Below are 72089 nucleotides of genomic sequence, written 5' to 3' on the forward strand. Positions count from 1 at the left end.
GTCGCAAAGAAGGAGGAAGAACGCGACACCGCGGACAAGATCTTCGAGATATTGCTGAATCGATTCGGGTCAGGCATGAAGGGTCACCAAGCGATGATGCGATTTGAAAATCAATAGATCGGTTCCTAGATGACCTCGAGAGCTTGAGAAGGAGGAGTGACCCAGAGGAGTCGACAAATAGACGGAACTTTAGCATTGCCTCGAAGTTCATCGATGGGGTGAAAAGTGATGACTTAAGGACAATGTTAGCAACATACTACACATTGTCGAAGGACAGCGCACCCACCCCAGAAGAAATGAGACAGAAATCAAGAGAATACATGCTGATGAAACCTAAGAAGTACTCATATTCCGAAAACAGGAACACGCAAGGGGGAAGCCAACCCCAGAGGTCATCATGGTACAAACCTAGAGATGATATGGACAAGCGCAGATCATGCGCGAACTGCGGGTCAGCGGATCATCATGTGGCTGACTGCACAACGTACAAACAAGGCATGAAGAGCCTAGGTTATGCACCGGATGAAGAGGATATGAGCCAGATGGAGGAACACGAGTACTATAATGGCTTAATCATCAAGATAGGCGCCAGATGCTTCTTCTGTAACCAGGAGGGGCACTTCAGAATGGATTGTCCCTTATTCTGGGAAGCGGTCAAGGACCAGAATCACCCCAAACATAAGTTGGCATTAGCGGCGGTGCAGAATCAGCGGAACAGGCAAAACGAGTTTGAATCTAGGAACTTGGGGGCACCAAACACCGAATTGCCGACGAAGACAGTGAAAGCTGTTACACATGTTAGCGGTGCGTTAGAGTCCGCGGCCGGAAGCTCTCTAGAGATAAATTATGATAAAGCGGCGACGGAAGCAATTGCCAAAGTGAAACAAGATCTGGCTGCGAAAGAAATAGAGCAACGACTAAAGTTGGAGATCGAAAGACAGAATTTTAACGAAGCATTAACCGGATCGAACTCAATACCAGAGGCTAGAACGGGCTCAATGAAGACCGGGAATTGTAACACCGTGAAAATGGTGACAGGTAAACCTTTTGGAATATCGAAAATCGGAGCTAGAATAATGTCGATAATCACAGTGGGCGGCCACGAAGTAACCAGAAACTTGGGCGAGCCAAACGACCAGACGATAATGCACATTGACGTGTATGCAGACTACTTGAGTGGAATAAGTCCACAAACGACTTCTAGAGCGCTCAGAGCATTACTCACGAGAGGGGGCAGCAAGTCGGTACGGGTTGATAATAGGTACACTGAAGCTTATGGTCCACACGAGGTGATGCTGAATATAGATGGAATCAACATCTATACCAAGACGATGATAACATGCGACGAAGACCTAATTGGACAAATCTATGTAGGGAAAGAAGAGTTGAAAGTAAGATCGATCGGACACTGTGCCATGCTTGAAGAAGATGCAATGCACATCGGGACGGAAGCAGACGTGACAGGGCACGTGCTAGACATAAATGGCAAAAAGACTCAGTTGCGTGGATTACTTGACACGGGAGCAGTCTTGAGCGTCATACCAATCGAAACATGGGAAAAGATGGGCTTTGACAAAGGTGACTTGATAGACTCGAGAATACGGCTGTCAGCTGCAAACAAAGGGGCCCTATGGGTGCTGGGCAGGACGCCGATAATAGCCCTCAATTTGGGGGAACGTAACCTGTGGATGAGCTTCATCGTGGTAGAAAACCTAGATGAATCTGACCAATTCATTTTGGGCAGAGACTTCATCAGGAATTTCGACGTAACGATAGATCTAAATAATGCGATGTTCAGGATACGGAACCCGGATAGGAGGTACGCAATTAAACCGGTAAATTTAATAATGGCAAATGAGAACAAAGCACCGTTATTCTTGAGTAGGAGAGTGAGGTTAAAAGCTAATGAAGCGGCAATCGTAAGCTTGAGGATGAAAAATTATAATGAACTAAGTGACAACAAGCAAGTGTGTATAGTTCCAAATCCTAATAGTCAAAGCGCTGCTGTTTTAGGAAGATCATTTTCGATAACGAAGAGCGGCCTCTGCGTCAGTGTCTTGTTGAATACCCTTGATATACCGATCACGATACAGAGAGGGAGGAAACTGGGATATGCTTTACCGGTTAAAACTCGATATGAAACAATTGAAAACTCAAAACAAAATGAAGTTTTTGATTGTCCCAATCACAGGGACAAAATTTGTATCTTGAGACGATTGCAGAAAATAAAAGATTCATCAGGTCTTATTAAATCACTTAAGTCAGAAACGGATGATGGTCTTTCGAGCTGTTCGAACTTTCCAGAGCGACCCACACTAGATGAAACGCAAAATGAAAAACCGGTTCTGCCGGAGATTGAACATTTGAGGGGCAAACTGAAAGATGAACAGCTCGAAGCCATCAAGGACGTACTAGAGCGGAACGAGGATGTTTTTTCGAGGCATAAGGCGGATATCGGGTGTTGCAATTTCGTTGAGCATGAAATAGAACTTGAGGAAAACGCGGTACCACACAGGGAGGGGGCGAGGCGCATGACCCCACACAAATCGGACGCGTGTAGAAAAGAGATCGAGACGTTACTAGAGTATGACATGATAGAGCCATCCAAGTCACCGTGGGCGTGTGGAGTAGTGATGGCCAAAAAGAAAGGCGACCAGTTGAGGTTTTGTTGTGACTTTCGATACCTGAACTCCGTCACGGTGAAGGATGCCTATCCCATACCTAGGATTGATGAGAGCCTCTCGAAGTTAGGTGATGCAAAATTTTTTACGACTCTTGATTTAGGCTCAGCCTTTTGGCAAGTACCACTAAGGAAGCAGGACAGGGACAAGACAGGGTTTGCCTGCGAGTTGGGTCTGTTTCAATGGAAACGGATGCCGTTTGGACTTTGCAATGCCACAGCCACGTTTCAGCGGTTGATGGCACACGCGCTAATAGGCGTGACGAAGAAGTACGGCAACCTGGTAATGTGCTACGTGGACGACGTGGTAATAGCAACGCCAACACTAGAAGACCACATCGAGAGGCTTGACGAGGTGTTCGCGTGCATGAAAAGATCGGGGCTGAAGTGTAAACCATCAAAGTGCGAGATACTCAAGGACTCGATTAAATACTTGGGCAGGATGGTAGATAAACACGGTATCAGACCTGATCCAGACGCCGTGGAAGCAGTCCTAACCTGGAAATCACCGAAGACGGAGCACCAGCTGATGAGCTTCCTGGGTTTCGCCAACTATTATAGAGAATTCATCAAGGGCTATGCGGACAAGGTATACCCGATGCAACAATTAATGAGACATAAGGGCAAGAAGTTCACGTGGAACAACGCGGCAGAAGAGTCATTCCAGAGAATAAAGAAAGAGCTGTGTGAGGCACCAGTACTGGGTATGCCGACTGAGAAGGGGATGTACGTGCTAGACACGGATGCGTCAGTAGTCGCTATTTCTGGGATTCTCCATCAAGAACAAGAATGGAATGGGAAGACAGTCTTGAGACCAATAGCATACAGGAGCAAGGTCCTAAGTGACACAGAAATGAAGCACGGAGCACCGAAAGCAGAGATGTTCGCGGTGGTCACCTTTGTCGAAAAATACAGAGCATACTTAGGCAGTGAGCCCTTCAAGCTGCGAGTCGACAACCGAGCACTAAGCTGGCTGAAAACGTACTCAATGGACCAGAGCTATATTGGGAGGTGGATAGTTCGCTTGGATGGATACAACATGATAATTGAGCACAGAACACGAGATAAACATCAAAATGCTGACAGCTTTAGTAAGAAGACGGAGTTCTACGAGAGGCAAGAACAAAGAGAGGCGGACAGACCTGAGATCAAAGACGGCTTCTCCTTTATGGACAAGGAAACGTACGACAGTCTTCCACTCACGAGATGGCTGGACAAATCAGGCAAACCGATTGAAGATCATCCCGAATTGCCGAAAGAGCCTCTTGAAAAGACCATCTTGAAGAAAAGCAGAGGGATTCCGATAGGAATAATGCTCAAGTCCAAGATCGTGAGGGAAACACTCAAGGCAAAAGGTTATGATCTCATCCAGGTAGAGGAGGGAACGGTCCGAATAGATGAAGACTTAATGAGGCTGCTTGAGAAACTATCAGATGACAAGCCCGTGATCCAAGGGAAAGGTCAGGAGGCACCGGAACTAACCATACTTCGGAGAGAAGAAACAGTGGACAATACTGACGTCTCAAAAGGAAGCATCACTGATAGCAAGGAAGTTGTGCGATCACTAGTTGAAAAAATCCCCGAAAAAATTCTGGAGCAGACAAAAGTCAGGGATAAGAAAGTAACATTCAGAGAAGGAGTTGAACACCTGGGACTAGATCAAGAGTCCGGGGAGTGGTCCAGATTCATGGGAGAAGACGAAACCGGAGAAGGGAAATTGTCCGGGGAGCGTGAAGAATGGGATGAAGACTCGGAGGAGAGCCGCGAAGGACAAAGCATTCAGCAAATCGATGTATCAGCAGCAAATTACATGAAGACAGAGGACCCTCTTTTCGGATGGACAGCAACAGACAGGCCACTGGATATCCCTAAGGACAATTCAGACCCGACTACATCGACGGGGACGTCGATAAATATTTTTGTCCGGGGAGTGGGGGTAGGACTTACCCACACCGAAAATTTGATGATAAAGAAGCTCAAGGAAGTGAGGGAAACAAGCGGATTGGAACTGGAGGAAGAAGAACCAGAGCCTACCATAGGAAGGAATTTCAAAACGAAATTCGAAATACCCAATGAATACTCAGAGAACATCATGATAACGGATAGCGACTTCATCCTGTCAAACAGGACCAGCGCGATCTGCATCACGGCGGACATGAGTTTCAAATCAAGATTGGAGGCTGACTTCAAAAGAGAGTACCAGAACGTAGAGTTTCTGTTCAGACAGAGGCCAGGACTGGGAGGCATGGCAGCGCTTCCACCGTCAGTGGCACAAGTCCCGGGCAAATACCTCTGCTTCCTAGTAACGAGAGTCAACGACAGAAACACAATTGATCCCGAACACGTGATATTGGCACTGACAAGACTACGTGACTTCATGATTGAAAGAGGAATAGTGGAGGTCTCGATGCCGGTGTACGACCCAAACAGGGGCAAACTGAGCTCGAGGGAATTGTATGCTATCCTACATGTGGTCTTTGCAGAAACAGAGATAATGGTGCATCTTCACAAGAAGTACTACTTGAGCATCGCCTGAGTCGGGTACATGGAGGTATCAGGTCGGGGCTGAGGGAGGAGTCTTGAGTTAGGTACTGGGGTGCGGCGCAGGTAAAGGGATCTTAAGATGTGATTGGCATGACAATTGAATTTTAAAAGAAAGAATTGATGGTGCTAAAACATAAAATGAATCTGCATGTTCTTAAGGGAAATCCAATCGAATTGCTTTAAGTGATATGAGAATGATAAGATTTTAACCATATGGGTAGAAGGGGGGTCTCTAGGTTAGGAACGTGACATGCTAAGTTTAATGAGCTTTCTGTTTTCAGATCAAGTTTGAAAAACAAAGTTGAAAATCCAACTACACTCAAGCGAGTAACAGAAAGAGAGAATCTTGATTGAACACGCGATAATCCGAATCTACAGCAAGTACTTGCAAGAGAACAGTTCTAGGTAATTCTTGAGTTGGTAAGGTAATTCTTGAGTTGGTAAGGTAATTCTTGAGCTGATTAACATCTACCTACATACATCCCGAAGTTACAAAGAATGGCAGACCGATTCTGGAACTCCGTGCCCGCGGCCCTGAGGAAGCCCACTCTTGATGAGCTGTACAGGCGCCTGAGGGACTTGGACTATACCCAAATAGACGAGAGAATGGCGGTGATGCTGAATGCCATCCTCCAGACGGAGGAAACGCAGAGGCATTTCACGGATGGCTGGGATCCCCTGTTCATCGGCTACACGGCGGCAGTCTACTTCCACACCAGCGAGATGAAGGTAAATTCGTGGACGACGCAAGCGAAAAAGAGTAGAGGTTCGCAGCCCCCTGGATATGAAGTGCGGAAAGTCTTGAGGACTCTTGAGAAGGAAGGACTTGAGAATATGCTACCCATATGTGATGATGGCAGGATGATCGTGATGGAGGGGCACGTCGCATTGGTGGACGAAATGAAATTTGCCACGAGAAAATACAAGGCACCCTATGGCTTGGAACAAGTAGAAGTGACACAGGAGGGAACAGAACTAGATGCAGCAGGTCAACTGCATGTAGCCCTGACGGAATATAAAAAGCTGGATCCTACGACACCGTCACCACTGTCTGTAGACACGCCTGGAGACAAGAGGAGTGGACCCGTTGAGGATCGATTCAAAAGAATTCTCGAGAGAAGAAGAAATGAATCAGAGGAAGAGAGTATGGATGAAACCCTCAGTGAAGCTGGAGAAGACATGGAGGTGGGGAATACGCCTGAACCAGGGCCATCAGGGGAGGAACTCACCACTCAAGAGCTGTTGAAAGACTTGAGCGAAGAAAATTGGGCAGATACTGCCACCCCACCTCTGAACCCGTCCCCGCGGAAGAACCTAGAGTTGCCATTGGCAGGTGAGACCTTCAATATGGGGATGTTACTCTTGAGCTCGGAGGAAAGGGAGAAGAACACGTTCGAAGGGAACAGGGACATATTCTTGGGATCTCTCGAGGATGACGCTTGGCAGGAGTTCCTGGAGGAATTCAATCGAGAAGTGGGCAGCGAGACGACGCTGGACAAGTTCAAGAAGGAACTGTGGGACGCAGTAGTGAGATTCGGGGAACCGCTCCTGATAGGAACGGGCCTGGATGAGAAAGCAAGAAAAGAGCTGCTGAACAAGCTAGTGGAGCTGAGGAACGCACGATCGAAGACTAGAAAAGAGAAATGTGAGGACAGCTCTACTCTGAAACAAAAAACTGTGGATAAAATGGTTGATGATATAAAAAGGGATAAGGTTGGGACTAGTAATATGATTAAAAGTACTAATATCCTTAAGGCTCGAGCAGGGGGGAGGCAAGAGTTGGAAGGAGTGGATGGAGAGGTCGAATCAATGATGATAGCCACAACACCCTCGAGCAGAGATGTGAAGACTCGCAAGAGGAAGAGAGAAGTGGAAGGATGGGGTAGTCCTTCAGTGGATGCTGTTTCGGAAGGAAACTTGAGAGAGACGGCGCCCATCGTTTTGGCTCGATGCAAGACGGCGGCATACAAGAACAGCTCGGAGCTCAGGAAACCACTTGAAGTAGAAAAGGAAATAGAGGTTTCCGCCAGTTCGACGTCAGAAGAAGACTTCAAGCCTCAGAAGGTAAACGTGAAGAGAGGTTCAACGAACGGACAGGTAGGGGAAGTGGAGATCGGCAAAGAATGGATCTCGAAGGCACATCAGGACATGGGCAAGCAAGTGACGAGTGATCCATTGGAGAGGAACAAGACGAGGAACACTTCCCGGACGTGGTGGGTGGCCCTCGAAACATTGAAGGAAATGGAGGACTGCTTGAAGAAGTTGGACAGTGGAATAGCTCGCAAGCGACGCAATTGGGCCACCCAGCAAAAAGCCGAGGTTAATAAGATAGAGATGGCAAGTCATCTGAAGAGGTCCTGGCAGAGTTTGTTGAAGGATCATTTTGAAGAGGCGATGAGGACATCCTCATCAGCACCGCCACTGATGGCGAATCCCTTCGTTAGAACTGCGGGACAATTAATGTTCACCTGGAGTCTGGTGGGAATAGAGTTGGAGACATTGACCTCGTATGACAGGCTGAAGTTGGGAAGCAAGAAGCTAGAGGTGTATCAGGCACTGATGCAACACGTGGCCAGGGACAATTCAGGCTTGAGCCTGGCTAGAAGAAAAGATGCCACATGTTTCTTGAGATGGATAATGTCAATGATGTCTGATAGCACCATCCTGGCATGCCACCAGTGAGCAATTGGAAGTAAAACCATGGAGAGAAGAGTCTCAACGATCATCTTGAACGTATATCAGAGTACAGGAATAGAGAAAGAAGATGGTTCCAGACTATCCTTAGAGAACCATCGAAAGCTGGACGAGGTACGGAGGTTCTCTAATAAGAAGTTCGAGGAAGAACATGATGTTCACCGTAACCTGGCCTCGTCAGAACAGTACTCGAGACTCAGTGAGAAGGGGGAATACCAATATGTGTCTGGAGTGATGGGAATAGCCTACAATCCCTTCTTAGACTCGGAAGCTGGAGGAGCCCACAGAAACCATGAGGTAGCGGAGCTACTGAAGTTTTGGACAGAAAGAATAATGGAGATAGACGCGGTGGAGAAAGAGGGGCCGAGCCTGGGCCTGATTCTTGAGAAAACACCAGAGGTGATAAGCGTACCGCGCTCAAAAAAAGAGTTGAAGTGAACATGGGCGGTGGAAATGGCTTGTTAACTACGAACTTGGGAGTGATATGGAAGCTACTAAGACCCTCCTGGTGTCCACATCCCCATGCGAGTCTAATCGAGGAAACCACCGAGCGAGTGAGGTTAGCACCAACGGAAGATGAAGATCTGGCGAAGTTGAGTGTGCTACATAAGCTAATCACGCCCCAGATGCAAGAGCCAAGCGAAAGGACGAGCGACCCCGGGTCAGCAAAGAAATTGGAGCCGGGTAGCTGTCTGGATTCGACGTGTGGGAACGGAGAGCACATCTGCGATGGACGGTCATGCGTCAGAATACTGTCGTTTCAAAAAGAAGACCTGGTCACTTGGTTCGAAGACATCACAGAAAGGGAGAAAAGTGAAGTGCAAATAATAGCGGAATGTTACGCGAGAACCACGGTGAATATAGCGACAGCTCTCGGATTCTTCTCGAGAATGTGTGGTCTGCAGGCACTGGAGAGACTGGAATCTGAACATCATTTAGTGACGGCGTTGAGCGTAGAATCATGGCCCGGGGTGTTGCAGGTGACTCAAAAACACATCCGGAGCTGGAAGGTTGGTCTTGAGGCGGAAATGGGATTTCCCATGAGCGAAGCTTATGGCTTGCCATTGAACGCGAAATCGCTGATAGGGTCAATGATGGCCAACTTGTGCGGAAGTCACTACCCGCTACACATGGCGATGGTGGAAGTGTCCAGCCAGAGAATACTGGTGGACAAGGCCTTCTCAGTGCCCAAGTGCGTGAGGTTGGCTCGGATGTCGCATCACTCGCACAAGTTGTTGAGAAAAATCAAAGGGACAGTACCAAAAGAATTGAGAGATGACTTAAGCGAAATCTGGGGAGAAGATCTTCTGAAGTTGGAAAGAGAAAACACAAGCGATCACGAGAGACAAAACGTGATCGGGAAACCTGTGGGAAGTACTCCGAACCTGGAAGACAACGACACGATGCACGAGAAAATGATGGAGCTTGAGCCTCTCTTGGAAGCCTCAGGGGAGCGTAATCTCAGGAGCATTGAGATCTCTCATGGGGAATGCCCATGCCACTGTTTGGCACAAACGGTGTGGTATCCAGATCACAAGAACCTTTGCCTGGTGTGGGATGTGGAAGAGATTCGGTCGATCGGACTACCGGATCACCGGCAGAAGGTGACGCTCTTAGTAGTGAGTACGATGTTAGCTCTGAGATGGATAGAAGAGAATATAACGAAGTATCGGGAGGCGACGACACCAACGGCTGAGTCAATATACGCGATAGACAACAGCAGGAGACTCGAGTTGTTTGAGACTGCGTGCAAAGTATTCACCATACCGACGGAAGTCAGGCACGTATGGAGTCGCTTGAGGTACTTTCCATGGTTTCGGGCGACACTGACGTCTTGGTTGTACATGACAACGAAAGATCACATGAGAAAACATCAAAAAGAGTATCGACAGTTCCAGGCCGAGATTGGGCCGGAAGCTTTCAAGAGACCCCTGCTAACCCATCGTAATGCGATCACGACAGGATGGAAAAGAGTGGGTAAGATGTCTAGAGACAATACCAAAGCGAGGGAGTCGATACTAGAGGAAGACCTGGCGAAGAACGTGAGCTTGAGCCTGCACAACTCCTTTTGCTTGAACCGAGAAGCTAGGGTGAAGGCACTACCCAACCAAGCAAAGAGGTTGCAGGAGCAGAGAGAATGGATGCGATCCTATGAACAGCTGAAGGCTTGGGAGGAGATTGTGATTAGTTCCGATGATGAAGAGGAACTGTTGAGACAGTTTGCCGCATCTAGCACTTCAGGATGCAGTACCTCCAAGGCGAAGAGTACGAGATGAATGGGCAAATCGGATGGATCTTGAGTCTTGAGAGGGAAGGGGGGCTTGAGCGTGGATCCGAGTGAAACTTGGATTCACGAAAAAGAAATTTTAACAAAGCAAATATTGTTACTAATATACTATATTTATTATATAAATCGAAATGCTGCATGACAATTTCCTGATTGAATAGGACAAAAGAGATTTTAAAATGATTGGCTTGAAAAGCGAAAAGTCAAGGGTGCAGGTGTATGCAGATTTTGGTTGCTGTTTAGCAATAGTGTGAAAATTTTAAATGGCTGTGAATTTTGGGGTGTAGATAAGCTTAAATCTGCTGCAAACTTCTGTAAATGACCACTGGCACTGTATCTTGAGCAACACTCGGTTTTTCTGGGACTCAATGGCAGAAGACAGCGCGCGATGAGGACATCGATCTCGAGTCCGGGGAGTATGTGCCAGTCGGTCATATTTGGAAGTTTGACCTTGAGAGGAGCAAAAAACACTTGATTTTGGAGTGAAATTTAATTTTTCAAAATTTCGAATGGAACCTGTCATGCACGATTTTCTCGCGAGAACTGAAAATCAGACAAAGAAGTTAGAACAATTTCAGAACAATTGAGTCGCACACGCGGGAAAGTTGTAAGAAAAAACAGTAGGAAATTGCTATTCGCAATTTCCATCACTATAATAATCGAGAGTAGAGCTGTCCCATCTGTGACAGAGACGAGAGCATTCCCTCGAATTGGATTATAGCGACTGGAGTATTATTCGGAACTGGACTAGAGTGAACCTTCGGTGGAAAGGTGGACAGCTTGAGTGTCCTAATGGTTCACAAGAAAACTATTGTCTAGAGTATAAACTTGTTCTCATTGTTAAAACTATAAAACATTAGACTCATTTAGTTACGTTATTTAATTCTTGAGTTAACTACCGACTGGATTATTTCCCACTTCTTGAGCGTGCTACTATGTGAGTACAAATTTAAATTCCTAGAGTGTGTTTTATAATTGTTATGTTGAGGTAAGGCGAGTTTTAGGTTGATCCATCTGAAATGGATCAAAGTTCCACTGTCTAATAAAAAAGCAACTTAACGGATTGTTCCAACCCGGTTTTTAACGGCGTTCATGTATTTTGGGTATCTAGAGACCTAAGTATGGGGACGTTTCTAATTCTAGAGTGGGGGGATATTTTAGTAGTAGCCTTTAAGCTGTAACGGGTCGTAGTCTCATGTCACAAACGAACCGATCTGGCTCCGACCGTTCTTGAGGTAGAAAAACACAAGAGATGGTGTCCCTGACCCTTGAGCCAGTGGTTATAGGGCCTATTTTTCTTAAGCCTCATGTGTGACTGCAGTAGACGAATGTTACAATATTTGAAAGTGAACATGCTCGCTGCCAAAAATCAGATTCGCATTTTTTCAGTTGGAAACATTTGCTGGTATGAAAGGGTATTGCGTGAGATCTTGTTATGCATGTATCAATAATCTGTACATACTTCTCCCAATCAATGTCAGTTTTCGAGTTGATAATCCTCGCAAAAAGTAAAACTACATGCAGTTCATGATATAAGGACAGTGGTAGTAAGTGAAGTCTTTGAAGACGCGATGTGAAATTTTGTTGAAATGTGAAATTTTGTAAAAGTAAATTGAATTTGACTTGCACTTGCTTCTTGGAATTTATTTCAATTTGCTAATGAAGTGTTCTTCTTTGATTAGAAGTCGTTTGGCTGTCGGCCTAAAAATAGTATATGATAGTTAGTCCTTAAACAGACGGTGAAACAGACTCGAGATGGTGAAAACGAATAGAATTAAGGTAGCTGACCACAGCCAGTCGTCAGTAGGGACTTTTTCTACGCTCCGTCATTGTAATTTCTGAGCGAATGCTGCATAGTGATATCCTCGTTTTCTTCTGGTCTTCTTAAAGCATTAAAATGAATGTTGCTACGATTGTTTTGGATCTGGTATATAGTTACGTAGAAGTATGTAGACAACCGCGTATTCATACTCGTCAGTAAGCAGACAAATACTGTATTAATCAATCATAATCGAGACAAGGAAGAAATTAATAATTACTTATTTCGTAAATTAATTATCTCGATTCTGATTGATTAATATGGTTTTTGTCTGCTTACTGAAGAGTCTGAATACGCGGTTGTCTAAATACAGATCGCACTACATGGTATAACACAGCTTTTGCTCGCAGTAATTTTCATTCAGACCTTGTATTTCAAGCTGAGGCAAATACTATGCCTCCTTTATGCTGCTTTCCTGTTGAGTTATTGTAAAGTCAAAAAGTAATTGTTTTTCAGAAAGACATGGTACGTAAAGTTTCGAGGCACTCTAAATTTATGAAATGGAAGTTGCAATTAAATGTGAATGATATTTTCAGGATTTCTCTCCCATACAGATCTACAAACCTGGAGCAGATGAAGAAAAGGCTGAAACTGCGCGATTGGTTTGTTTGTTTTACTGTATTAGGTGTTCAGATGAGCTGCAGCTTAATGTTTTAGTTTTTGTACCCATTGATTTGTTTTTCCGACAATTAAAAATGGGGAGGAACTTGTATTCGAGCGTGTTTTAGTTTATTTTTTGTTTTTCGCTCAAAGTTGGGTTCCACAAATAATCATCGGAGTGGGTCGGGTTATATATCATATAAAATCCCTTTCTAATAAAGTTTCAAAAAGTTGTCCCAGCAGCGAGAAAAACAGATTTAAATTCGAGCAAATGAAGCGAGCGAGCAGGCTTATAATAGCTTATTTATGTTTAGTTAAGCAGTTTAAAAGTTAATTTATTCGAGTAAATTTAGTTTTTTTGCGCCCTTTCGTGAGTGGCACTTTTGTGCAATTTTTTACGTCAGTTTTCTTTAAAAACTGTTGGCAATTTGCTGATTTAACTATGACTGTCGATTATGCCTAAGTTCTAGTGTTTCGTTCAGATCCTTTTATCACGGCACGCAGAACAAATGACACTAATTTGAAAAAAAAAATATGGTCAGAACATGGTAGTACTTGCGCAGTAACCGGCTATCCTTGTTAGATTTTCATTTTTGAACAAGTCAGAGAACGCATGGCCTTCAAACAAATTTCTTTTGTGTTCCGGAATACCTTTTTTTATAGCCGATGAACGTAATGAACACTTTTATATAGGTCGTGATGATTTTTTAGTGAACGTTTTTAAAATTAGCTTTGGCTCAAATTTGATTGTACGATTTTGAAGTTTGATTTTCTTGGCTTGAATTTTGATTTCTTTTTAAATTCAGTTGATTTCCTTTGTTAAAAGGAAGGCAAACTCCAATATCGAACAGCAAAGATCACGAAAAACGTGATTGTCTTTGTTTTCGAAATTGGTCTTTAATTTTCAGTACTCCAAGCGAAATAAAAAATTGCTTATTGATCTAGTTTTTTCTAATTGGGTTAATCTATTTATCTTTTATATCTTTAAATGCGGGCTTCACTATCTCGCCACGTGTAAGCTTTTTCAACTTATCATTTTTGCATGGTTAACGAAAGAATTTTTTCACGTTTAAGCTATATCGTATAATGCAATGTTTAGGAACTTTTTTCGATTTTCCAGTTGAATTCAGTGTTTATTTATCCGAGTTTAAAATAAGCAGCCTAATAGTGAAATATTGCGAGGGTTCCTCTAGTGGTTGCAAATTTGACCTCCAATTATGAATGACCAAATCGTTACGAGATAGACGATTTATGTTGTTTTTTCGAAGTTTTTCAGAAAACCCAAGTTACCAAGTAATTCACAAAATTTAAAATTCCCAAACCTGCAATTAAATTATGTCAGAGTTCTCTCAAGGGTTGTGAATCTTGCCTCCAAATATGACCGCTTAAAACCTCAAAGTTATCGAGATATGACATGTTTTATGATTTTTTTTTTCATTTTTTCAAAAACCTTAAATTTAAAAAGCTAGCTCAAATTGACTTTCTCAAGAGTGGGGCGCTGTCAGGGTAGTTTCAAAGGTTGCAAATCTGGCGTCCAAATTTGACTGCTCAAATCCTTTTAGTTTTCGAGATATGGCGTTTTTTGTTTTCAAAAAAAGAAACAGATATTAAATAAAGTAAGCGAACCTGAAAATCTCAACCCTATAGTGGGGTGCTCTCAGGGTACCTTCAGGAGCTCCAAATCTGGCGTGCAAGTATGACTGTTCAAATCCTTTTGGTTATCGAGAAATGGCGTTTTTTTCAGTTTTTTCTAAAAAAGCTTAGATATAATGAAGTAACCGAACTTGAAATTCTCGACCCCATAGTGGGCTGCTGTCAGGGTAAATTCAGGAGTTGCAAATCTGACGTCCAAGTATGACTGCTCAAATCCTTTCGGTTTTCGAGATATGTCGTTTTTTATGATTTTTTAAATTTTTTTTTTCAAAAAAAAACCTTGTAAAATAAAGTAAGCACACCTGAAACTCTCAACCCTAGAATGGGGTGATGTCAAGGTACACTTAGGAGCTCCAAATCTGGCGTCCAAGTATGAGTGCTCAAATCTTTTTTGTTTTCGAGAAATGGCGTTTATGATTTTTCAAACATTTTTTTAAAAACTTAGATATAAAATGAAGTAACCGAACTTGAAATCTCAACCTTATAGTGGGCCGCTGTCAGGGTGAACTAAGGATTTGCAAATATGGCCTCCAAGTTTGACTGCTCAAATCCAAGTATGACTGCTCTTTTTGGTTTTCGAGATATCGTGTTTTTATGATTTTCTTAATTTTTTCTTTCAGAAATCTTTACAAACTTTGAAACTCCCAGCCTGGTTGTTGGGTACTGTGAGGGTTCTCTCAGGTGTTCCAATTTGGAAATCTTGCGTCAAATTCCCACTGCTCAAGCGCTCTCAGTTTCTGAGATGTGACTTTTGTTATGTCTTTTTTTGAAGTTGTCAAAGAACTTAATTTGAAGTTGCCATCTGTATAGTGAGGCCCTGTCAGGGTAGTCCCAGGAGTTGCAACTTTTGTCTGGGAGTATGACTGCTCAAGTATTCTTTGAAGTATGGCGTGTTGTGTAATTTTTTTTCAAAAAGTTTTCAGAAAACTCAAATTTATTTATTTTGAAAATTTGAAATTCCCAACCCTGTAATCAGGAGCTGTCAGAGTACTCTCAGGGGTTGCGCAAATCTTTGTCTTTTTCCAAATTTCTGTTATTTTTCAAAAAAGTTTCAGAAAACTTAAATTTATGTTTTTGAGTCCTCAATTGTTTTGAGTTTCCGAGACGTGACGTTTTTTCATGTCATTTTAAGGAGACGTGACGTTCTTTCATGTTTCAAAAGAACTAAGATTTTTAAATTTTATAATTTTCGAAGTTCGAAAAAAAACTTGAATGAAAAACATTTTACAAAATTGGAAATTACCAAACCTGTAATCAGGCGCTGTCAGAGTACACTCAAAGGATGCAGATCTTATTTCTAGTATATGCGGTTTTCTATAGTGTTCTTTAAATTTCGAAGCACTGAAGGTGCGTTACACTCTAGTTATATCAAAAAGTGAAAATCATAATTTTTTCTTAATATTCAAAGAGCTTCAAGAGTTTTTTTGTAGACATTCGAAAAAAGATTTTAATAAAAAAAAAGAGACCGTTTTTTTTCGTTTACATGCGTTCATTGACTATTTTCCAACTGTCTGTTGGATATGTTTTAATCTCTATGTCATGTAACGAAAAAAAGTTTCCTATTTAGTCTTCTTTTATCGGAGCGATCACGATTGGGGATCTGATCAAGAGCACTCTTGGACCAAAGGGGATGGACAAGATACTTCTGGCACCTAACAGGTCAGGCACTGATAGCACTGTTTCTGTGACGAATGACGGAGCCACAATTCTCAAATCAGTCGGTGTCGACAACCCTGCTGCTAAGGTTCTTGTAGGTTGGTAATATCATTATAAACTGTGTTCCTATAGAAGCAGTCTTCAGTTTTTTGCAATAGATTATCGTACTTAATTGGAAAATGATTTCGTTTTTCATTTTGCTTTGTTTTGGCTTTTTTCCACAACCCACCCATTCACTCCCCCCAACCCCCCTCCCAACATTTCAAAATTTTCATTATTTACATTTTTTTTACGTGTTTTATTATGGCTGATTTTTTGATTTTTTGTCTGCTATTTACACTTGGTGTTTTGATTTTTTTGTCTGCTATTTGAGTTATGACCGAAGTGGTTAACTCATAGAGTAATTTCGGATAGGGTACACCGTCTGCTCGTCACGCTATCTTATTTTCGGCCGGATAGATTCGTGCAACTTCTTAGTCTAATACCGATCCTAATCTTACTCTTATACTATCTAGTCTCAGGTTGTTTAACTAGTCTCTGCTAGGCTCAATAGATCTAGGGTATACTGGTTTATTGCGGCTGCTGAAGTTCTCTTGGAGAGACAACTAATTTCTAAGTTAAATTCAAATCTCTCTGGTGCTGAAATTACAAGTAATTCCAGCACTTACAAATAAGTGGGTTGTTAGTTAGATGGATCATGATTGGTTAATATTAAATACTTTACAGTGGTAAAATATCTAATTTATCCAATCATAAAATGTAGTTTAGATCAGGTTCCACCCATCCGGGTTTTACAGAGTTTTTTTTAGAATAGTCTTTCTGCAATTCAAAGGATGGATGATGGACGTTGGTATTTGGCGAACATCATAATTCTTCTGGGTTCTCTTGTTAGAGAAGTTCCAGGTTCAATCGCTGTGTCTTCTCATGACAACGACTGGGTTTTCGCAACAAACTCAAATCTGCTTTCAGAATGGTTGGCTATGACAGGTTTTTCTGTTCCATGTAGAGAACTTCTTTTAGGTTGACCTTGTCTGGGAATGGCGTGGAGATTGTGCGTGGAGGGGATGCCTGGTTACTCGGATCTGTACGTATACTTGAACATCGAGGTGGTCATTGTTCTAGTTCAATGAAGTCCTTTTCTGCGAAGTCAAGTCGTACTCTAATTCCTTTGAATTGTGATTGTGGGCGGCATATTGATTGTGGTTGGCCATTCTTTTTCGAGTGTAGTGGGGTCATTTTGTCTTTGGATGTTCGTCTTTGGTGTTGTATGCTGATCTATATACTGCAAGGTATAATTTACATTTTATAAAGTTTTTATTAGTTTGGTGTTTTAATTATGATTTTGGTTAGTTGTTTTCACAAAAGCTTTTTGTTTTAGTTCGGTTATTTTGAAGAGTTACTCACCCTTGAGTACCTCTTATTAAAAATAGAAGTGTGGTCACAAAGCGTGGATGTAGCGCGGTGGGTTAGGCCGGCTCTAGAGCATGCTCAGGACGTCCTTTCTGGTGGGTTAGGCCAGGAGTGGGAGTATGATTTCGTGCGGTTTCTGTGAGAGGTCCTGTTATGTGATAACTTTTTAAGTTGGGTTTATTGTGGTTTTTCTTATGTTTCGTTGGTTGTGTCCTTTTTTCAAAAATCAAATTGTTTTTGGTATGGGTTTGTCTTTCGACTTTTTTGTGTTTTATTATTTCTTTCTTAGACTTTATAATAGTCTTCAAAAGAATAAATTATCCAGTTTTAAACTGGGTTAATCCGGTTTGGGTACCGTTGGTTTCTTTTTCTTAGTCATGCTGTTATTCTATGTGTTGTGGTGGTTAGTAAGCTGCGTTGGTTAGTTTTGTTTAGTATATAATTCCTTTCCAACCGGGTTAAAGGAAAGATTGAAACTTGTTATCGTGTGTTAGAGTTGTTGAGTGTGAAAGCTTGAAACTAAGATTCATTATTTAAACAATTCTTCGTGGGCGAGCTGTGCGAGTTTGGATAGAATTCTTGTGCGAGTGAATGGAAATATCAAAAGGTTAGTACTGCATTTTCGTCTTATCAATTTACTACATAGAATTTCAATTTTACTGCTAGTTTTGGGGAAAAATTAAGTTACAAATTTTCATCATTATTAGAATTACTGCTTTTAGGGAAATAATTTATAAATTAATTTACTACATTTGTATGAACTTTATTTAATTTAGCTGGTGCAAAAGATTATTAGAGTTTTGAACAATTTGAAGAAGTTTTCTATTTTTTATTTTTCTTTTGTGTATTTTGCAGATGATCGTGAGATGAAGACTAAAAATCAAAATGAGACATGGATAAAGAATGGTTAGTTTTTTAATTTGAATTTATTAGTTAAGAATATGTATAAATTATACTTACGTGTTAGTCGTCGGTGAATAAACCGTGGGGGAAGATGTCGTGTATTATGTTGGAGTTAGTTAGTAATTTTGCTAGTATGCGAATGATGTTTTTAGTTTGAAGCAGTGGCCAAAGCAATTGAAGTGCTTTAATGGTTTTTAGTTCTTCAGTGCCAACTGCAAAATCATAAGGTGTGTTTTGGATGAGATTATATAAATGGTGATTGTATTTAGTGTTGTGGATGAATTCTAATATTGGGATTTCTATAGGTTGAACAAATTCATGTGGGATAAGGAAGGGTCTGGATTCTTCTGCGTTGAAGGTCTTTGTGATGGGACAAAAAATATACATTTGGGTTATGGGATCATAATTGCGAAGAATACCGTGAACGTTAGTATCTTTGATGCAATATGTGAAGTTAAGAAAAAATGGTGAAGTGTATTTAGAGTTAATAAATTGAAAACGGTGGTGTGGTTGTCTTGATGGAGTGTGTAGATCAAAGTGATTTTGTATGAAGCGATAATATGTATATGTGTGGGTTTGTTTAGTGCGTAACATAATATCGTGTGAGCAGTGCAAATCTCGTTCATGTGGTGCAAGGAAATGGAAGGTTAGTGAAAATAATTGAAATTTTTCTTTAAAACTTTCGTAAGCTTGTGTGTCGGTTAGTGCTTCAGAAATGATGTGATCGAATTTGCGATCAAATATATTGAGTGTAAATACATATGGTGTTTTGATGAAGAATTTTTCTGTGATTTGTGGGTTAGCGAAACGGTCATCATCTAAAAATTGGTCTTGGTTAGCGCGGATGATGTTATGATCGTAATATTCTAGCGTATATTCGTTAGCTCGGGGTGCAGTGTATGTTTTTAGTGACTTTTTATATCCTATATAAGTAAATTGTCTATGTGTTAGTGGTGTGGTGAGTCGATATAGCATATCTTTATTTCTTTCTATATCGATGTGAGTATTAGATAAAGGTAGGCAAAGGGGGTTAGTAAAATGATAATATGATGTCCAATGAAGTGTAGGCATTAAAACTTGTTCATCTACAAAACTACGTGTGTCGTTAGTGTTGTTAGGAGTATTCAAAGTATATTGTGGAAATGAAGGTAGGGTGATTGCTAAAAAATCTTTCGTGTTAGTGTGATTTGGATGATTAATATATTCACGGGCTGTTCCTGGTTTTGTTGGAAATGGATGGTTCGGGAATTTTCTTTTGAAAGTGCGATAAGCTCTATTAGTGCTATTTGATGATTCGGTGGATGTGGATGATGGTGCTAATGATGCGGTATAAGCTGAAGAGGGTGTAGGGGTAGGTGGGTTTGATGATTCTATTGTGGATGAAATCTGATTTATAGTGGGGTTTTCAAGGTGGAAGGGTTGTTGTTGTAGGGTGATAAAATTATCTAGTTCCTGGGAGATTTGGGGAGTATCTGGAGAATTGGATGATCGGTCTGAATGAAATGAAGAGTAGGTTGGGGTGACTTGTGAAGCATAAGAGGGTGTAGAAATGGATGGAAGTGGGTTATTTGGCGGAATTGGTTGAAAAGGGGGTTTTGAAAAAACTGAGGAGTTGGTTTGAAAATTATTGGATGGAGATGGTTCAGAGTCTGCAAATTCATCAGGGGTTTCAATGTTCGGGTTATTTAGTTGTGAAATGGAGTATAAAACTGAGATATGTGAGTTAGTGTCTGAATTCATGCCTGATGTTACATCATTGGTTGGGAAATCGGGTGGCGGGAAAGCAAAAAGTGGAATTATTGTAATTAGAGTGTTGAGGTTGGTTGGGTGGGAATTTGAGCGGTGTAGGGATCCAAGTTGTCGGCTCATCGTGGGCTAAAAAAATTGAATACGAAATCCTAGTCAAAACCAAAATACAGTCGAAATAAATAGACAAATTATACATCCTCGACGAAACAGAAATTTTCAAACTCCCCGAGTTCATTTTGATATACCCCAATCCCCATCACAAAGTTGCTCGGGCTTTTGAATAAAGTGTCGCTATTACATTTGTTGTTTCTATAGCTTGTGGTTCTGTTTCGCATTGTGATACTTGATTTATTGCGTATTTGTGTAGTGTTTTTTGTTCGTTTTCTTCACAATCGTAATGTGTTACTAATAAATCTTGATGTCCTGTGCGGGGGGAAGGGTTTATGTTTTCATTGGAGGTTATTAGAAAAAGGAGTTGGAGAAAAATCAAAATTTTTAGAATATACATGTGTATGACAATCCTGAGTATGGATTATAAAATGTGATGTAACCAATTGTCTTTTTGGTATATCTGTCGTATTTGTATATCACTTCAGTTGTTATAAATGGTGGTGGTAGGGATTGAGCTGTTATATTTGGTGGATTTAATGGATAGGGATGTTGAGTAATGTTGTTTAATTTAACCGTGATTTCAAATTTTAATTGTAGACTATTTTGTTGGAGTATTTGGATGTTATGATCACGAATGTCTTCGTGGATGTCTTGTCTATATTGTAGTCTATTTAGTGCCCAGTTGTGGAGTCGGTTACTCTCTGGGTGTTGTCCAAATAATGGTGGAGGTGCTGTGAATGTATTCCAGTCTAGTCTTAAAGGAATATTTGTTGATGATTGTTCTCGATATCTAGCGTCGAGGTTATTTGGGAAATTTAAGTTAAAAGACGGTGGTGAAATCTGGCTTATTGATGGTGTTGATGGTAGTGATAATGTTTCTGGTAGTGATGAGGATGTTGTTGTATCCGTAGAAATATCTATTGGATCATTGATTAAATTTGGTTCACCTTGTGTGAATGAATGTGTTGTCCAATATGGTAGTCGTGATGTTTGGTTTGTAGGGTTAAAGGGATTTTCACGTATTTGTTCAGATGTTGGTGTTGAACCTAAGTAATCTGAGGGTAGGCTTGAGGTGCTACGTTGTGAAAGAAGCGTAGGGGTTTCTGGTAATATACCGATGGGGTTTTCTGGAGTACTTTGTGATTGGGATTGGGGTATATCAAAATGAACTCGGGGAGTTTGAAAATTTCTGTTTCGTCGAGGATGTATAATTTGTCTATTTATTTCGACTGTATTTTGGTTTTGACTAGGATTTCGTATTCTACTTAATTCTTGTGGTAGTGTTGGGTATAAGTTATATGTTGGTTCGCTTAGGGGTGCTTGTCGTTGAACTGGTTCTAGTGGTTCAGATAAGCGAGCGTGTCGTTCTTCAAAGGTATATGGGTTATCTTGAAAGGAAATTCGTGTGGATGTTTGGGGGTTTTGGGTAGTTGAAGATGGTGTTGGTTTATCTTGGGATGATGTCGGTGAAGACTGACTGAGTGATTGTTGGTTAGCAATTTTTGATGGTTTTTTATTTATTCTTTTAGTGGAAAAATTTATGTTTATTATAGTATTCTTCTAGAAAAAGAATTAGGAGGATTGTTGCTAGGGCGAATGTGATGATTGCTTTCTTTATACATTTGCATATTGTCAAGATGAGGGATGATAGAAATGTTATAAAAATCACAAATAGTAAAAAAATATCTGTTCTACTAAAAATAGTTCGTATCATTTAGATAAGTTTTGTGAATCGTACCTGTGGATATAGTCAATAGCTTTTGAAAGCTGGAGGTATAGTTCAAATATGGAATAGAAAATTTAAAAAATATTGCAAAAAATGATTAAGATTATTACAAAAGATTCAAAGGTATCAAAAAGAAATATGATTAAAAGTTTAAATATCGTTAAAAAGTTTATGAGAATGTTAAGAATTATGGTGACTGGTCGAGAGAAGAGCATTTAAGAAATGGCTTCTCGGTCGAATATTTTTTGGTGTTTGAGGCAATTTTCAAGTGTGGTCGAATTATTTATTGGTTTTTTGACAAGTGGGTTGAGTTTTGTGAAAAATTGTTGGGGGCGAATTTTATGGTGATCGGGAGGTCTTCTTTGTCTTTATTTTTATTTGTCAAGTGATCCGGGGTATTTTTGAGATTTTTATACTTTAGGCTAATTAAAATGGTCGTTCTTTTACTTTAGGCTAATTTAACATATTTATTTGGGGGGTATTTGAGATCGGATTTGGGGAAATATTGTTGATCTTTGGGTTATTAGATAAGGGAGGGTTATGATATTATGGTGATATTTATTTTAGTTGTCAAGTTGGAGTGGTTTGCTTATTTTTGACCTGGAGGTCGTAAAGTTATAGTTATAGATATGCCTGGAGTTTAATATCTTTCGTCTAATTGGTTTGTGTTAAAGTTATAGGAGGTGACGGATTGAATGAATCTTATTGGCTAATTTTGAACTAGAATCGCTGCGTGTTTGTCAGCATGTTATTTTGAAAAATGAAAGTTTAAAATGTTTCAGAGGTGCAAAGATTATTGATTGTAAAATTAAAGTTGTTTTTGAAATTCAACTTTCTTTAATATTTTAGATTGTGGAATGAATGTTTTGTAGTTTTTGCGTGGTTGATTTCTAAGTCGTGATGACTCTCTAGGTTCTGATTTCTCTAATTGTTCTTGGGGTATAATTTTTTCTGTCATTTTTCTATTTTTTCTTTCTTTTTGATGTATATTTTGATCTAGCTTTTTTGTATTGTTTTTCGTTGTAGTTGATTTTTTATTTTGGCTTTCGAGGTGAATGTCATGTTGTTCTTTTGTTTCATTTTCCGTATGTGGGTTATTTTGAATAACTTTTAAACCTGTGAAAGAATATAATTGAGTTAGTTCGCGTAGTGCGTATTCTTTTGGGTAATAAGGTAATAGATTGTTTCGATGCTGAACAATTTCTTTTTGGTCTGAGTCGGTGATTTTATATGTTACGTCAGTGGGTTTGGCAATTATTTGGTATGGTCCTTTACGAAGGGGTTGTAATTTTTTAGAAATTCCTTTTTGAGTGTTAAAATTGGGTATTAAAACAAATGTTCCAATTTTTAAATCGGAGGCTGGTGTAAAGCGTGAATTTATTTGTTCATTAATGTTTTGTCTTTGTAACAACTTTTTTGTTACTTTTTGGTAAATTTCATTGTGTTTTTTTATCTCTGTTTAAAATCCATTCGGTGTGTGTACCGGAGGCTAATTTAAGAATTTGTGGGTGATGAAAATGATCTTCATCGTGTGTATGTAAAGGTAAGTTATAACAAATTGAGTCTTTATTCGGTTGACAATAACTTTGTGCATTTTTATGAGAGTTTGCTGTAAACATAATTGGTTTGCGTGGCTTTTGATTAAAAACCATTTCATATGGTGACATTCCTAGAGTTGTCGTGATTTGTGAATTATATGCTAAGGGAAATAGTTTTACATCTGCTGACCATTCGGTGTATCTTGTATCATTTCCATTGATGATACATCTAAGATATTCTTGTAGAGAACGGTTCATACCTTCGACTAAGCCGTTTGTCCAAGGTGCGTGAGATGTACGTGGTTTGTGTTTGATGTTATATAAATGACATAGTGTGATGATTTCATTAATTATGAATTCTGTACCGTTGTCTGTAACTAAAATTTCTGGTAGTCCGAATTTGGCTATCCAGTGTTCATAGAGTGTTGTGTAAGCGTAATAAGCGTTACAATGTGGTACTGGGTTAAGTGCTACATAATATGTAAACGCGTCAACAATTACCATAATGTAGGAGTTTCCTTCGGATGAGGGTGAAATTGGTCCTTTTGTATCAAATGAAATACGGTGGTTAAAATACAAACTTTGTCCTTTAAAATCTTGTTTTTGTGCTATTTGTTTTTGATTTGGGTAAGGTTTATTTAGCTGACTTACTATACAACCATTGCATAGTACTTTTATCCAAATTGGTGCATTTGGAAAATAAAAGTTTTGTATGAAATTTGAATATGTTTTCTCTGATCCAGAGTGTCCTTTAATGTTTTGTGTATGTGAAATATTAAAAGCTATAAGAATCATACTTAGGGGGAGACAGGGAACTGTAGATTCATTTAATTGGTATTCTAGAAGGTCTGTGTTTTCGTTAATTGTTGTATTATTGAATTTTCGAAAATATCGGAGGAGTGTTTTATTTCCTAAAATAGTTGTATCTGCCTTGACGGGTTTAGTTTTATATTTGTGCCATGATTTTAGTTGTCTAATTACTGGGTCAAGATTTTGATATTGTTTCAAAGTATTAATTGTAACTTTATCTGTTGGGGGGAGAAAAATGTTTGCAATTTCTAATTTAGATAAAGGAATTGTATCAAGTGGGTCATGGAGGTCAAATACTTGATTTATTGTGTATTTTGAATAGTTTGTTTGTGGTCCTGATAAATTTATTTTATCAGTTAGATTTTCTTTTTCAATTAATGGAAAAAGGTCTTTTTTATGCGGGTGTTGTTTTACTCTTTTTTGTTGGGTGTTATTTTTTATCCATTGTGAATATGGAATTGGTTTGAAAGTTGATGTTCCAAGTAGATCAACTTCGTAGTGGTTATTTTGGCAATCTAAATAAAGTGGGAAGTGTTGTAGATTGTTTATCTGTGATTGTTCAACGTCAGTTTTTACTGCATATTTGCATTCTAGTCGGGGTGATGTTTCGTTTTCTGCAAGGTAGAATTTTATATTTTTGGGTATTTCTACTGTAGTTTTACGTGTAAGTAATTCAGGTGGTGTATTATTTCGACTTAAAGTGTCTGGTAATGCAAGATTCTTTCCTGCTGTCCAAACTATATGTAAGTTTGGGAATTTCATTAGAATTAATTGAAATCTGTAAACTCGGTGATTTGGGTTGGATTTTTGTGTAAATAGAAAAATGATTGGTTTATGATCTGTGAATAGGACTGTTGGATGTTTTGATCCAAGTATCAGAAATTCATATTCTGTAAGTGTATAGATTATGGCTGTACATTCTCTCATTAGAGTTGAGAGTCGTAGCTCTGCTTGAGTGAATAGTCGAGAATTTGCTGATATAAGGTTCATTTTGTTTGTATCATTGTGTGATTGTAATAATGCTGCGCCGATGCCAAAATTTGAAGCATCGCACATTGCATAGAATGGTTGATTTGGATCTGGAATTGTATTCGAAATTTGTTCAGTTAAGAGTTTTTTAATTTCTTCAAATCGTGTTTGATGTTCTGTGTTCCATTCAAAATTATTTTGTTGTCTAAGTATATTATAGAATGGTCTTAGGTATAATTGCATTTTATAGACATATTTGCTTAAAAAATTTAACATTCCAAGGAATTCTTGGATTTTCTTTTTGTTTGTTGGTAGTTGGAGCTTTTGAATAGCATCAATGCGTGATTTTAATGGAGTGATTGTTTTTCTTTCTATATTGTGTCCTAAGAATTTAACTCGTGTTAAAAAGAAGTGTGATTTATCGGGGGCGGCCTTCAGATTTTCGTTCTGAAGTATTTTGTGATAGTGTTCTAAAACATTGAACATTTCTTCTTTTGTCTGTGATTGCATAAAAACATCGTCTAAATAGGTGATTGCGTTTTTCTTGAGTATTAGTGGTCTAAAAATTTTGCTCATAAAAGCTGAAAATGCTGCTGGTCCTATGGATATTCCATAGAATAGGCGGTTGAATTCATATTGTTGATTTCCAATAACAAATTGTGTTAAGCGTCGCGATTGTTCATCTAGTGGCATTTGATTATATGCACTATTCATATCTGCGTTTGTAAAGTATTTTCCGTTTATTTTTGTTGAAATAACTTGTATTGGTTCAATAGGCCAATTGCATTTTGATTCGTCTATTGGTGAATTAAGGTATCTAGCGTCTAGAACTATTTTTAATGATTCTCCTTTTGCTAGGATGATAACAGGGTTGATAAATGTGTTACCTTTTGGTTGTTCTTCTTTGTTTACCGGTTAGATAATATTGTATTGTTCTAAAATATCGAGTAATCTGTTTACTTTATCATGTAAGTGAATTGGTACTTTACTTGCTCTTTGTTTTTTGAAAACTGCGTCAGGTTTTAATGGGAGATGTAGTGATGAGCTGATTTTGCCAACATCAAATTTGGATGTTGCATAGACTGATGAATATTTTATTAGCTGTTTGGCTAATTTATCAAATTCGTCTTGTGTTATTTGTGAATGTTGGAAGTTAAACATTGTTAAAAATTTCTGTTGATTCTCTGTATAGTTATTTATGTTGAATGTAGGTTTGAAATATGGGGTTTTTGTGAAATAATCTGTATTTCTTTTTTCATTACTTATTATATTATTTATGGACAATTCTTCATTAAGAATTGTGGATTGAAAAATATCTAATAACTGGAGTATATTATTTACGCGGTATGCTTTTTCGTGTACTGGTGATATCGTAGCGTTGGTTTCGCAATATCCTAAAAGTCCTAAAGGTAATGTTACTTGATAGGGTGTATTGTTGTATACATGTAGATAAATAATATCTGAATTCGAGTTTTTCAAATATTTTATGGATGAGATTGTGATTTTGAAAAACTTATGGATAGGTTTGAATTCAAAATCTGACATATAGAGTTGTTGTTTATTTTGTTTCTTATCATATTGGTGAACTTGTTTTATTGAAAAATTATATATGTTTCCTGATAGTGGTTTCAGGTGTTTTCTTTGTTGGTTATATATTGGATAAAATTTTGAAAAGAATGGTGGTTGTTTGTTCAATCTTTGAAAAAATGTTAGGGATGTGTCTTTTGTTTTTGTGTATTTATCTTTGATTAGTATTTTACTATTCAAAATGTTGATTGTTGGTATATATATTTAGAGATAAATGGTATTCCAATAATATTGTGTTTAATATCAGTGATATGAAATATTTGTTTAAATGGTTTATTTAAAATTTTATTTTGCTCTATTGTTCTTGTGGGGAGAAGAAATAATTGGATTTTTCCATAGTTTACCAATGTTGATCCTTGTGCTGTTGCTAGTTTACTGGAGGTTTCAAGAGGCGTTAGTTTTGGGTGTAATGTTTTTATCTCATTCCATGTGGGAATGTTTATTATGTTTGATTCTGCTCCTGAATCAATTAAAAAATCAATTTCAAGATCTGGTGGTTGAAATTCTTTCTTTGTTTCTTGGACTTTCTAAAAGAAATGGTATTTTCCAAATTTTTTCTTTGGGCTGTTCTTTTTGTATATTTTGATAGATGTGATTTGTATTCAAGCATTTTGTTTTATTATTTTCATTGGATTGATTTGTAGTGTTGATTTCGTTAGTTTTTTGTGTCGTCGGTGTGGAATGGACGGGTTCAATATAATAATTGTGAAGGAGTTCTAATTGATTTTCATATATATGTGATGAAAAAGGTTGTTCATATATAATAGGTTCGTAGTCATTTTCGACTGCTATCATATTTATGGAAATAGTGTTTTCTGTATCACTTTCTGAATCTGATGATTCATAGTTTATTTGATTTAGTTGTAGTTCGTTATTTCCTGTATCATCAATACCTGGGGGGTCTGATGTTGTTTCTGAATTTGATTGTACTTGATTAATATGTCTTTGATGTTTAGGTGTACTACTTCTGTGGCGATTGTTAGAATTATTTTAATGGTTATTATTCCTGTGTGGTGATTGGGAATAATTTCTATAACGGTTATTATAACTTGAATGTCGATTTTGTGAATTATTTCGTGATCTGTTTTGATAATTATTGCTTGGTCTGTTATAGTTTGATCTTTTATATGAGTTATTCCTTGATCGATTGTTCGGGTAATTCTGGTTTCGGTTGTTTGAATAACTTCTATTTCGATTATTGGAGTAGTTTCTATTTCTATTGTATGATGAGTTTCGTGATTGATTGTTTGGATAGTAATTATTCCTTGATTGGGAATTAGATCTAGAAACAAATTGTGTTGTATTCGAATTTGATCTGGAGTAGTTATTTCGACTATTTGGTCTATTATAATGATTTTGTGACGAATTTTGTGTATTTCTTCGTTCTGGTGATCTTCCTCTATAACTTGAGTTATATGGTGATTGATTTCTCGTGTAATTGGTATTGTTCGGAAGTGGTTTTCCTGAACTGTTATTGCTGTATACATTTTTGTTTGGTAGATTTTGATCTTTCTTCATGTATTGATAGAATGATTTATTTGGTTCTTTATATTTTTGAGGTTTGTTTTGGTTATCCTGTTGTTTTTGTCTACATTCAGAAATACTATGTCCGTATCGTCGGCAATAATTACACCATTTTTTGAAAGATGGTTTGCCTTTAAAGTTTGGGTGTTTTTCGTAAATATTGAGTATTTCAGTGATTTTTTCAACGAGGTCTGTATCTGATTCCTGTATATTATTAATATTTGTGGTATTTGTTTCAATTCGGTTAACATATTGTAATTTCAGATTTTCTGTTTCTTCAAGTTTCATTGTGATTTCCGCTTGCTCTAGTTTGTCTACTAGTTTTCGAAAATCTAAATCGGGCTCTCGAATTGAGGAGGGATGGGATGCTCTCTTTTTTATTGCTATTTTCCTTAATTGAGGTGTTAAGGTCATCATTAAGATTTCTGTCATTTTTGTGTTTTTATAGTCGTGTGTATTTAATGAATATGCTTTTCGAACTAGTGTTTCGATACGTACTGCTAATTGTTTGATGGTTTCATTTGGTAATCTGCGAATTTCATTACATAAAACTCTTTGTTGTTGTTTGTTTCTCTCGGAGTCAAACATTTTTGAAAATTCTTGTGTAAATCTTTTCCAATTTGATTTTATTTCTATAGGCAATACTGAAAACCATTTTTGGGCTGCGCCGTCTAAGGTTGTCTGTATCAACGCTGTGCGTCGATGTATCCAGTTTTGATGTAGTGGCGTATTAATTGGTTCAGGTCCTATATTTAAAATTAAATTTGCTGTTACTGCATTTAAATAATCTTCTACAGAATATTCAGGGTCTGTTCCTGTGAATACCATTAATGGTTTGTTTGATGTTATTGATGATCCACCCATAAGGTATGGATTCATTGTCATTTGTAATGATTCTGCTGCATTTGGCATTTGTGAAAAATTTGAAAGTTGATTTTTTGTTATTTCGTGTTGTTGAAGGTAATATGGAAGTGGTATTTCATTTTGCATTTGTGTTGGTTGATACGAGTGTGTAATCATTGGGTTTTGTGGCTGAATTGGTTGAAAAGATTGTGTATTAATTGGGTTCTGCATTTGTATTGGTTGTTGATTTTGTGTATCTGTTGGGTTGGGAGAAAAAATTCTATGATATGTATACGGTTTTTGCACTCCTTGTCCACGATATTCTTGAGTGTATGGTGCAAATATATCTGGTTGTAAATAATCATCATCAGAGGATAAATAATCCGTTTGATGAGATGCTTGCTTTTTATTTTATTCTGTTGAAAGAGTGGGTAATTTTCACTACGATCCTGTGGAGGATGTGAATTAGTTTGAAAATTTACTGAATTGGTTGTTGCCATTTGGTTATCCCAATATCGAGATCTTATCTGATTATTATTATTATTTCGGGGGGGATAGTTTGTTTTTGATAAATGTGTGTAATTATAATTGTGTTCCGCAAAATTGTTTCTTGTGAATGTTCTGCGTGTTTTTGACGGTATTGTCATGGGTCTATATGTTTGATAATCCATTTGTGAATATTTTGGAGCAACCGAAGGTTTAACGGTTGACTGTAAGGTTACCTGTGCTAGTGAAGTGTTTGTATTTCTTGGTGTTGTTAAATTTGGACGTATCGGTGAAATACTTTGTTGTGTAGTTGTTGTTGTTTGTACAATTTCTTCATTTATGAAGTGTGATGGTGTCTGAATATCTTGCTGAGTGAGATTCCTAGTTCCATTAAGGTTTTCATTGTGTATGACGGTCGAGTTTAAGCTGTTATTTCGCGTATCCGGTAGAAATGTATTGTAGTTTAATGGTGTTGCATCAATGGATAATGGTATTACTCTTACATAATCTCTTGTATAAGATATTGTATTTATTGCTTGACTTGAGATTGATTGTGGGAAGTTTATGAATGCGGGATGAGACCATTCGGGGTCCCAAACATAGTCTGATTGTTCTGAAAAAGCAGTGTCGTCATTTGTATTTTGAGGTCTGAAATTTTTTCTTGCTTGTGAAATTAAATCTATATTATGTGTGAAATAATCAATTATAAACCATGCCAAAATTTTTTGTAAGTCATGTTTTGTATGTTGTGAAACATCATCTTTAGTGAAATTTTCTTTAATTATATGTAGAAAAGTTGAAAATAGTGTGATTTCATGTCGTACCCTTATATGTTTAGATGTCTCTGTCGGTGAGACACTTGGGATTGGGATTTCGTTTTCTAATATTGAGATATAACTATATATTATGGCAAAAACTTCATTAGTGAATATGGAGTTTGCTCTTTGTGAGTTATGATATTGAATGCTTTTTATGTATTCTGAGAATACTTTTGAAAATTCTAAATCAAGGTCGTCTGTTTGAATTACATATTTGTGGTGATTCGGGTTTGGTGAGCTGAATTCTATGGTGTAGATTCCGTATTGTTGTGTCAAATTACATATGTCTTTCAGATAGTGATCAATAATTTGTCTTTTTATTTTTACATCTGGGAACTCTGTTTTACATGGGCTAATTCCGGGTTCAAATAAATTTAGTAGTAAATTCTTGCAAAGTATATGCTGTCCTCTATCATTGGGTGCATCTACGAGGAAGGGGAAGATATCGTCATCATCTGGACTATCTTCACTTGGAGTGTGTGTTTGGCTCATTTTTTCGTTTAATGACTGTTAATAGGTAATTATCGATGTGTCTAATTGGTTGATTCCAGTTGTATAAGTGTACTGGTTTGTGTTTATATTGCTTTTTTATTCGTCTTTTTCCTCTTTTTGATGAATTTGAAGTTGTTTCTGAGTCGGAAAAATATAATTGATCGTGAATGGGGCAATTTTTATCTATAGATTCTTTTAATTTATAAAGTTCGTCTAAATTGCTGGCTTCTGATTCTGAAAATGCGTTTCTATTTTTGGAAAATCTTTTTCGTGTTATTTGTCTTTGTTTGTTTATTATTTTCCTTTTTAGTGTTTGTCGTTTTGATCTAATATATCCAACTGTTTGTGTATGAGGTGTGATTACAAGGTCGTATTTTTTGTTATCTATTTCACAGTTGTGTAAAACGATTGTTTGTTTGTTTCCTAGATTTTTAAATGACATAAGGTTTAGGATGACGGATGCAAAAAGTTGTTAGATGATTTCTATTTTCTTAAATTGTTAGTCCTTACGATTTTTTGGTTAGCTTAACCTGGGTCTATTGTTCAGGGTTGGAGAGAAAAGTATATCGATTCCGAAGAATGATTTTTTACTTTCTCGTGGCTAGTATAAGCTAAGGTGTTAACTTACTTAATCTTACTTAGGGGTAATGATTGTGTTCAAGGGTTGGAGAATAGTAAATCGATCCACAAGGTTCAGGTATAATTAGAACGCGAGTAGTTCGTTAGATACTATTTTAAACTTACTAAGTCTACGATTTATCCTGGGTCTGGTAAAAGGAGGGTTCAAGTGAAGGATGAATAACCGAAGTTCTTCACTGTTTATCCTAATTTGAATGATTAGTGTTGTTCAAAAGTTTCTATTAGTCTTGGGTTTTTTGAAAGGGTTGGATAGTGAATCGACGTTTGAGGTCGTTAGACACTAGCTAAGTGGGTGGGGAAGAACAAAATTGTTCTTTTTGATCCAAGGATATGCCTTGATGATCAAGTTTAAATTTAATTAAATAGAAAATGAATTAAGATCCAAGGATAAGCCTTGATGATCTGATTTTAAAATTAAGTGAATTTAAGTTTAAAATGGTTTAAATTTATTTAAGAAAAGATTTAGTGTTTTAATGATATTAGTGAGCTTATGATTGCTGTTATGTTTTAGGTGATGAAGCTGGGACAACTGATGATTTTATGATTACTAACAGTTTATTGTCATGCTACTAATTTTTATTTTGATTTTCAATAAATATTTTCCAAACATGTTTTTTATATAATACTGCAGAATTTTAGGAAAACGATCTGAGATCTTTTTATCAATCGTTATTGTATATTAATAGTTTTGTTTAGCGCCTGCAATGATTATGAAGATTGACTTCAAGATTTTATGTTTGCGAATGAAAATCTAAATTCATTGCTAATAAAATTCTAAATATAAAAGTCTGTGTTGGCTTTTGCCGTACTATCATATAACTATTTGGTAAGTTTCTACTTTGTCGTATGTCGTCTCTGGTTCGAGGTCTTCTTGCAATTCCGGGTAGTTCTGTTATCGTTCGGAATATTGGCTCTGATCTATTGAGTCGTAGAGACATTTCGATTAAATTATCGTCGTATAACATTTTAAAAATGTTTTGTCTAAATTCTAATCTATTTTTGGTTAATTCTAAGCTATTAAGGTCTTGTTCGAGACTTATGGTCGCACCAGATGAGTTATGACCGAAGTGGTTAACTCATAGAGTAATTTCGGATAGGGTACACCGTCTGCTCGTCACGCTATCTTATTTTCGGCCGGATAGATTCGTGCAACTTCTTAGTCTAATACCGATCCTAATCTTACTCTTATACTATCTAGTCTCAGGTTGTTTAACTAGTCTCTGCTAGGCTCAATAGATCTAGGGTATACTGGTTTATTGCGGCTGCTGAAGTTCTCTTGGAGAGACAACTAATTTCTAAGTTAAATTCAAATCTCTCTGGTCCTGAAATTACAAGTAATTCCAGCACTTACAAATAAGTGGGTTGTTAGTTAGATGGATCATGATTGGTTAATATTAAATACTTTACAGTGGTAAAATATCTAATTTATCCAATCATAAAATGTAGTTAAGATCAGGTTCCATATTTACACTTGGATCAGATTAGTGTTTTATTACGAGCCTTCTTTTTTTCTAACCTAACTCGCAAATAAAAGTGTTCTCTAATATGGAAATTTTGTTGTAGCATTGGAAATTGCGTAGCATCTATTCTGTTTATTTTTGGCTAGAGTTTGGTGCCTAATAAGCTTCCGTGGCTGAGTTGTTAGTCTGTGAAACTCGTTGTTATTTGAACTTTTTTTTAACCTATGTTCAAACTCAGCCATACTAAGCAAGTAACCAAGATCTTTGCCGAAGCCCCACCCTCGAAGGTTATTTTTGTTCCTCCACCCAAAGTTGGCCCTTCATAACAAGTCTTCTACATAAATACCCGCTGTAAGCTCTCTCAATTCCGGTCCGGTTATAACCGGCTTTTAAACACCTACCTAGCTCCCTTTCCCCTTTATGCCCAACATGTTCCCTTGCACTCCTTACTAGTTGACACGTTTTCAACTCTCCCAAAACCCCCTCCCTACATACCCCTGTAGCTTGGGCCAGTGAATACCGCGAAGTTCCTAGACCTGGAGACGGACGAGCCCAATCCGATTCGGTCTAAAGTAACAACAAAACAATCTAATCTGTTTGCGCAGCAACCAGTATTTCATTTTTTAAATCACTGATTTCGCTTTCTTGTTTTCAATTGTAAAATTAAACGTGTTTTTGAAGTGTATTGGTTGACTTTGATGTGAGTTTGGTTATCTTTTCAATTACTTCTTTAGATATGTCTAAAGTCCAAGACGACGAAGTCGGAGACGGAACCACATCTGTCACAGTGCTCGCTTCTGAGCTCCTCCGAGAGGCCGAGAAGCTAATCGCCCAGAAGATTCATCCTCAGACCATCATAGCTGGATGGAGAAAGGCGTGTGACGCTGCCAGGCAAGCTCTGGAAGCTGCTACTTCAGACAATGCAAATAACGACGAGGCTTTCAGGAAAGATCTGTTAAACATCGCTAGAACAACCCTAAGTTCTAAATTGTTGACTCACTTCAAAGATCATTTTGCGAACTTGGCCGTTGATGCTGTAATGCGTCTTAAGAAGCGCAATAGCGATTTGGAGAGCATTCAGATTATTAAGAAGTTGGGTGGCCGATTGGAGGATTCTTTCCTAGATGAAGGTGAGTGTTTGTATTAATGAATTTTAAGCGGTTTTGATTGTCGAGATGTTAAATGAAGAATAAATTTTTGATGATGAACGGTTTTATTATACATAAGATTTCAACAAATTGAACTGCTTCACACTTTTCATCCTGGTTGACGACTGACATATTCTTATATGGAACCACGACATCATCAAAAAGGCTTTTAAGACTGCTCTGCCAATCATAAGTTCACTGCTTGAGTCTGTCGTGTAATGTTTCTTCTGAAATGCGCGAGTATCATTCATTGGTGACCTATCAGAATAGGCAACTCTAAGTAATTTAAATCGTAACTTGAACAAGTTTTGCTATTATTTTAATGTAATATTTTAATGAATAGGTAATATTAATTGATTTATATCTAAAGTTTAACATATTTTGCGATAATTTTGAGCAATTTATGAGTTTTTCATAACATTTAATCTGACACAGTAATGTGTTTTTCAAAAACTGTCTCAGTAGCATGTACAGTTGAGTGAAAATGAAATTAATGTCATGTATTATAGTTCTCAAATTTAATACATAAGCTACTCAATAGTTCTCAAAGTTGCCAACGAGTGTAATATTGCTTGTAATATAAAGTTGAATATTGTTGTGAGTTTTGTTTGCTTTTAGGGTTCATTCTTGAGAAGAGCATCGGAGTGGGGCAGCCGAAGCGACTTGAGAATGCGAAGGTGCTGCTGGCCAACACGCCCATGGACACAGACAAGATCAAAGTGTTCGGGAGCAGAGTGAGAGTGGACTCAGTGGCCAAAGTGGCCCAGATAGAAGTGGCCGAGAAGGAGAAGATGAAGGAGAAAGTGCAGGCCATACTTAAACATGATATCAACTGCTTCATTAACAGGTACACACTATCAATCTATTTTTACAATTTCCCCAATTGCAGACTGTGGGTAATTCGTCACTAGGTACAATATTTGCCTACGCTTACCCGGTGAATTTATTCCTTAGGGGTTGATAATTGTTCCTAGATGCAAAAGGGGGAATCTTCATAGAGACCATGAATTTGTTTTCTGACGACAAAATCGACAGTGATGAATTTGATGTTATTCATCCTTGATTCAAAAATGAGTCTTCTAGTTCATTAGCATAGTGTTTATCCGTTTTTATCGGTGGCTAGTGTTTCGATGACAGCAAGCTTATATGGTGCAATTGTCAAGACATTGGCATCTAGACCTGTAGGTTTGAAGTTCGTAACCCGTAGGCTTATTCTTTTGATCAATTTAGAGCTCCCTTTTGCTATTTTTGTTGCCTGTGTTTGCTAAGTGCATCTTCGTCTGTGTTAACTAGTCTAGCTTCAAAATTAACTCCTTTTTGAGCCGAATTGTTGGATCTCACAGCTTCGTATAATTTGTTTTTTTTTCTAGACAGCTGATCTACAATTATCCTGAGCAATTGTTTGCTGATGCTGGAGTCACAGCGATAGAACACGCAGACTTCGAGGGAATCGAACGTCTAGCGCTAGTACTGGGCGGTGAAATAGTGTCCACTTTCTGGAGTCCGGGTCACGTGAAACTAGGCCAGTGTGACCTAATCAGTGAGGTAAGTCCAAGTTTGGTTAAAAACACCTGGTCTATTTCATGTTCTGAATATACATTAAGGTCGAACTTGCTAGGCAGGAAATATATCATCAATCTATATCTTTATTGGTTAATTACGTGTTTTCCAAATTGTACACCAATATATTCAATAATTTGATAACGGTTAGTCTGGATAGCTTGTCAAATACCAACGTTTTGCGTTTTTGTTTCGGCCCTCACCTCAAAAAGAGTGGGAAGATACTATGACTTAGGGTGTGTTTGGCCAGCTCAAAAGGGTTCAAGCTTGTTCTTGTTTTTCAAACTTAATTTTCAGACTGAATTTCCCATCAAGTTGTTCTGTTAATTTAACTGCTTTGTCCGAACTATTTAAACTTGCGCCAACTATTTAAACTTGCGAGAGCAAGTGTCTTGTTTGAACTAATTTTTAAAGCTCACCTTGATATTTGCAAAAAAAAATCAAAAAATTTCTGATTGTTTCCTGACTTGCATTTTTGGTTATAGAAGTTCCCGTGGTCAGAATATTATGAGCCACTTGCACAGCAACCACATATTATTGTTGACATTTGGCCTTTATTCAAAAGTCGAAGTGTTCAGTTCCAAAAAAAAAGTATTTTCAATCTTACCGTCATGTGAGATTTTCAGTGATATTAAGGTCGCATATAAAGGTCACAATGATTTTTTTCGTTTTTTTTCAGGAGAGGAAAAATTTGTTTACATTACTTTTTCGCTGTTTGACTTTTGATTTCAAAGTTCAGTTCTTTTCCTTTATTAAACGAAAGACAAACTCGGCTATCGAACAGCAAAAGTGTAAAGGTCACGAAAAATCTAATTGACTTTTATTCTCGAAAGGGCAATTTATTTTTCAATTTTAATAATCAGATTACCCAGCGAAATAAAAATTTCGTTGGTTCGTGAGTTAATTTTATCAAAAAAATGTCAATCAATGTAAACTGTTCTTAAAATTCTAAGAGCTTCAAAGGCATATATTTTTTACTTCAAATTCGAAGTTTTTCGTTACTGTTTTTCTTGCGTCATTGATTATTTTCCAACTGACTGCTGGCTATGCTTTTACGTTTTAGATTCTTTCAGTGTGAAACCTTTTTTTGCTTTTAGGTGATGATTGGCGAAGACCGCATGATCAAGTTCTCGGGTTGCAAGGGCAACGAGGCCTGCACAGTCATTCTGAGAGGAGCCACCCAGCAGATCCTAGATGAGTCCGAGAGATCCCTGCATGATGCACTCTGTGTGTTGAGGCAAACAGTAAAGGAGACAAAAATCGTCTACGGAGGAGGTTCGATTTTCATTTACTTGTTGCGGTTTGTAGCTTTGCACTGGGAGGCACGTCTTGGGAGCGAATTATTTGAAGTACTCGCTTGGAGTAAAGTGACAGGTTCATTGATAGCGTGTGTGCTTCCAATCTATTTTTGCCCATTGGTAGAATTCTCAGTCAGATAATGGTCGTTTCTGATGTATCGCTCAGTTCGTGTCATTAAGGTTAAAAACATTTGAGAAATTTTAAATCTCAAATGTTTTTTGATATAGTCTAGAATGTTTATAGGCTAGAATGTTTACCTCTTTTTCCTTTCCTCTCCCCTCTTTCATAAATATAATTTTTATGTATCATCCAGTTGGCTTACAAAAATTTCTACGAGATTTAAATATGATGACTTTTTGGTAATTAGTTCACATGCAACGGTTGATTATAATCAAAAATGTGAACAAAATTTTTTTCACATGTATAGGGGAGGGAAAAGCTGGTAATTTTTGAAAAATTAGTTCTTTTCATTGAAACTCAATAATTCGAAAACTATGGAATAGTCTGAATAGTCCTATAATAAAAGTAGGAATGTTGTAATGCAGTAGATACTGTTTCTGTTAGGATGCTCTGAGATGCTGATGGCGACTGCAGTCCGCAAATTGGCCGAGAGCACTCCTGGAAAAGAATCGATCGCAATGGAGTCATTTGCGAAAGCACTGGCCATGCTTCCAACCATTATAGCCGACAACGCGGGATACGACAGTGCAGATCTGGTGTCACAATTGAGAGCTCAACACACAGATGCCAAAAATGGAAGGTATATAATTAAAAATTAATTGACACGAGCGTCTTTTGAAGATTTACGTTGCAGTTTTCGATAGAATCATAAGCTCAAGCGTTCTTGTTACGACCATTCACGGAATGCGAAGGCACTATAGAGTTTTTTGTTCAAGTTTCGGTACCTTGAGAAACGTCCAAGGGGTTAACTTATATTTTAACTTGACTTATTCTTAAATTGACATAATTGAATTAAATTGACTTATTAAGGTCGTTTGGTTTTCACAGAAATTTGTGCATTCTGAAATTTAGCTTTTGGCGATTGGGTTTGTGAAGTTCGCATTCTTAATTCAATGAATTGTGGGCAATTTGCGCTCTTTTTTTATCGTGTGGACTGCTAGAAACGGATGTCAATTTGGAGCAATTGATAATTTAAAAATTAATAGTAAATGGAGTTGCAACTGGACATAAAAACAATTCTTTTCTCCCCGTATCCACGCTCCTTCACGCAAAAATTTGAAGGTTGCGTAGGAAGGCGAAGCATGTTTGGAATGTGGTTATTAAATCTCATTACAGTGGTAAAGTTACATATACATAACAATAAGAGCTTAAGTTATTCAAGTGTTAATGAACGATGCGAGTTTTTTACTGAATGTATTGGTGCTTTTTTGTTTTTCTAAAGAGAAAATCTTAAAATTTGTCCAGAGGCGGAAGTTAAATTTTTTGCGGATTTTTTTTCTTATTTATTTCTTTTGTCAAACTGAAGTAAAACTGTAGAGGTCACAAAAAGTAGGTTTAATTTCTCAGAGTTTCCAGCGATAAAATACAAAATGATCCAGCTTTCTCTAATTGGGTTAATTGTCCGAACTTTGGGCCTATCTATTTTCTTCGTTAAAAGTCGACAGTTTAGAAATTTGTTTATCTTAAGCCAGTATTTTTGTCATTACTTGCGTTCATTGACTCCTTTCCAACTGTAACTGGTTATTGTTAATCATGGAAGGTACTTAAAATTAAAAGGTCGTTTTGTTTTTTTTCGGTCACCTTGACACTTTTGCAAGTTTTTGCTGGCTATGGGATTTCTTGTTTCAATTCGCTTTTTGGAAACAGGAAACAGAGCTTTTTGTAAATTTTGAAATAGAAGACAAGTTTTATTAAGAGTCGTGCACGTAGTGAATACTCTTACATAGGTCTTGATAATTTTTTTTTCAGGAAATTTTTTTGAAATTTGTGCACAGTCAAGTTTGATTTTTAATTTCTTTTTCAGTTCATTTCCTTTGTTGAAAGAAAGGCAAACTCAACTATCGAAAAGTGAAGGTGTTAAGGTCACGAAAAACATGATCGTCATCGAGTTTCGAATAATTTTGATTTTTAGATTTCCCTGCGGAATGAAAAAAAGTTTACCTATTGCTTCAGTTTTCTCAAATTAAGTTAAATTTATCTAAAGTAAGTCCATCAAAGCTTTTTCTTCAAATTCAAAGAGCTTTATTTTTAAATCGAAATTTGAAGTTTTTTTCATAAAAGAGTTAGTTTTTTTTCTGTTTCCTTGCATTCACGACTTTTTTCCAACTGTCTGTTGGCTATATTTCTGTTTGTTTGTTGTGCAGATGCACTGCTGGACTGGACATGGAGTTGGGGGAGATAGGAGACATGGTCCAGTTGGGCATCACTGAGTCATTCAGTGTGAAGAGACAGATGCTGTTAAGTGCAGCTGAGGCAGCCGAGATGATCCTCAGAGTCGATGACATCATCAAGTGTGCCCCCAGGTATTATCCTCAATCATAACTTGTCCATCCCCAGTCGTATGTCTTCAAAAACTCGAGTATTTTACTCCAATGCTTATTTTCCCTTATGCTTTCATGTCCGGGGATATTTGAAAGACGGGAATTGTTTATTGCTTTTGCCTTAATCAGGGGTAAAAACTTGGTTCAGCTCATCAACAGATATTTATGAGCAGGATAAAGTGTCTCTCCTCGACAAAAACGCTTAATTTTTGATTAAAAGTTCACGCAAAATTAAGCTACGATTTCGATTTACCCGTTGGCTGAAGAACGACGACTCGTTAAACTTGAAAGTTTGACTGACGAGTTGTTAAACTTAAACGATCAGAAAACGACTAGGATTGAAGGGCTTCTAGAAATCTTTCATTTTAAATGACCGTTTTCGGCACTAATGTGCTACTCGTCATATACGAAGTGAAACTTAAAATCTCAAAACCTTGAAGTTTTTCTGAGTCAAGAAATTGAGAACATTTTAATGTCATTGCAGGGCTCGGAAAGGGGTAATTTAAACTAAAAATCTCTTCGTCTTCAGTCTCATTTACTTCTGTTCTTCAAATTGAACATTTTTACAGGGTTCCTTTTTAAGCTGTTTTTATGTAATAATGTTTCAGGCAGCGAAGAAACGATGAATGTATGTAATAAAGAGGAATAAAACGCAACAATACTAGCTATGGGGTCATTTGAACAACAAGCATTGCATCCGATGCCTTCCGATAGTCAGCCACAGTTCAGCTAGGATGAAATTGATAATGTGTGAATATGAAGTATATACCCTTTAAATGCCAAGTTGACTGCTAATTTGAGCTGTGATGAATTATTGATAAAGTGTATGATCATTGTACATTGCGTGTTAAAATGATTGAGGCTGGTTCTTGAATTGAATCTGATCAGAATGCTTTCTAATTAAGTCTTAGAGTTTTGGAAGTACGGCCGATGGTCAGTGTAAAAGAAGGATGTGACGGACGAATGCTGACAAATTGACATTGAACCCTGAACTAAAAACTGAATTCATTATCACAAGCTTAGTCAGATTTCCATACATTTATTGGGATAAAACAACATTAAGCCCACAAACTGGCTGGTTCTATTAAATAATTGTGAGTCAAAATTGACAATAACTTAAGCTTTTCAGAATATTGCGACGCAGTAACGAAGAAGTCAAACAAGTTAAATATATTTTAACCTCTACAAAAGAAAATCTAAGCCGAAAACTTCTTAACTTTCATTCAGTGGCTCCTCCAATATGGTATCCTTATTTACGCTTGCGATTAGCAAGCGTATTCAAAACAGAATATTGACTTTTTTCGGTTTAACAACTAGTAACAAAATCAATTGAATCAATTTACTGTTCATATGAAATCAAAAGTCAGACAGTAATTCATTGCACTTGGTCTGGAGTAAATGCAGTCGCCTTTGAAACCTAACGTCAGTGGTTTGAGTCCCGGCCGAATTTTTTTTCCAGGAAAATTGATTGATCTGATTTTGGTTTGTCGACTGATGCTTTGTCGGCTTAGATGCCACCCCAAAAAATTTTTGCGCTGTAATCAGTTTTAATTGTAGTCTAAAGTGTCGTTAATTAAATCCTGAAGTTTTTTTTGAATAACTATACTCTCTCTATACTTGATTGGTATATTTGCCGTTTGTTCCTTGATTTTTTTGCTTATTAATTTTATTCTGTCCAAATATATTTTGGCTCTTGTTTTATCGATTCTATGACTTTATTTTGCATCGCTATAAGGATAAACTTGAATATTCATGTTTGTATTAAATCGTGTCAGCTGGTAGTAAAAACGTTCAAACTTTTTAACCGCTCAAAATTTTTTTCAACAAATTCCTTTGTTTTTTTTTCTTTTCGGTTTAAATGGCGTCTTACCACGTGTTGTTGGCTTAGTGAACGCTTGAAGCATACTAGTAGCTTTTTTAGGCTAGTGGTTATGTTTCTAGTCTGTTTTTGTCAGATAGAACGTTTGTAACTCCAAAAATTGTTGAGAATTTTTTAATGAAAACCATTTTCTCTGATATTTTCCAGTCTTTGGATTAAAAAGCGTCTAACCACGCGTTGTGGCTTATTGGAATTCAGAAATTAGGAAAATTTGTGTAAAAACAACTGTGTTTCTTGTCTGTTTTTGAGATTGTGTTTTAGTATTTCCAAAAAACTTTTTTATTTGTCTTTCAAAAACCATTTTCTGCGGTATTTTTTGATTGGTTGGCGTCTAATCACGTGTTGTTTGCCGAGAGGACGAAATATGCTTAATACTAGTGATTGTTCTTCGTCTGTTTTTCTGAGGTTGAATTTTTGGTATTTCAAAAAAGTTAATTGTTTTATGATAACCATTGCTTCTGATATTTTTGTTTTCGAGTCAATTAGCGTCCCAACCACGTGTTGTTGGCTTAATGGACGCTCGGCAAATACTAAAACTTGTTCAATGCTGTTTGTAACGTTTCTTGTCTGTTTTTTCTGAGACTGAGTTTTTCCTGTTTACAAAAAAAAGTTAAATTTTCATGACAAAAATTTCTTTTGGTATTTCTGTTTTCGGATCAATTGGCGTCCAACCCCAAGTGTTGCTGGCTTGATGGACACTCGGAAAACACTTGAAGCTTTCTTTATTTTGGTGATTGTGTTTCTCACCTGTTTTTTTTTCTGATTGAATTTTTCGTCTTTTTAAAAATGTGTTGAATTCTTTATTACAAACATTTCTTTGGTAAATTTTTATTTGGGATCAGTTGGCGTGTAAACACGTGTTGTTGACTTAGTGGAGATTCGTAAATTTTTTAAAGTTGTTTTTTAGTAGTGGTTGTGGTTCTCGTCGGCTTTTCAAGGATTGAGTTTTTTGTATTTTCACTTCAATAAGTTTTTTTTTAGTGACTTCCATCTCACTGACCACTTAGTAGCTTGCAATGGTACGCTTTTGTTGTATCACAAGTTATGCGAAGCTCCGCTTCGCCTCTGTGTTATGAATTTGAAAACAATTTTTTTCCGTTAAAGTTACAGCAAAAAAAGTTTGGTAACCTTTTATCATTAAACCCGGAAAATTTGTGGAAAAAAAATTAAAACAGTTTAAAACAATTTTCTCAGCTTTGAGTTTTATGTATACGAGATCCTCGAAGCAGAAAGAAAGAATATAACTTCAGACCACATAAGCTACCACCCTATCAGAAAATTAGAAAAAGAAAATTTTTTCAATGAGGAGAAGCGAATAAAAAGTTTGTCAAGTTAAATACTTTTAACAGCAGCGAATAACAAAAGATGTTAATTAAAGACTAAATTTTCTACAGCATGCTTACAAAAATTGATTCAACGATTCTAAAAAACCCAATTTTGAAAAAACTTAGCTTTTCTTGATCCAAGCTAAACTAAAGTATAATTGAAACAAAAATTTCATGATTTTTATTTACATTGGTCGTGTTGATTTTTTCTCGTTTTTTTTTCAACAAAATGTCAAATAATACATCCAAGCTCAAATTTGTTTTGTTTCATTGTTTGACTTCATTGTTTAAGGGCCATTGAAAGTCGTGATAATTTTCTTCAATTTTTGTTGAATTTTTGACGCACAAATTTCAATTTTTGTTGTTTGACTTCAGTTTTTTAAGCCTCAGTGCAGTTTGTTTGTTACAAAGAAACCAAACTCCAAATTCAGACAACAAAAGTGTAAAGGTAGCTAAAAGATCAGTTCCTAGTATGGAAAGTCAATTTCGATTTTCACTGTTCCCAGCGGAAAAAACTGGAATTTATTTTTTGGGATTTCGGGATTTATCTATGGGATTTTATCTATGGAAAAATTTGGGATTTATTGGAAAGTTCTCAAACTGGGGTAGATTTATCTTAAGGTCCAGAAAAATTTTAATGACTTCTACTTTAAAAATTGGACCAAAGATTTCTGAACTCCTAGCGGAAAAAAATGATAAGTATTGACAAAACTTTCGCTGAATGCTTTTTTTTCAGAAAAAAAAATAATTTTGAACGGTTTTTGAAATTCTAAGAACTCTGTGAAATTCCAACCATGTTTTTTTGAAGTTTTCTTCAGTTCCGACCATATGTTGGCTTTCTTAATGATGCCCTGAGAAATGCTGGTTATTAGCTGATACATGAACGTTTGAAGATAAAATTGGACTTTAACACAACCAACTGTTCTAGTAAAGGAGAACGTAGTTTTTTTCTAACTTTGTACTTGCTTCTTAACTTCGTTGTTTAAAATCGGAGAAGATTTCATTTTCTTACATAAATGAGGATTCGCTCACTGAATTTTCTTGAGTTGTTCCAAAAAAGGCTCTACCTGCTAAACGGTTAAATGAGTGATATCTTGTACCTCAATCTTTTGAACTTATCACCGAGAAAGATCAAATATTTTTAGCATCGGCAATTTAATAGCAATTGTTTATCCGCCTCATGAAAATACCCAAAGCACATGGCTATTATGCGAATTAGATCCAAACGTTGTTACTCGAATTTGCTTCTGTGCTCATTTTTTTATCTGTTGTTTTATCGAAGTAAGTTTAAGGTGCAAGAAAAGTTAAGCAGCTTCCCAAAAACAAATTTTGTGAGAAATGGACCAGTTTGAGTTTATGTAAGTGCTATCAATTTGTATCTTCTGTCTGGAGACCTGCTGTCGTGACCTTGCGATCTCTAACATCTGGTATGATCTGAAATAGAACGGTGCAGGAAGATTTCGATTTGATGCCTAACAATTGCTTACAATTCAAGTTAACAACTATTCTTTTTCTATTCTACACTTACCACTTCAACATGGCGCAGCCAGCGGAACGAAAAGGAGGGGGAAAAATCCGCTTAATATAGTATCATTCTGGGATGCACGGACGCCAGAACCCCCTATCTATTGGGAGGAGTGGATCATAAAGTTCCACTGGGCAAGATCGCAAAATATGATATTGATCCTGACGATTTTTATTTTGCGCATAAGTCAAATGCGGCGGCCGTTGCAAACTTGCCAGAGGAAGTAAATGGAAAAAACCGTATCGAGTCGGAGAAGAAGTTGAAGTCAAACCTATATCTCTGTATCGGAGACTGAGCGCAACGGATATTTAAGGCCAGAAAACCGGCGGTAAATGTTAAAACAGAAAGGTACCCACGGGTATTGGATGAGATGCAAAATGTCTTCAAGCCTGAACGAAATGTGACCCATGAAAGAGGACTCTTCTATGGACGGAAGCAGAGAGAAAATGAGACTTTTGAGAAGTTCCACGCGGAATTAAGCGCTCTTGTGGGCAGGTGTGATTTTTCAAATGCAGCAGAAAATGTTCGTGATATTTTTATTATGAACATGCGGGAATCGGATTGCCAACAAGAATTATCAAGATCAACAAAGTTACGCGAAGAAGTCTATAGGATCGCATTATCGTATGAACGCGGTGAACGTGCCTATAAATCGTACACTGGAAAACCGGCCTCGTCAGCGACGTCGATAACCATAAAACAGGAGCCAGTTAATAATATCCGGAGGGGACAAGAATTTTTCAGAGGTCGAGGCCGCGGGGGACGCGGAACATACACCCAAGGATCAAGCAGTGGGGGAAAAGGAAATAACCGTAGGTGTTATAATTGCGACGCTTCGAATTTTACTCTTGATCATATTGCGATTTGTCCTTCAAAGGGGGAAACATGTAACTCGTGTCGGAAGTTGGGACATTTTGAACGAACATGCAGAGGAATTAGGAGAGGTACTAACCAGTGGAGAGGACAAGGACGAGTCGAATTAGTGAGGGATGAAAATGAGCATCATCAGAGCATGCAGAGTGTAAGTGATGTGGCAGAAGATCCAGTGGCGTGGGTGAATCAGCAAGGGAGCGGGGAGAATGAATCCATGACGTCAGGTTCTGATGATTACATGGTGATGTCGATCAAGAGAAAGAAGAACGTGACAGAACTGAAGATTCCTGGGACCCGAGTCCAGGTTGAGGTGTCAGGGAAGAAAATGTGGTTGTGGATCGATAGCGGATCCCCATTGACGATTTTCAGCTTGACAGACCTAAAAACAACATTAGGTAAAGCGAATAATCAGTTACAACCTTCGAAAGATGAATTTTTGGACTACAACAACAACCGAATACACATACTTGGGAAGGTAGCGGTGACGATGTCATTAAACGGCTGGGCAGCACCAGCAAAATTCTCAGTAATAGCAGGAAATCATCAGTCAATCCTTGGGCGTGACCTGATGGGCACCCTAGGCCTGGAGTTGGTGCAAAAGAGGAAAGTGATGGGAATCACGGGGGAAGGGAGCGGTCAAGAAGAAGAGGAATATGATGAAATGCAAAGATATATCTGTAAGTTGTACCCAAATTTCTGTACCAGGATAGGTAAAATTCGAAACGCTAAAGTAAGAGCCGATTTCTTCAAAAACTTAAATCCGATACAACAAAAGGGGCGCCGGGTGCCTATCAGCCTAAAAGATAAAGTAGACAAAGAAATCAATCGGTTGATAAACGAAGGTCACATTATCAAACTACAAGAATGCTCGGATAAGTATTTTGTCTCCCTTATAGTCATCACAGTATAAAAAGACGGAAGCATAAAATTGGCATTAGAATCAAGAGAACTGAACAAACAGGTACACAAAAATAAGTACCAAATGCCAAACATTGACGAATTAGTAGACGGAATAAGTCAAACAATCCCAGAAAGGAAAGCGGGGAATGTGTATTTTACAACGCTGGATTTCACATACGCGTATGGACAAGTTTCTTTAGAACAAAAATCAAGTGAACAATGCAACTTTTCACTTATCGGCGGGAAGTTGACAGGAACTTATCGTTCAAAAACGGGTTTTACGGGCTCACGTCGATGCCAGCGGAATTCCAAAAAGAGATTGATAATTTACTTAAGGACTTCCCTCAGGCAAATGCTTTCATCGATGATATTCTAATTGCTTCTAAAGGAACTAAAGTAGAGCATATTGCGTTAGTAGAGAATATATTAAAAAAGTTGGACGTTTCTAATGTTTCATTGAAATTACGAAAATGTGAATTTGCAAAAACCGAATGTGAGTGGCTAGGATATTGAATTGGGGAAAGCGGTATCGCGCTGTTAGTCCGGAAAACACAAGCGGTGGAAGATCTGAAAACCCCAAGATCTCGGAAACAATTAAAATCACTAATGGGTTCAATGCACAGTTTGCATAAGTTTTTGCCAAAACTTGCGGAAGTGAGCGCACCGTTAAGACCATTACTAATTCAGAATAACATTTTTGTCTGGACGCCTAATTGGGAAAATGCGTTTCAACAACTAAAAACGCTGGTGAAAAACATTGTTGAACTAAGGCATTTGGATATTCACCGTGAAACGAGGATTTTCTGCGATGCAAGTCATGATGGCCTAGGGGCCGTGTTAAAACAGTACAGTGCCTCCGGGTGACACCCGATTTCGTTCGCTTCAAGGTACCTCAATCCGGCCGAGAAAAATTATTCTACAAATGAATTAGAACTACTCGCGGTAGTGTGGGCCACTGAACTTTTTCGGAACTATATATATGGTCGGTATTTCACAGTTATGTCGGATCACAAAGCGTTGGTTACATTGTTAGTTCCTCTCCGAAAGCAAAGAAAACATTTTTTAGCCGATTAACTCGATGGAACGACCAGTTAGTACCTTACGATTTTAAGGTCGAACATAGACAGGGGTCACAAATGGGATTGGCAGACTTTTTATCTCGGTTTCCATCCGCAGAGGCACCCGAGACCAGTCACTATGATGAAAGTTGTACAGTATAGCAAAAATAAAAATGATAAACGAAGCATTGAAACCTAAGGATCAAATGAGGCCTAGGAGTCAAGAAAAGAATAAAATTAGGACAAAACCGACGGTAGAGGGCGATCGGTCATGTTTCGCAATAACGAAAACAGTCGTATGCAATGGAAATAAAAGACAAGCTGAATATGTAAATATTCACAGTGAGCACATGCGCTCACTAGAGGACGTGTCTACATGCAACCGGCGGTTAACCAATAAGAATCGAGATATTTGCATACCGGCGGAAATATGTAAATACCGAAGTGAGAAAATCAGAAGTTGTTCTCAGTACGTAAATTCAAGATGTACTACCCAAAATAGAAATTTAATAAGTTTATCATTGATCAAATCCTCTGAAAAGAGCGACCCACGAATATTCGCTGTTGTAAATACTTCAACCCATTCCGGAGATGTGAACCTTAATGTTGTGCTAAATCGATTAAACCAACCGCCTAGTGTGAGTTTGAATTATTACCGCCAGAAAAAATTATTCCAAAACAAACAAATTCGAAAAAGTTAAATACCATTATTTCATTTCCCCATCAGTTTCCTGGATTATCTTACCCACTCGTGCAGAATGATAAATGGATTTACACAATAGTCCCCATCGACAGTAAAGTAGTTAAAAAGATTGATTACCCTGAGATCCTGAGTTTGAAAATAGTAGAAGCCAATCTGGAAAAGGACCCGATACTGAAAACAATCCGCGATGCAATCAGAGACAAGAACTCTAAAGCCAAGGAGATCGTCACAAGATTTGGGCAATATTACGCCCAACATTACAATGACTTTGCCGTACGGGAAAATTGCCTTTGGATGGATGGCCGGCTGGCCATACCGAAGGATATGTCGTCAGCAGTACTCAATCGTTTGCACTTTAACCACCACAGACGCGATAAAATGTTTGCAGCCGCAAAGGATGTATAGATTCCAATAATGCACAGAAACATTGCCGCTACAGTGAAGTACTGCAAAAGTTGCGTAGAAGCAGGTAAAAATCTTAAACCAGATATTCCAAAAAATGATACGGGGGACACGTATGTGCCTAAGGAACCCAATGACTTTGTTCAATTAGATTTCTGGGGTCCAGTCAATTATGTAAGCGGTAGAAGGAAATATGTACTAGTAGCAGTGGATACTTTTTCGCATTGGCCGTCGGCTTATGTCTGTTCAAGTAACAAGTCTAAAAATGTATTAAAGTTCCTAAGGAAGTACATCAATACTCATGGACACCCAAGGAAATTGCATATGGATCAGGCAACGGGATTTTTCTCGAAGGAAATTCAAAACTTCTGTAATTACGAAGGCATTGAACTCATAAAATCTCCGGTTAAGGACCATCGCACAACGGGAATGGTCGAACGGACAATCGGGTCGATAAAAAATTACGTCCTAACATACCTTCAGGAAAATCGAAACTATAAGTTTGGGTTAATGATATCTCGTGCGCTAAGTGCGCTCCGTTTTGTACCTCATTCTAAGACTAAGCTAACGCCATTCGAGGCTTATCATGGAAGAGAAGCGAATACGGCTCTAGGAAATTTGACGAAAAAACCTTCATTGAAAAATCTAAATTGGAAAACTGTTATTAATCAGAAGTTATCTTGTTTAGACAAAACGAATAATTTCCCTAGTGTGGAGCTAATCCTAGATTGGGAGAAGCAGAGCGATCTAGTGTACGCCCCGGAAAACAGAAAAAACCCAACGGTTTTAGATGAGCAGGAGTTAATTGAGACGGACGGACGCACCCAAGGCAACAGCAGTGTAGTGGATCCCAAGACAGCTCAAGTGTTACCCGAGGCACCAGAATGGCTCAAAAGGCATAAAACTAGTACTACAACAGTATATCAAAAGACGGGGAAAACGGACCCCAAGGACCCGAGAAGGTGTAAACGTTTACCCTTAAAAATTGAAAAATTAACTAAACACACGGTGAAAATGGAAAAAGGTTCGTTACTAAGGCGAAGTGGTGTTTCATTTAGATCGGCGGCTGAAGAAAGCCAAATTGAGACAAGGAGCGAAGCATGCACCCCAGGTCCTAGCGAGAGTACAAAGAGCACCCTGGGTCCAAAGTAAGCCCACAAAATGCAAACGCAAAGTCGATAAGGAGCAATTCGAAATGGAAAAAGCGAATAAATCAAAAAGCAAGCAAATCGCTGAGTATAGCGAAGATGAAGATATGGGACGAGCGAAAATACCAAAGAAACAACGAATAGTCGAATACAGCGAGGACGAAAGCGACGAGGAGGAGGATAGTGATTGGGCAGTCGAAACGAACGAAACGGCAAAAATTACAGCGGGCGGAGCAAACAAGGTGAGGAAGCAACGAGAAAATCGAGGCGACAGCGGAGAGGAGTCGACAAAATGTGGGGAGTAATGATTCACCGAATATAACATAAGTAAATGATGACGGAAAAAAAACTGATGACGAAAGAACATTCTTAAAGAGAGGTTTGGCAAGTATGCCTGAATACTCAATTTAAACTAAAATTGAATTACTTAAACTGTACTTAAGAATGAGTGCTGATAAATTTTATATCTACGATTGAAAATTTATTTGTGGTTGCCCGAATGAGATAGGGACCAGTTTGAGTTTATGTAAGTGCTATCAATTTGTATCTTCTGTCTGGAGACCTGCTGTAAGGACTTGCGATCTCTAACATCTGTTATGATCTGAAATAGAACGGTGCAGTAAGATTTCGATTTGATGCCTAACAGTTGCTTACAATTCAAGTTAACAACTATTTTTTTTTCTATTCTACACTTACCACTTCAACATTTGAGTTCATAATTTCAAATTTTTTTTAACAAGAACAGGAACAGGTTTTTGTACAACAGGAATACTTCTCAAACTATTTGTGGTCAATTGGTTAATTTAGTTGGCTGTTTTCCACGTTTTTGGACTGGATGAGTTTTTTAAGTTTTTATCTGGCCAGACTGAATTTCCAATCTAATTTTTCTGGTCTTTGTAACTGATTTGATTTACAAGTTATTTTAACGGATTTTATCGGCTCTTTTCCTTTTCCACTTTAAAAGTTTTTTATTTGGTTTTAGAAATTCGAGCTATTGGAGCCTTCTGTGCTATTTGGACATCAACCGAATATCCGTGTTGTTCCAACCGTTGAAAATGGGGATGAACTCTATATTCGGGTCTGTTTTTGTTTTTTTTTTGTTCTCGAATCAAAATCAGGTACCAAGGTTATTTCATCGCACTGGGTTGAGTGATATATCATATTGAAGCCCTTACAGTCGTAATTCGAACAACATTAAAAAACTTCCAAAAGAATATCGAGGTTCGAATTTTTGATTTTCCTTCTTACTTCGAGCGAATAAAGCGATCGAGCAGTCTTGTTTTAATTGCTTAAAAGCTTACAATAGATTGATTTAAAACATAAAAACTTAGTTTTACTTGTTTGATGTTAGTTTAATGTTTTTAGCGCGTTGTGCAATAAAAATTTTCAAAAATTAAAAAAATTACAAACACTTTTTTTTTTGATTTTTTTCGTTTTTCCAGTAGTTTTTCTACATTTTTTTTTAAATTTGCTTCTTTTAGTTTAGCTGCGAATGTACCTAGTCCTCAGTTTTTTCTTCAGCTCTTTTTTTTCACACCACGCTAAAAAAACGACAATAATTTGAAAAAAAAACTTTGTTTTTTTTTAGACTATGGTCGGAACATTCTGTGCTTCTTGCGCAGTAACCGGCTATCCTTGTTTCAGTTTGGATACAGGTAACACTTCATGGTTCACTGTCAGTTTTTTAGGGTGAAGCAACTTCACCCGGTCCAGTAATAAGAACCCAAAATTTGATTTTAGTTCTCAAGCAGGAAGGAGCTGAACAGCTTGTATGTTGATTTTTTTTCCTCGTGGATAAATGGTCTTAATTCATCTGAAATCAAATCCGCTAAACAGCTCCTTCCTGATTTGCCGGTTTGTTGAAACCATTAAAATTATTATGCGTAGCTCAAGTGTATTTGTTTACTGCAACCAGCGTTGTGTAAATAATAAACAAACATCAGGTTAAAAAATCACTGAAACGATTCTTCACTAAATCAAGTTAAACGTTTTGCGCGCTTTGTACATTTTAATCTAGAGAATCAAATTTATATCAAGCACATTTTTATCAAAAGAGTAATTTAAAGCTAGAAAGTTTCTCTTGGCAACTTTAAATTAGCTTGAATACCAACAGTTGTTCAAACATTTGATATTAGCTGCTTTTATTATAATTGGTTCACGTTATTATTTTTCGCACGTTATATAAAAATTGCACGTTATATTACCTGATTCAGAAAGTTAGTTTTTTGCGTGCTTATAAAAATGTCGGCCCGGAAAGAACCGGAAAAGAAGAAAGATGAAAACGAGGCATCCAAGAACAAAAAAGACTCCGAGAATTCTGAAAAAACCGAGAAGCAAAAACCGACAAAACGCGAATACAAATATAATTATCGCAGACAGTACGTACCACCGGGTCGAACGGAGGAAGACCAAAATAACCGAGAGCGGGGATTCGTTTTAGACTGCATCGCGCTTTCCCAGATATCAAACGACTATTCAAAAGCTAACCCTAAACTGGGTCCCGCTATTCCGCCTTACAACTCGCAAAAAGACCCGTCAGTGCGACGATATTTCCAGTACCACGACATCGAGAAGGTTTTACTCGGAAGTCATCAGAGAATCGAAGGCAACGTGGAGTACCTCGGAGAGTCGATTGCGGGTAAAAGCGTGGACAATTTCCACGAGAAGGGTCTCGGCTTCCGGTACCTGTCACTGAGGAACAAAAACGGGATGGGTCACTCCACCGACTCATACACTGGTCACTCGGCCTTCATGTCAGATGTCAAGGACGTTCCAGGCTTCAACGGACAGTTTGGTTTCAGAAGAAACACACCCTGGCTGCGCCAATATCCTTCTGTATTCGGAATGACAATGCCAGGAAGCTCCCATTTTTAGACACTCGCTGCTGACGGCTTAAGAGTTTGGTTTATTTGATACTAACTATAATTTCAATTTTTAGAGAAGAATGACCAGTGAATTTCTCCAGTGCTTATTGGTTGTGATCATAATCAATCAATGCAGAATTTGAGCTTAAAAATGAAATTATTGTATAAAGTTTTTGTGCTTTAAACTCTTTTAATAAATATTTGACTTCACATACTTATAGATGTTCTCGAAAGGTTAGCTATTGGTTTTTTCTGTTCGGTCAAAACACTTCTACATCTTAACAAGACTGCTCGTATATCAGGGCGAATGTTCCTATTGAAGTTTTTTGTTGAAAAATTGATAAAAAGAATCGAAAAATGAGAAGAACAATTATCCAAAATTGGCCAAAATAGCAATTTTCCAAACCATATAAATTAACGAATAAGAATCACAGATATTTATGTACATTTGAGCTCCAGACAACAAATCTTTTTTAAGGTACAAAAATATGTATCGTCGAAATAGTAAAAAAAAAAACAGCCCCAGTTTAAATAGAATTGCATAAAATCCGTACACTTTCGAAAATCGGAACAATGGTGCTAAAAATTATTCATAACATAAAACATAGTTTCTCTGTCATCTCATTGAACTTGAATTTGTTGCACTAGAACTTAAATGAGCTTTTGAAACTGCCTTTAATAAGCTCCTTCAATGCGATTTCCACTCTGAAGAACAAAGCTGATAGTTTTGGATTATTTTTCTACTCTTTTTCTTATCCACAACACACAAACCTCCTCACACTTTCATCAGTTTTTTGGTAAACGAGTGCTTTCGCGATATTAGTTGGGTGTATGCAAAAAATGTCTATCATTAAAGTGTGTCGCTTTGATAGGCATTGTTCGCAGGTGCGAGAAAAATAGCTTTTTGATTTCGCAATTCGAGCTTAAGTCCTTGGAACTTTCGCCCCTCATATTCAATTTCCAGTTCACAGGCTTCGTCCACTTCTAAATGATTAAAAAGAAACAAGGAAGCTAAATCAGTTCTAGGTTAGAATTTGTTACCATTTAGAATTCAGTAGTTTGCACTAAGCGGTGGGCTGACCAAACTTCAATTCAATAAACATTAGGAGAATTTTGAAAAAGTTGGATGGCAGAGGTTCAAGTTTCCAATCACAATATTAGGAAGAGTCTTAGTGTTTCTCCATGAAACTTGTTTATGGCAGATGCATTCGTCATATACTCAGTTGAAAACTAAACATTTGCAGAACTATTTGCAGGACTAGGGTTATTAGAAAAAAAAAGCTACAGGTTTTCAGCTGTTTCTCGTTCATTGCAATTTTTGTTGTGTATTTTTCTCTATCACTTTCTACACAAGCATAGCTTGTGTTATAGTATGAACTCTCTTTTTTTCCAAACTAAGTCGCAAATTGTGCCATTCGGCCACAATGACCTGAAGAAGCAGATCACCAAGAGTACATGATTTTGGGGCTGAAGAAGGGGGGGGGGGGGTGGGGGGAGGTCCCTGGTGATCCAAATGTTTTGAGATAGGAAACAGAACATTGGGTCACCAAGCTATGTGTTAACATTGGGTATGAAAATGTATTAAGATAGGAAATAGAAATGGTAAGGTTTCATGGTTTGTGTAATGGTAAAAGAATGGTAAGAAAAATGATATTTTTTCTGTTTTTCTCTGGTTATTCGCAAAAATAATGGGGCGCGTTATTTAATTGGTGAATATCAATGGATAATTACGCGTGGATTATGGAATGAAGGTCTTGTTATTAGTTTTTTGATTCATGTTAAATCAACGATAATATTTTTTATCAAAAAAAACTGAATTTTTTTTTCTAAGAACTTTCAAAACATGATTATATTCATTCTAAGTTGAGTTGAGACTCTTTTATATGGACTACTTATGCTTGACCTAGATGAAATCTGCCGAAATTTGGAAAAATCAAGTACTTTGAGACAAGAAATTAAATTACGAAGAAAGTTAAAAAATCACTGCATCGTATAGTTAATTTACTGCAATAATTAACACTAACAAATAAAAAAGTACATAATTACGAAAATTTGCTTAAGAAATCCAAAATATGGACATCATGAATATTAGTCAAGTTTCTCTGGTAGAATTTAAAATTGAAGAAATACTGAATAAACTGCGTAGAGTCCACAAAAATTATCAATTTTTTGTAGTTCTCTGGGAAACATTCGCCAATAATCTTTTTTAGAGAGAAATAAGTTGTTCTTTTCCGACCCATAGAATCAGCAAAGTATTAGGCTTTGTCCCATCGAGCTATCATAATCCAGTGTTCTCCTCTATTTTTGGTTGGAGCTGAGTTGATGATTGCAAAAAAGTCTTGTTAGTTGAGGTACTTTATCATAGGGGTAAGATCCCATGTATTGAACCTGAGCTCAGGAACTCTTTCAATAGTTTGTACAAGTGAAATGTATCAAACTTTGCAATTGCTAGCTGATTTACATCCAAAAAGAAAGAAATGGTTCGTATGATAGTACAATTCAGAATAAAAAAAGTAAGATTGATGACTTACTCGCATTTGGGTAATGAATCAACAAAGTCCCATAAACAAGTCTTTTGTACTGGAAAAATGTTATTGGCTACTACTTTACAGTCTAGGTTGAAATAATTTATCAGGTTTTCAAGTGAACTACATTCATTGTCTACTTTTTCTGGAGATTTATGTCTGAAGAAGAACAAAATAGATAGAACAGAGACATTAACGATTAAAAGTCCCAAAAAGTTACAATCTTTTTATAGGAACCTGAAAAAAAATAACCAATTTTAGCGATTTTTCCGATTATGTCAGTTTGAACGTATAATCTTTCTCCCAGGACTATCACTCCTGTTAGTTGCTCCAAAGGAAATTGGAAAATGTTTCTAATCTCAAGCTTTCTTCACTAAGTTTTGGATAATGCAACTGTTCAGCAGCATTTTGTAGTGAGGTCAAGTCAAAAACAAGAATAGTATGACTTCGAAAATCTTCCATAGGAAGAGCTAGAAATTCTTTGTTAAACTGCATTGTTTTCATTGTTGTAACACAGAGACGACAAGAAGAAATTGTATCTAATGAAACAATTGCTCTTCTACCCCGAATAATTCTAAGCTCTCTCAAATGAAATTATTGATAAATGAAAAGATCCAGCAACAGCTGAATTTGTATTCATTACAACTGCTATTCTTCTTATTGGAGCGTTATTGCATATATTTTCCTGCATGATTTGGTTTTCACGCGATACAATGATAAAGTTTCTTGCTATAGTTTTGCTGTAATCGTATAGAGCAGCTTGTCTTTCGAATTTCCATTGCAAATATGCAAATATTGATGATTAGGATCAGCAACTAAAATTATTCTAGTCAACAGCAAAAAATCAACAATTTTTAGACTGAAATTTGGATTATCAGACAGCATGTAAAAATTAGGTCTTGCTCGAATTAGTTTAATTCGAACTTTGGTGTTCGAAAACAACTGTTTTTTGCAAGTAAGCTAATCAAAAACAAGCCTCCCATAGATTGAAAAAATTGTCCCTGTTCCTAGAGACTTTGCTCTATCAGTGAACGGATGCATATGAAAACTATCAAGAAATTCTTCAAAACTGTATCCAAGACAAGCAAGTTTTCCTTTAATACTCACTGCCGACGAATTCAATTTTTCCCATGTTTGTACTTAATGACGATATATAGTCCATTGGCGTTGAAAACCTTAGTATTGTTAAGATAAGTTTCTCAATTGGAGAATAGAGAATGTATTAGATTGTTTAAAAAATCAAGTTATGTTCTAGTTCCTCATCTGAAACATCCTTTGACTTTGCTTTATGTTCTGCTTTTTTCTCTTGAAAGCGCCAAACAACTTTCCTCTGAATAATTGAGGCTTTAAACTAAGATGGATATCACGCATATTCAAATAGAGATTACCATCCGTTTCAAATTCAAACTCAATACTGCTTTCATCTAGAGAAGTACTGGGGAATACTTCTTGCGTGTAGGATGAAGTTGTTGTTTCTAAAACTATGAGTTTATCAAGTCTCCCAGGAAGAAATTATAAACGCCCGTGCCAAAAATCGCCATTTTCATTTTAGCTCATCTCATATTTTTAAAAAATTTTCTTTGCGAGAGCGACTGTTTTTTGACCTACTTTTCCGAGAAATGGATCTAGTTCTACTAGTTATACGCTTGGATTTCTTTTTCTACCTCTCAATTGTTTCCAAACTGCTTTTGCTCTCACAACTTTTGCAAAGGTTTTCAGCTTTTTGCGTCCGCTAAAAACTTCCCCAATACGTTGAGCGGCGATTTAATACAAATCTGCTCTAATTCTTCCCGCAGCTTGGACTATTATTTTAAAACAAAATGGATTGCAGTTCTCCTTTGACTTTGCGCAAGAGCATCAAAACCTCTTCCACGTTGTATTGCATGTCCCCAAAAAACAGGAAGTCAGCTGAAGTTTGAGCAACCATTTCCTATGAAGTAGAAATCAAAAATGATTATTCGAAATCATGCGGAACAAGAAAACAACGCGTGTAATTCCTACAAAGACAAAAGGATTTTTTTTTTCACCTGTACTAACTCTTAGCTCTACCTTGATGCTATGGAAAGAATGTTTTAACAATTTTTATAAACTGTTATATTTTAAAGGGCTGATATATCATGCACTGTCCTTTAATATAGATGTCCACTTTTTCGCTTTGGAGATGAATGGAAAACAACGCAATGAAGGAGTTCTTGTATCAACGAGTTCGTTATATTCTATAATATCCCTATATATCATAAAGGAATGTACTGTTTTAGTCTCGTAAGAACACTGAGGATAATGCAATCTTTTCCCATTCATTATAACCCCTATTTGATTTTGTTTTAAATCACAACCAAAATTTTGATTTGAATCAGACCTGTGAAAAACAAACAATGATTGATCCTCAGTTAAAGGAACGGCTATCTTTTGTGTAATTTCATCTACTGATACATATGATCTGTTATATTCAACAGTTTGAGCACCTAGACGTTCTCGAATTTTTTTGTTCCTGGCTACAACTATATCAACAAAACTTGGATACAATCCTGGTTCAATATGGATCGGTTTAATCTTTATTTTTTTTTCTCAAAAATAAAAAATTTTCCACGTTTTGTTACAATGAAGGGTACGATATTTCTGAAATATCAACATCCTATTCTCCTTTCAAATGTATTTGTTCGGGTAAAAAATTGTGAAAGATCTGATACTATTATTCAGATAGCCATTAAAAGAATCGTTAGGAATTTGCGCAATAGTAAAAGAATTCACGACTAATCATCGATAAAAAAATAAATTTTAAAATGAATTACCTTTAATCTGAACGTTTTTTTATGTTTTTTTTTCGTTAACTTGTCCCAGAAATTTTCCTTTGTCGTAATCTTTGACTGTGTATGTAGGAGGTTTTTTTGTAGATACTGATTTCATCTGTCATTGAAAAGTAATAAAATTCTTTGAAGTTCTCACTCTATCTCCAACTTTGAGTTTTGGTTTGTTATACTTAGTTTGAGGTTTAATGTACAGATCTGAGAGAAAATTAGATTTCTTGACATCTCTCGGTGATTTCCCAACAGATCAATTAACGCGACAGTTCATTGTGGACACGAATTGAGGTAACTTGTGAACGAATTTTTCATCATGATCTTCTATATAACGAGAAATCATGTGTTTTACTGATTGAATAGCTCTCTCTGCAAACGCAGCTTTTGTTCCACTCATTTTTGAGTAAACTTAAATGCCTTTCTCCTTGCAAATGTTTTTGAAATTTCACCCATGTTCTTTTCCTTTACCAACCCCAAGAATTTCAGGATTTTTTTTTGAGAAATTACTCTTTTTGAAAACTTTGAGGGGTTACTCTGGCATATTTTGTTTTCATTGTTTGAACTCTGACAATCCGCGAAAAGTTGTCAGCAGCAAGCAATAATTATTTGACTCCATTGTTTTGACTTGCTAGTTTGTCTACAAAAACCTCAAAAATCAAGTACATACACCAATTTCATGATATTGCCTGAAATCGTCGGAAGGAAACGTCAGATTGCTTGACCAAATTTAGTATACGATGTCTTGGTTTGATAGAATTGTTCTATTTTCCTTGTTGATGAACCACTTGCTTTTCTCAAGTCTCTCACAGAGCCGTACGCACTCTACCCCTAGAAAACACACTGTTAAGATTTACCTTTTCAGTTTCTGAAAGAGATCCAAGTTTCTCTGTTGGCGTTCTTGTTCATGACAAGATTAGGTGGAATTTGGGCTGCTTCCAAAATGGTAAAATAATAATCTGGACAATTGGTACTTTTTCGCTTTAGTGCACTCACAATGTCTACAGTAAATTTTTTTGTTTCTCGATTATCTACTATGATATTGTCTGACTGACTCAATCTACTTCTAGGAGAATTTAAAATTAAATGAATACGATGCTTGTTATTTTTTGTTTCCAACCTTGTATTTACAGCACTGCAAGTAGAATCAAATCTTTTGGTACAAGTTCCTCTTTTTCTTGCTTTCGCTCCAATTTGTTTGTTTTTATAAGCATCCTTTGTGATTGATAAATTGAGTAAGGAGTTAAAACAAGTTGATCAATACTATGTCAATCGCTTCATGACAAAAGGGAGAAAGGAGATATTAGATTAGTCGTAAGTCTTTAGGCGAGATTGAATCAGTTCTCATTTTATGCTCTGAATTTCTTCTTCGTAAGCATACTGATTTTTTTCTACGGTATTTTACTACTTCTAGGCACATGCTGAGTTTACTAGGCGTTCGCTGAGGAACTGATTGAAACTTTTTGGACAAAGGAAGTTAAACTGATTTTGATGTTTTTGAGTTTTTAGGAGTAAAGAGACGTATTGTATGCTCATCGTCCAAAATTTTTGCTTCTGTCCCTTCTGGTAAATAAGGTTTTGATGGAACTGAACCACTGTTTGTGCAAAGTTCTAGCAAATCAACTGTATTTGGAGTTAAACCAATGAGTAAATTACCATAAGGAATGAATGTTGAATCTTGATAACACTCTTTCAATTAAAATCCGAGACCGAATTGGTTATGCTTGTTATATTTTGTATTCAGTCCCCTGTGTCTTCCAGCAAAATCAAATATTACAAACTGCTTTGAATTTGAAACCTTTTCACATGACTCATCAATTATAAACAGGCAATCTGTTCATTTATTGAGAAGATTTTCAATCAGTTCAAAGTCAACCCCTTGGATAACATTAAGGTGTTTTCTTTCCATTTGTCCAAAAAGAGGTTGTAATGTTGATAAAAACAGAACATTTCGTCAAGATTGGGATGAACTGTACCAATTTTTAGCCAATCGAAATTAAGAACTGATTTTCCAGATCCACTTGGACCATCTACCGGAATAAAAACTCGTTCTTTGGTAGAAAATTTTTATTCATTATTTTGGAGAAGGTAAAATAGAACCGACTGTACTTGATAAAAATGTTGGTTCTTCACATGTAGTGAATAACAATATCCAGACAGTTTTACATGCTAGTATTGAAAGTATGAAGAAAAATTGGCTCAGAAAAACTAAAAGAAATCAATTACACGTGCGTCCAAAAAACTTCCATGAGTTTTGTTCATAATTCTCTTCATCAAAAACAAAATTTCCCAAACTTAAAATCCTCTCGCACTCATCGCCCATCTTAGCTTTGGAATGAAAAAAAAATTGATAATGGTGAATATTTAGATTTTAAAAAAACAAGATTAAATAAAATGATTTTTATGACTTACAATTTGCTTAAATACTATCCTTATGCAAATGCTTTTTTTTCTGCACAGTGAAGAGTTTTGCATGACAAAAATGGTAGTGTTGCTACACCTCCAACCTTTTTCTTCATCTTCGAAAATCAAACTCTGAACTTTTTTGGGCATGCGTAATTATCCAAGCTTGTAATATTTGTTCCCATAACTTTACAGTATTTTACATTTTTTAGAACCTTTTGCAAAAAACTCCGTTTCTGGATCTTTAAGTGTTTTCAAAAATTTTTACACTGATCCAACTGATTCTATGAAGATGCTTTGTACACCAACAGTTTTTCCAACTTTTAATTCTTTCAAAATTTTGTTTTCAATACTCTCAATATCCAAAACAACCTGACTCATGATTTTACCTATTTTCGCTGAAAATTTTTGTTAAATTGACTAACAATCAAACAATGCATCTACTGTTAAAGCAATATTTTAATATAAAAAAAGAAAAGCAACCCTATCACGTGCTAAAGAAAACAAAAACTAGGAAACCTAGTTACATTATAACGATATCCTTATGCGTAGTGGACTTCACAGATCCAGCTGCATCTTGTAGTATTGCAAGAAGTCAGAAAAGTTGTGGAATTTCCGAAAAACAACCCATACAGGAAATTCCATTTCCAATAAGGCCCCCAAAAGGAAAATTTTTTTGGTCCATTCCTCTCAAATTTATGTTTGGGTCCAAAAAAACAAAGGTACAAAGAAAGTAATTATTTCTTTTTGTATTTAATGAAAAGCCATGCTTAATCAAATCAAAATTTCTGAACATTTATTTTCTACAGTGCAATCTTCAAGAATAATACAAGTTTTTCTGAATGTCTCTAGATAAGACAAAACCGAGGGGATAAAACCAACCAGTTTATTGTACTAGTCGTTTTCTAACTGAAACTTCTGATTGTTCTTTCAAGTCCTTTATTTACTGCGATATTCTATAAGATCTATTTTTTTTTTATTTCTGAACGACAACTTCAAAATTATTTGGGTCTTTCAGAATGCAAAGTTTACTCAAATTGAGATTTTTGTGATTCTGTCTCCAAATCTTGCTATTTTGATATACTTTGAGATTCCAAAACTGTTAGCGACAATTTCTGGATCTTTTTTTTGTGAGATGATATGGAAAGTTCCCAAATTTTTTTTGAAGTTTGTCGATTGTTTCCTTGATTGCTATAGTTTTGTAAATAGTGAGTGTGTCAATTATTCTACTAATAATTGAAGACTTGTTTAAAAAAATCTTATCAAATTTTTTTTTTCAGTTAAAAGTTTTTCAACGCTTGAATTAATGAAATAATAAACTTATATGCAAGTTTTAACACAGATTTTCTTTGGAAGATGCAATCAGATTTTTCCCACAAGTTTGCAAAGAGTTGATTAAGTTTTTCTACAAAACGCAAAAATTGTTTTGATTTTTTCTAACAAGTGTGCGAAAATTTTTATAAAATTTCTGAGCCTGATGCTAGTTTTTTTGTCGTTTTTTCTAAAATATATGCAAAAAAATGGCTTCTTTTTTCAGATGCATATGCGAAAAAGATATATTTTTTTGATGTGGTAAACGTCTTAAAATACAGCTTAGAAATTTTCGATTTTGATGACTTTGAGAAATAATCCCTATCTTAGTACATTTTTTTCTGATGTTTTTGATCAACATACTTGCAGAAAAAGGAAATTGTTATTGATCAGTTTCGAAAAAGAAATTCATAATCTTTAAAAAAAAGTAAGGCAAGAAAAATTCGTTGAATATTTTTTAAATGCAAAAAAAAAATAAAAAAATTTTTTTAACATGGTAAACATTCCTCGATTTTTTTAACCTGGGTGCTAAACCATATGTGAAAGTTTTTGCAAATAGTAAAAATTTTGTAAGCTATTTCTATCATGTGTGCAAATATTGTCATGGGTTTTTCTATCTTTTGTGAATTTTTTTGCAAGATGTTAGATTTGTTTTAATTTTCTTTCCATGTTTGCAAAGCTTTGTGAAATGTGTGGCAAATTGTAACGCTAATATGACTTTGCAAACCGTGTGCAAAACTGTTTTCACAAAATTCTCTATTAAAGTAACAAGACAACAATCAAGTTATTTACAAATCAAAAAGCTGTCGACCAGCTGAGTTCTTTGAATTTTGCTAGTTCTCAATGAAGCGCAAACTGGTTTTGTTTCTATCAACGGTGGTTCACCTGGTGGTTTGCTTACTTGAGTACTTTGTTCGGAGAGCCCCTCATCTTTTTGGATTGTAATTGGGTTCTCCACAGATCCTTCTTCTTCCCACGGGAAGAGGAAATCGTTCACAGGTTGAGCCACATGTCCGGAGTCAGGAACCTCGCGATAAACCATCCCAATTTGTTCTGCAATCTGCCACATCCTTCCCACCGTTCCAAGCTGACTTTCGGCGCTGCGAACTTGCATTTGGTGATGTTCACTGAAGTCTCTCTTCGTGATTTTGAAAATGTGCCACGCTTGAATTAGAACAACTATTTGAGCGGAAAAAAAACCCAGACACTGACTCGCGTATCTTGATTGTCAACAATTCTTGTGAAAACTCGACCGAGTACGTACGGTTGTTAATATGAATCGAGAAAATTATACTGGGAAATAAGTTGAAATCATTGAGTGAAAACAAGAAATTTGACTGATTTAAAGCTGAGAGAGGGGCTAGTCGACGGTAGTTAGATTGACAAGAAATTGATTTTTACTCAAGAGTGAGGGGTACCTACATCTCAAGTCCGTAGGTTCCACCAATCAGAATAAATTTTCCGTGAATAGACGGTAGTCGTGTCCAATCAGAATTCACCTTCCTTTTAGAAAATTTTTGATAAAAAAAGTCATGTCCCTTCAGAAACAAAAATCCATCTGGTACATTTTTACTCTTTTTTGTTACCAATCATTAAAGTTTCCATCTATGTTAAAATTGTCGTATCCAACAAAGGAATCCTTTTCAGGAATCAAACCTTCCAAATAAGTAAGAATTTACACAAGGGAAATTGCAAAAAAATGACCACATAATGTTTGCTGTAAAACTGAGAAAAATTGCCGATATAAATAACAAAAGAAAGACAGTTATATCAAGTAACTTTTCTACAAGTTTTTTCATCAAGTGATATGAATTTTTTGTAAATTATGAATGAGAAACTGCTGATTTTTGAGTAGATAGTCAATTTTTTTTATTTTGATGTAAATTTGAAGAGATAGCTCAAAATTGATGAAATTCTCAAAGCAAATCTCTAGAAATATTATCCCAAATCTGATCATGCAAGATTTTGAACTTTGAAAATCGAAAAAAAACGAAGAAACGAACATTTTTGTCGGGAAGTTTTGATAAATTTGGGAATTGGGTAGGGCACAAAAAAGTCTGAAAAATACTATCATACGACCTTTTTATTAGTTTCAAGTTTTCCAAAATATTTTTAAAATTTTTCCTTGTCAGATGCTATTCAGCATTAGGTATCAAGCTTTGATACTCAAAACTCGGTTCAAAACATAACTTTTTCATTGAGTAACTTTCCCTAAAACGGCATTTACTCAGTCCGAAAACTCTATTTTGGACAACACAAAACACATGTTTTTTAATTGATTTTTTTAAACAATGATTATGCTTTACCCACAATTATATCTAGAAACTGCTGACTTCTGTTTGGTTGAATGTTTTACTAAAAATTCTAGCATATCCATTAAATATTTTTATAGGTGACGACGTTTTTACCATAAAACGAAACTTGCGTGGGTCGTGACGCCATTTCTAATAAATAGTAAAACTTGAAGTAAAATTCAAGTGAATGCTCTGATTGATAAGCAAAACTTATGATTTAATCAAATAATAGACGCGTTTTATAATAAAAAATGACGTCTTAGCTTAAAAAGAATTTTGCGTAGGTGTTGGCTTAGTTGTTCATATAGAAGAAATGAAGTCATCACTATAAAAGGATAATTACGTAGGCGTTGACGTCATTTTTATTATAAAACGTGCCTATTATTTGATGAAATCATTAGTTTTGTTTATCAATCAGAGCAGTCACTTGAATTTTACTTCAAGTTTTACAATTCGTTACTTCGCGAAAAGAAACAAGTAAGTTTTTTTTATTCAATTGGTACTGTTAATTTTTAAGATTGGAACTTTTCCAAAGACCCAGTATAATTTTTTCTAACTTTTAGATAATGCCTGCTCTTAATCCAAACGAGAAAATGAGGGGTGGAGACTGTGGAAACATGTATGTTAGGGCGCATGCAGCTGGACAACAAAAAAATATATACTAAATGAGTTCTTTTTTGTCCTGATTGTATGTATTTCACTTACAATCAGCAAGAAAGGACCTATCATATAGCTAAGAAGTCAAGTTCTAAGCAGTCTACGAGTAGTCGTTTTTGTGAAAAAAGTTCCCAACTTACTACTCTCTCTAACAACATCGGAGAAAAAAATTGATATTGTGGAGCAATGTACCAAGAAAGTCATAAAACAAAGTGGAGACTCAAGTTGAAAAACAGCTTAATTTGCTCAAAAACATCTCTACCTGAGCCTTTACTACGACATATACAAGTGAACAGTCTTTCATCTAACCAAGACAACGAACCTCAAAAAAATCAATTGTGTATTTTCCGTACATCTCGCACAGCCTTTGTTTACACTGAACAGAATTTGTATCAAAATCTGGTAATAATCTGAAAATTTTTCGTGGAGTTTCTTTTGAAGATTTGCCTGTTGTCGCAAAACCTTGTTTGAAAAGCTAAAAAGGTTCAATCTTCCAGTTTCGGAAGATAGAAAACTTTAAAAAAAAAAACCTAGCAATTTTCGATTTTGAGTCAATTTGTGTTCATTCAAAAGAACTAAAAGAGACAAAAACAGATCTGACCGATGAACCCATCTTTTTGTACAAGGAAGATGCGCAGAACTGGATAATTGATTTCCTCGAACGGTTGGCTGAGAAAAGTAAGCTGGAGATGAGACTTTAAGACATTAAAGTAGCTGCCAATGAATGAAAGAAAAAAAATATCTTTGATCAGATAAAAAAAACGAGGTAAAAATTATTAAAATAACAAACTTAAGTACGAAGAGGAATGCTTAGACGATTCGGAGGGAATAGACATGTCAGCCCAGTTTTAAAGATTTCAAAAAAATCAACTCCTTGATTTGAACCAACAACTTGAGAGATATGTAAGTTTTTTTATTGTTTTTGGATTTAACTGCGGTAGATATGATTTGATTTTGATCAAGTCATACTTAATCCATTATTCGATTCGCGATAAAGAACAAGAAACATCGGCCATCAAAAAGCGAACGACCTAATATCTTTCAAGTTTGGAGATGTACAAATTCTCGACGCAAAAAAAGTTCTGGGTAGAGCAACAACTCTGAACTAATTTCTCGAAGCCTTCAAAACTAGCGAAACGAAAGAATTCTTCCCCTTTTAGTGGTTTGACATACCAGACAAACTTGATTTTTTCGAATTGCCATCGTATGGAGCCTTTTCAGTTAACTTAGAAACAACAAACCTCTAGACAAAGACTTCAATGACTATCGGAAATTGAGAAATAGTAGGCTTTGCAAACAACGATCACTGAAAAAGCTTCAAATCAAGCCTGTGCTTCCATCTGAGTTCAAGAAATTTTGCATTGATATAACAACAAGGATGGTGTTGCAACACAGAAAGCAATGCAAAGAAACGATTAAACATTATCATAAAAAAGGGGGCAGTCATGTTGAAACTTGGATGTACACTTCCAAATCCAGCAATTTTTTGTTTCACAAAACTGCAAATTATAAAATTTAATAACTTTGCGAAAGTGATAAAGATTTGTGTGAAAAAATACGAGTAGATATGACCGTCGGTCCTTCGATTGTGTTTGCCCGAAAAACTGTAGTTGATGAATCAATCATCAGAAATTCAACAAATATATGTAAATCGATTGTTGGGGTTGATGCAAGTTAGCTTTATTCTTTCTCAATGAGTCAAGATATGCCAACTGGACTGTAAACGAGATGGGAGATTGACACCGCTATGCAGAAATTTAGAGCTAGACATAACCGTTCTCGCAACCTTGAAAATACGGTCAAGTCTTTCTACCACGAGCAAAGACCAGAGTGCGAAATTAAGAGCTTTTTCACATCTAGAAAACAGAAGATAATTGAATGTTTTAACTTGGATGGTTATAGAGATCACTGTAAAACAGTATTCGAAGCATTGGGTTGTTACTACCAATTCTGTTCCTGTCAAGAAATTCGTCCCTCCTTATTAGATCCGGATACTGAACAAGGTAATAAGAAGAGAGAGATGGATGAAATGAGATGGGAATACATAAAAGAGAAAGGATACAAACTTGAAGAAATCTGGAAGCGTGAGTGGTGGGAAAACTTCAAAACCAAAAACAAGATCAAAAATCATGTCAGAACCTGCATTTTTTACAAAAAAAAAATTTCTTTCTACACTACCTTTTAGCAAAAATCAAAAGTGGAACTCTTCCTGGGTATGTTCAGTTTGATTTAGTTGTTCCAGTTTATTTGCCAACTTTCCTCCAATTTTCAAGAACACCGATCTTAGCAGTAGATTTTGGAGCTAAAGTGAGATGGGGGGAGAAGCAGGGCGGACCCCATGTATTATGATACGTTTGAGATTTCCGGTCCGCCATGCTATGTATTAAGATAAGGAATAGAGTCTACACTGTATTAGGATAGGGAATACCAATGGTAAGGTTTCAGTGTGATGGTAAGAGAAAGAAAAATGAGTGGAAATGTCTAGTTTTTTCACAAAAATTTCGGCGCCCGTTTTCTAACTGTTAACTATCAAATGTTAATTACTTGTAGGTTGGGGAACTAAGGTTATGTATTTAGTTTTTTGGTTCATGGTTAGTCAATGGTAATAGTTTTTTGGAATTTTTATCACAGAAATTCAAAATTTCGCAGAAAAAACGTCAAAACACGATAAAGTTTGTTATAATTCGACCTATTAACTAATTATTTAGATAATCTTTTTTTCTGAAACAAGGTTGAAACCTACTAAAACTTCGGAAAAAAATCATAGATTTTTGGAAAAAAAAACTGCAAAAATTTCAAGTTTTTTTGGAAAAAATAGCAAAAACATGAAAATGCAAACATTAAAATATGATAGAGTTTACCCTAATATGAGCTCACAAGCAATTTATATAAGGTTCTGAAAATCAAAAGGAAAGCCCATAATGGCTTCAAACCTACTGATACATCGAAAAAAAGTCAAGGTTTTCGGAAGAAAATTGCAAAAAATTTATGTATTTGGAAAAAATTGCAAAAATTTCATGTTTTTGGAAAAAAATTGCAGAAATCTCATAATTCTGGCTATATTATTGTTGCTTCTGATCTAATTGAAAAAATACTTTTACGTACAGAGTTTAAAATTGAACTCAAACTGTATTTTACTTGGCATCATGTTGAGACAAGGATGCAATTCTCAAATTATTGAAATACGGTAGAGTTTACCTTAATTTGAGCTAAAAAGCGGGTTATATAACGCTCTAAACACTTAAGAAGAAAGCTTATAGTAGCAAAATCAAAATTGATACTTCCGGAAAATAGTGAAAATAATTGTAATTTTTGAGAAGATAAATTAAAAATTAATCGAATTTACCAAAAATTTTCCATTTTCAATCTTTTATTTTGGCAATTAACTGGTTTTTTGTCCAGTTCAGGGAGAACTTGAATGAGAATCTAAATTCGAATGAACATTAAGAGCAATTTTCTATAAAATTTGTAGATCAAACTCCTTGATTCAACTCCTGCTCAATTTTTTCTGAATGATTTACCCAAACTGTACAAAAAATACAACTTGTGAGAATTTTTCATGTTAATATTTATAAATTTCAGATTAATGATGAAAATAAACAGCTTATTGCTAAAATTAACCAAAAATGGGGTACGTTTTTCATCATTGATCTGAAATTTATAGTTATTAACTTGAAAAATATCTCACAAGTTGTAACTTTTGTACAAATTTGGGTCACTCATTGAGAAAAAACTGAGGAGGAGTTGAATCATGGAGTTTGATCTAGAAACTTCATGGAATATTGCTGTTAATGTTCATTTGAATTGAGATTCTTGCTTAAATTCTCCCTGAACTGGAAAAAAAAACTAGTTAATTACCAAAATAAAAGGTTGAAAATGGAAAATTTTGAGTAAATTTTTGAGAAACTTTACTTTCTCAAAAATTACGATTATTTTCACTATTTTGGGAAATTTCAATATTGATTCTGCTATTATGAGCTTTCTTTTTAGTGTTTAGAGCATTATATAACCCGCTTTTCATATCAAATTAAGGAATTAAGGTAAAATTTATCGTAATTCAAAAGAGAAAAAATTGTGGAAAAAATCATTAATTTATCCAAACTTTTGTGTCATTGTCTCAACATGATGCCAATTAAAATACAGTTTGAGCTCAGTTTTATACTCTGTACGTAAAGATATCTTTCAATTAGATCAGAAGCAACAATACACTGGCTAAATATATGATATTTCCGCAATTTTTTTTCAAAAAACTTGAAACTTTTTGAAATTTTTCCAAACACTTAAAGTTTTTGCATAACCTTAATTCCACAACCTACAAGTAATAACCTTTGATACTTAACAGTTAGATAACGGGCGCCGAAATTTTGGGAAAAAACTAGACATTTCTACACAAAAACTAAAAAAATTCGCTTTTCTTTCTCTTGCCATCACACTGAAGCCTTACCATTGGTATTCCCTATCTTAAAACATTGTAGACTCTATTCCTTAATGTACTGGATTCATCTATTCTGTGGGGTCAAATTTGCATGGTTTTTGGCAAATCTTTTCACCTGAAACGGTTTTGATTGGGTTTTTTGCATTGAATTATAAACTTATAGGCCTTTTGAGCTCGGACCATTAGTTTTAAAGCCAAGAGGACAAGAATTGCAGACAAAGTTAGTGTAACCTATAACTTTGAAAATTTTTTGATTGCGAACGAAAGACGTTTCGCCTTATAACTCGAGAACCACTGGAACGAACCAGTTCATTTTGGTACCGTTAGATCAAAAATTGAACTGGCTTAAAGTGAGCTAATCGGTTTTTGGAACAACAAATTATAGAATAGTTTTTAGACTGTTTTTAGCAAAACGATCGGTTTTGAAGCTAGACCCTTCCCGGCTTATAATTTTTTATAGAAAGCCCTTATACCTCTAGCAAATGGTAGCAACGGTTAAATAAGGAAATTTTACGTCATTCTAGACAACAAAAAAGAGCTAGGGAATCTTGAAAACAGCAAGCAAGTCGTGAAAAGGCTGGTTAATAGACCCTCCCAGTAAAAAGAAAAAAAATGGTTAAGCAAGCAGCTTAGCTTCAATCCGGAGGGGTCCGAAGTCAGAACGAACCTTTCCTAGTTGGTCATTTTTGAGTAGTAAAGCTCTAAGACGGTATTCGGAAAGGTCCCAGTATAGATTTTTGCCAACTCGGAAGGGTCCCAATTTTGCCAATCCGGAGGGGTCCTGTTTTTGCCAATTCGGAGGGGTACTATTTTTGCCAATCCGGAGGGATACTATTTTTGCCAATCCGGAGGGGTCCTGTTTTTACCAATCTGGTGGGGTCTTGTTTTTGCCAATCCGAAGGGGTTCCATTTTTGTCAATCCGGAGGGGTCCTGTTTTTGCCAATCCGGAGGGGTACTATTTTTGCCAATCCGGAGGGGTACTATTTTTGCCAATCCGGAGGGGTCCTGTTTTTACCAATCCGGAGGGGTCTTGTTTTTGCCAATCTGGAAGGGTCATATTTTTGACAATCCGGAGGGTCGTATTTTTGCCAATACATAAGGGTCCAATTTTTGCCAATCCGGAAGGGTTTTATTTCTGCCAGTGCGGAAGTGTCTTAATTTTGCCAATCCGAAAGATACCTGTTTTTGACCATCCGGGAGGTCCTTAATTAGCCAAGCCGGAAGGGTTCTATTTTTGCCAATCCGGAAGGGTCCTATTTTTTTGCCAATCCTGAAGGGTCCCATTTTGCCAATTCGGAAGGGTCCCGTTTTTGCCAATCCATAATGTTCCTATTTTGCCAACCTGGAAGGATCCTATTTGTTCCAACTCTGAAGGGCCCCATTTTTTGTCAATCCGGAAGGGTCCTATTTAGCCGATCCGGAAGGGTCTGCATTTGTTCGAACGTACCCGTATATATGTTAGGATATTAGTACAAATAGCAGACCGAGTAAGACTTGGCTTTAAATAAAAACAAGAAGACAACAAAATAAGACTAAGAAAAATATAAACCCGGAGATTTGCGGAGGTGCTTGTAAGTTTGTTTGTATTTAAGTAAGTATGTATGTATGTTTGTATGTATGTAAGGCGGTAAAAACTGGTACTAAATCTGGTCTCGTAACTCCAAAGTGGTGCTTTTATTTTTACTCCAATCAAATAACTACATAGGAACGGGCTCAACTCCTTTCTCTTTTGGTTTTCTGAAGTGAAGTGAGGCCCCCACGAGGATTCCTGACGTAAATATTTATTCATATGTGAAACTGAAAAATAAGCGTTAATTTTAAATCAAAAAGGTTTAAATCGAAATTAATTGCTTACAAAAAGTTTGTTTTGTGAACCAAAAAGGCAATCAAAAATAGACAACTGTCTTCTGTGCCGTGATTCGGAGTCTTTTTAAAATTCTCTCAGTATTGGAAAAAACTAGTCTCTAAAAAACCAATGAGCTAATTATATGTTTTTTCAACTGACTTTCAGTAGCTTCGCCCGAGTAGTAGCCCTGAAATGTTTTTACATAGTTACAGTTAGCTTGATATTTTTTGTCCAAAAATTCAAGGCCATAATTGCTCAGCTAAATTCATTGCATAACGAATCTCAGTGTGTGCGTGTGTTCGCCGGATGATGAGCAAAAAATAGTTCCGTGGACTGCTTAAGATAAAAGAGATCATTTTTTTCAATCAAACTTTCTTTTTTTATGCCAGGTTTTCACCATTTCAGATAATTGGTTAGCGCATCCAGAATTCCGTAGAAAAAATAACTGACAATATTTTCCAGATATTTCTTCACAAACAATTGTTTTCCGAACTTTCCGCGCACATAGTTTAAATCTTCATTATTTAAGTAGCTTCAATGATCGAAAATTCCAATCTTAAATTACATCAATTAGACTACAGAGCCTTAAAAAATCAACAAAACACTTTTATATTCAGCAATTTGTGCAACTAAAAAATGGTTCATGTTTGTTGGCACATAAAAACCTGGGTGGAGTTTTGCGATTTATGTTTCGACCGATGCTAGTCGAATACATGGCAGAGTTTCACTGAAAATCCACAGAAGAGAGTCAAAGTTTCGAACTTAAAGTCGAAACATAAGTTCGAAAACAACTAGTCGTATTTAAAAATCGATCGCAAAGTCCAAAGATGAAGCCATGTTACTCGAAACAAAAAATCAAGCTCAATTTCGAAACAAAAAATTCTGGAATTACTAATTGATTTTTGAATGTTTTTGCTTTAAAAAATTCGAAAATTTTTGACCTAATGAAACATCTCCAAGAGTTACTCGAGAATATTTGCTTACCAAAAAAAAAGAAAAAGGTTCAAGGGCAACTAAAAGTTTTCTTTGGGTAAATTAATTTGTTTTGTACTTCTTTCTCGAACTCTGAATCACAACCATTTTCTTTCAATTCAACTTTTTTTAGTTTTCAGAAACGCTAGATTTTCATTTCTTTCAATTAAAGAAGCGTTAAATTTTTTTGCAAAATAATTACGACTGATATATAAAACAAATATCAAAAAACAATGAAACTCGGTTTTTTCAATTTTTTCAACTTCATTGAGATTCAAAAATTATAATACACAGAAAGTTGTTTGCACGTTTTAAACTAAAATTGATTCCTTGTTGTGCAATTCCAAAACTGTTTTCTGCGCAACTTTGCTTTTGTTACTCATTTTTTGTTGCTCAGTTTTCATCTTTTCAACCTTTTTCTTTAGTTTACTTGGGTTTTTTGGGGAGGGTTGGAGCTTGATTACACTTGGGGGGAGGGGGGGGGGGGAGGGGGGTTTTATCAAAGGGCTAAAGGTTTGTAAAAATGAGGTTTAGAAGTTTAGAAATATAAAAAAATGTACAGTTGCTTTGCAATTTTTCTGTATTACTCATTTGATAAATGCAGAAATGCAGTAACTCTTGCAAAACTTTGCACGACTTGAAACAAAAAACAATTTTGGAAAAA

At 36.5% G+C, this 72089-nt stretch overlaps 2 protein-coding genes across 2 annotated transcripts; both read left to right on the plus strand.

Annotated features, from left to right (window-relative positions):
• Positions 1-12440: 12440 nt before the first annotated feature.
• Positions 12441-40396, plus strand: LOC134854038 (T-complex protein 1 subunit beta-like). The gene is made up of 10 exons (XM_063870103.1): positions 12441-12489; positions 12561-12626; positions 15845-16031; positions 33733-34128; positions 34765-34993; positions 35517-35691; positions 36804-36981; positions 37570-37765; positions 39330-39488; positions 40115-40396. Exons 1-10 carry the CDS (start codon positions 12487-12489, stop codon positions 40140-40142), a joined length of 1617 nt encoding a protein of 538 aa, XP_063726173.1. The 5' UTR covers positions 12441-12486; the 3' UTR covers positions 40143-40396.
• Positions 40397-51256: 10860 nt separating this feature from the next.
• On the plus strand, positions 51257-52393 carry LOC134854215 (sperm microtubule associated protein 1-like). The gene has a single exon (XM_063870382.1). The coding sequence runs from the start codon at positions 51561-51563 to the stop codon at positions 52191-52193; it is 633 nt and encodes a 210-aa protein (XP_063726452.1). The 5' UTR covers positions 51257-51560; the 3' UTR covers positions 52194-52393.
• Positions 52394-72089: the final 19696 nt, after the last annotated feature.

The sequence above is a fragment of the Symsagittifera roscoffensis genome, chromosome 9 (assembly GCF_963678635.1).
Source record: "Symsagittifera roscoffensis chromosome 9, txSymRosc1.1, whole genome shotgun sequence".
Taxonomy (NCBI): Eukaryota; Metazoa; Xenacoelomorpha; order Acoela; family Convolutidae; genus Symsagittifera; species Symsagittifera roscoffensis.

What these genes read in the sequence shown, in the direction of transcription:
- LOC134854038 (XM_063870103.1), top strand. An exon ending in ATCAACTGCTTCATTAACAG is followed by an intron (nt 34,994 to 35,516) that starts GTACACACTATC and finishes TTTTTTTTCTAG; the next exon opens with ACAGCTGATCTACAATTATC. An exon ending in ATCATCAAGTGTGCCCCCAG is followed by an intron (nt 39,489 to 40,114) that starts GTATTATCCTCA and finishes ATAATGTTTCAG; the next exon opens with GCAGCGAAGAAACGATGAAT.
- LOC134854215 (XM_063870382.1), top strand. Translation starts at nt 51,561, where the DNA reads ATGTCGGCCCGGAAAGAACCGGAAAAGAAGAAAGATGAAAACGAGGCA.